The following is a 72,089-nucleotide window of genomic DNA, read 5'->3' as shown; positions in this document are numbered from 1 at the left end:
CGATAATCTCCTAAACGATAACGTATTCCGTTTTCTTGTCTGCCGCAGTAACGTCCCCTGACGTACGCTGAATACTTAATGCGGGTCACGTGCCATCAAGGACGTTTTATAACAACACGTTGTTGTGTGAAAACTCGCTTTCCTCCACTATAGCGATAACATCAAGGCCAATAGGCCTAACAAGGTAAATCCTGTCATGCAGTGTTTGTCTTGCTGACAGATAAATCCATGATCGTCTCATTTTGGAGCATGTTCGATGTGCGTGTCACATACTAAATGGAATGAATGAATGACTAATGAATTGACGGTTTGTTTTCTGTTATCAACAACGGTTCACTATACCGAGAGAGAATATGTGTACGTAAATATTATTTGTACACATGGCGATTTTTTTCGTATAAGAACAGATGCACGCTTATCATGTATCATGCGCGCATGACCCCCTTTCTCCTCGGGCAAAAACTGTCGTCTGTGAATCAATGTCTAGCTTGTAGAGTTTGATGTGGGAGTTATCTTTCTTGTACCAGTATTTTAAGTTATCACTTCAGGACGGATATCGCAACTTTCCGATTTCTTCGTAACTCAATTATTACATCTTAGTGTATAAAATTAACTTGATAACAATAAACATTCATCTAACTTGATACGAATATAATATTCCGAGTAATATACACGTTTTAAACATTATGAAGTGTGTTCTTCTTTCTCTTTATTGAGAAAACACGAATGCAGTAATGTTGTGAAAATAGACAGTCTTTTACTGATTCACCTACATTATCTCTCATATCTAGCATGTTTGTCCGTCTGCTATAACCATCACTGTATGTCCGTCTGTCTATTCATCTGCTAAAACAATGGGTGTATGTCCGTCCGTCTGCTAGAACCATGACTGTACGGCTGTCCGTCTGCTAGAACCATAACTGTATGGCTGTCCGTCTGTTATAACCATGGTTGTATGGCTGTCCGTCTGTTATAACCGTATAACCATGGCTGTGTGTCTGTCCGTCTGTTATAACCATGGCTGTGAGTCTGTCCGTCTGTTATAACCATGGTGGTGTGTCTGTCCGTCTGCTATAACCATGGCTGTGTGTCTGTCTGTCCGTCTGTTATAACCATGGCTACGTGTCCGTCCGTCTGCTATAACCATGGCTGTGTGTTTGTCCGTCTGTTATAACCATATCTAGTATGGCTGTCCGTCTGTTATAACCATGGCTATGTGTCTGTCCGTCTGCTATAACCCCGGCTGTATGGCTGTCTGTCTGTTATAACCATGGTTGTATGGGTCTTCGAGTAAAACAGCCCGTATCAGTCAAAAATGATTTTGCAGAAATTTACTTGGAGTCAGCGAAAGTACTGTAACTGATTTATTATATACTGAGAGGAAAAAGAAACGCAGTTAGCGGAAAGTTAATATTGTAAATTAAATCCTTGACGTACACCCTTTTCAAAAGGGAATTGAAGATGAGATGAGAAATGCTTCCAAGTTCGACCAAAACTATCAGTCTGGAACATTTTAAATAAAGTTGATAATAGGAAAAAAAGACAAAAAATTGATTTGTCGATCAATGAGATATACGCATATTTTAAAAAGTTAAATAGTGATAACGACAAAGATGAGGAATTTATTATTCCAGACATGAGGGGAAGTTTATACGACGATATACTAAATAGTAGAATTACCTCTGAAGAAGTAACTACAGCTGTAACAAAATTAAGTAATAACAAGGCCAGTGGCATTGATAACATAATTAACGAATATATAAAGAGTTCTATTGATATCATGTTACCTACTTATGTAACACTGGATAATACCAGATAGCTGGAACACCGGAATAATTATCCCAATATATAAAAATAAGGGATACAAGAATGACTTAAATAATTACAGGGCGATAACGCTAGTATCTTGTCTTGGAAAAGTCTTCACATCAGTACTAAATACTAGGTTATACGAATTATCTGACCAGATAGGCCTCATTAGTAATGCCCAGGCAGGTTTTAGAAAAGGGCATTCAACAACTGATAACATATTTATCTTACATCTACTTATATCATTATACTTATCGTCTGGAAAAAAATTGTATTGTGCATTTATTGACTTTAAGAAAGCATTCGACTCAGTATGGCGTGTAGGATTGTGGAGGAATTTGCTTAAAAATAACATTGCTGGTAAAATACTTAAAGTGTTATGTAATTTATATTCAAACACGAAATCTTGTGTCAGAAATGGTAGTGATATGTCACAGATGTTTGCTTCTAATGTCGGATTGAAACAAGGAGAAAATTGTTCACCATTTTTGTTTGCCCTGTATCTTAATGATTTGGAGGATTTTTTTATCAGAAAAGAATGTCGACTATTTGTTGAAACTAAATGAATTATGTTGGGATAATATTGGTGTTTTTATAAAATTGTTTGTTATTTTATATGCTGATGATACGGTGTTAATATCTGAAACACCAGAGGGTCTGCAAGCTATGTTAAATCATTTCCAACAGTACTGCCAAAATTTGAAATTAGGAGTGAACACTGGGAAAACTAAAATTGTCATTTTTTCTAAAAGAAAGAATAAATCTAGAAATAGTTTTTTACTTTACAATAACGAACTTGATATACAAAGCTCGTTCCCCTACCTAGGAGTTCTTTTTAATTACAATGGTAGTTTTGCCGCGGCAAAAAAACACTTGTCTGAGCAAGCTCGAAAAGCCCTGTTTGTAGTATACCGAAAAATAAGAAATATTGATTTGCCGCTTGACTTGAAATTGAAATTATTTGATGCATTGGTATCCCCGATTTTATTATATTCAAATGAAATATGGGGATATGAGAACTGTTATCTTATTGAAAAGATACATTTACAATTTTGTAAGAGAATTTTGGGGTTGAAGAAAAGTACAACCAATTTTATGGTCTACGGAGAAATCGGAAGATACCCTATTACTATAGATATTAAATTAAGAATGGTTAAATATTGGTACTCACTAATCCTGAATGAGAATAAATTATCAAATTGCATGTATAAATTGATGTATTCACTCAACGAAACAGGCCAAACAGAATTCAAATGGATAAACTGCATCAAAAATATTTTAAACAGTGTTGGATTAGGTCATGTATGGATGTTTCAGAAAACTTGTTTACCACATATCAATTTTTTAAAATCTGAAGTTGCTCAGAGACTGAAGGACCAGTTTGTCCAATCTTGGTTTGACGAAATGGAAAAATCGTCCAGAGGACAAATATATAGTATTTTCAAAAGTGAATTTGGTATTGAAGACTATTTATTACGGTTGAATAAAAAAGATGCAGAATTTATCTGTAAATTCAGAACAGCAAATGTTAAATTACCGGTAGAATTAGGTAGATGGAGAGGGATACAACATCTTGATCGAGTATGTCCCATGTGTAATAATGGTATAGGAGATGAGTTTCATTTTTTATTTTTGTGTAATAATGATGAAGTAAAACAGCTAAGACTGAAGTATGTCCCGGGATACTACTGTAAATATCCTAACCGATACAAAATGAAAGGGATGTTCACAGTCTTTAATAAAAAGTTATTGATGAATGTAAGCATGTTTATCCAACGATTGTCATACATTTTATAATGCGACTGCGTTAATTGTTAGCATTGATTGTCCTAGATATTAAAATGTTTGAGCTGCTTACAATGTATGTTTTCGGAAAATCAACAAATATATAACACGTTTATAACTATGGCTGCCTGTCATGTACTAAAAATGTTTCAATATGTATGACCTCTTGTCACACATTGTTGTTGTCCGAGAGAAATAAAAAATCTTGAAATCTTGAAATCTTGAACAAATGTGTGCATTGGAGTTAGGTCCCTATGGTACCGTATTAAAATCACTGAAGCATAACTAAACTGCGCACGCCGCTTGTACAAAAGAATAAGAGACAAAAGCACGATATCTCGATCCCAGTATAAATCGTCAGACATATCCGTCTTGATTTTCCACATTTTAAGCATAAACAGTTCACCGTAAAAAATGCCACGACTGTCCGAAGTTGACAGGGGTCGTGCCATTGCACTTCTAATGCAAGGTACCCCGAAAAACAGGTAGCTAATCAATTTGGAGTCCATCTAACGAACATTTGCCGTATCATCCAAAGACTACTCGACTGCGTGCCTTCGGTCTAAGACCTCGGCGGCCATATGTTGGACCACAGCTTAATGCGCGGCGACGTGTCAGACGAATGTAATGGCTGAACGCACATTCTGTAAGACGCTTCCCAATGCAACGTTGGAGAAGGGTCCTGTTCTCAGATGAGTTCAGGTTTTCGCTTTACCGGGCAGACGGTCGACGTCGTGTCTATGGACGTACCCACGAGCGCTATGCAGATGCTTTCGTGATAGAGAATGACCGCTTTGGAGGAGGATCGGTTATGGTATGGGGAGGGATTGCGCATGGTATCAAGACTCCTCTGGTCGTTATTCGGGGAAATATTACGGCCGTCCGCCATAGAGATCAAGTCCTAGCGCCGCATGTTGTTCCTCTAGTACAGCAGCGTCAACTGACGTTTCAGCAGGACAACGCCCAGCCGCATGTAGCGAAGGTTTGCCGTGGTTATCTCGCAGCAAACAATGTCCCCATCCTAGACTGGCCCCTGACCTCTCCCCAATAGAACAATATGGGACGAGTTGGACAGAAGTATAAGACGTAGGCCGAATCCTCCAGTCAACGTCGCTCAGTTAGCGTTGGCGCTGGATGAGGAATGGAATCGTATAACAATGAGGAGGGTTAATACCCTGAGCAATTCAATGCACAAAAGAGTTCGTGCAGTTACTGCAGCTCGCGGGGGGCACACACGATATCGATGGGTCCAGAACGCACTTCATTTTGAGTGGGGTACTCTTGAATCAACGTCAAATTTGAAAGGTTTACTTAACGTACACGAATGAAATTCTCGTTGAAGATAGAGTGGTCAACTATCTTCCAGTTACACCGTAATTAGGTATATATAGGTACTATATCAGAACAGTACAGGTGAATAATCTACCTGTATATAGGTACTATATCAGAACAGTACAGGTAAATAATCTACCTGTATATAGGTAGTATATCAGAACAGTACAGGTAAATAATCTACCTGTATATAGGTACTATATCAGAACAGTACAGGTGAATAATCTACCTGTATATAGGTAGTATATCAGAACAGTACAGGTGAATAATCTACCGGTATATAGGTACTATATCAGAACAGTACAGGTAAATAATCTACCTGTATATAGGTAGTATATCAGAACAGTACAGGTAAATAATCTACCTGTATATAGGTAGTATATCAGAACAGTACAGGTAAATAATCTACCGGTATATAGGTACTATATCAGAACAGTACATGTGAATAATCTACCGGTATATAGGTACTATATCAGAACAGTACAGGTGAATAATCTACCGGTATATAGGTACTATATCAGAACAGTACAGGTGAATAATCTACCGGTATATAGGTACTATATCAGAACCGACTATAATAACATTTCGATTGTGTTCCAGTGATTATGTATTCCTTTGTTCTTTAAGCGGCGCGAATCAGTGATAACGCCTTGTATCTTCTACTTAATGTAGGCGACCTGGGTTCACCATCAGTGAGAGAAAAGACATGAGTCACTTACCTATCGTAGTAAGACACGATTCCTGCAAGCTTACCACTTGTACATGAATAGTGACAAATAAAACAGAGACGATATGACTTGTATAAAAGTATCCATCGTGAAACTAAAAATATCCATCGTGAAACTAATTGACTTTATACACTACAATAGATAAATATTGACGGGTTTGTTTCCCTTATAATTTACATGTTTCCAACTGTTTCAGTCGGCATTTTGTGTAAAAGTATACTAGAACTTAAAGAAGTTTTATATATTTTTATAAAGGAAATATCTTTGACCTAATCATAAATGTTGCTAACTGTATGATATTTACATTTATAAACATGTGTGACGTATATATAAAGGGACAAGTTATCATGCTTACAGGTTCTGGATAATTATCTGTCTTAATGCAATTAACAAGTGTAATTATCACATAATTCGTGAGCAATGCCCACTGTAGTGTTTTTAAAGCCACGTGATACACGCCAGAAATAACAGCAGTACCATAACCCAAAGGCACGCCGTGAGTTTGACTATGATAGCCCCAGCAGAAATTGATGAATTCAATAAACGAAAAATGATTTACTCGTCTGTGATAATGTTTGAAACAATAAATGGAAGCCGCTTCATGTATTCATTTATAACAGGCCACAGGTCTACAGTGGCAGGCCATAGTCCAGAAAAAATGTCTGTAAACAAACTTAAAATCGTACAACCATACATGTGGGGATTTCCTCATTCCTCATACGTATAACGTTTTTTTAATTTTCAATGAACATAGATGCATGACTTTAAAGGAAGAACTGTAACATCGTCCTTATAACAATAAACTGCACTAACTTGTCAATTTTAACGCATTCTATTGTACATCCGTAAAAAATTGATACATGATGACAAAAATAGTGACCAGACGGACAAAAAAGGATGTCTCAAAGGGAATCAACTCATTTACTACATTTCTTTATTCAAATTTGTGCCGAGGTTTTATTTCACGTTATATGAGTTTCCATTCGTAGGAAAGTAAATTGATGAAACAAGTTTTAAGATTTTTTTTTTCATTTTACAAAGTGTTTGAAAAAGAAGAACGAAAAATCATTGATGAGATTTACCAATCCTATATGAAAAAGAAACGAATGTAAAAAAACTCTTTATCACATAAGTATGATATTTTTCAAACATTTGTGAAAATAGCATTTCATTTGACTGGTACATAATCTAAATTTCATTGGTGACGTCACAATGCATACGACTTTATAAAGCTAGGACGTCCTTATACATTGAGGTACATTCAGCCACACAAAGCTCCGCTAGGTCATATTACACGTGCCTCTGTTATAACAAAATCATGAATGGGGTGATATCACTCTGATAACAAGGTAGTTGTGTGTGTGTGATAAGTTTAATTTATAACCTGAAACGAGTATTTGAGTTTAAATGAAACATTTGAGAAAAGTGACATAAATTCCAAATGAAGTGAAAACGGACATCTGAATGATTCTTGAAGTCGGAAATCTGACCATTTTGACTGTTACATATCCAACGTTTCCGCTTCGACGTCACATGATATCACGATATGGATGACGTCATTTCATTGTCACGTGATAATAAACGAATTTTATATCTATGAGAAACAGTCACTAAATTACCACACAACTGCTTTATCGTTACGGATGATCAAATCAGAACAAAATATACATGTTTTATGACAAGATCAACCTCTCCAGATACTGTAAAACAAGGAAATGTAGATATAATGGCGTTCATACCGACATAAATGTTGATATTTTTCACATTCTTACATACAGGTTCCTTTTAAATGGTTTACTTCGTTCTATTAGCCAATCAGAAGCGACGTGACAAACAACACGACGACATTTTGATGGTATGGCATACCAGAAACGTGATGTATTTTGACTAACAACAATGCTTGTTTGAAACAGAATCGAAACATAATTAGTATTTGATTTGAAAGTAAAACCTTGTTTATAATTTTTATCATGTTTTGTTATGTATAGAAATAGTCTACAATGATTGACTTGTTTTTCGGGTATTACGATAATTCATAAACCCGAGAAGGGGATATTTCCTGAAAACAGGTAGATAATGGATTTAATTATATGACGACAATTCACGATGTTATTCACATCGCGTGCACGGATTCTGCCTGCTCGTTGTAGCATATCACAATATAGTTTAGGCTTTTAGAGGTATGTTGACAGTTGTATATTAATAACCCGCTTTGTGATTGGGGGGGGGGGAGAGAATTGCTAATTTCTTACGTCAAATCTAAATGTTTTCATTAACGTATGAATTCACTTGCTCGTGGTTATGTTTAAATGTAAGGAAAATGCCCGGCAACTGTAGATAGATGAAAAGATATGGCATGTTTATAATGACTGAGAAAATATCACGTCTAACATGTGATTTTATATACACACTTTTTAGTACCAGTAAATATAGTAGTGATTACATATAAAATTTATATAAATAATATCATATTATAAAAAAACACCTGATATCTAGGTACAAATGTATATATGTATATATAGGTAACAAGGTAGGTAATGTGAGATGCACGTGTTATACAGGTAAATACAATTATCACTAGTAACCATAAGACTACATTATCATTATACACGTGTAATACAGGTTCTGTATACTGGATATGGACTAACACGAATATTTCAATATACACCTGGTGATACGGTACACGTAGTAATTTATTTTAACTTCTGATTTACTGCAAGTACAGTAAATTGTCTAAACTAGTTTGGAGTATATCATTAATATAAATATTTGTCAGAATATTTATAGTATCTGTATATGGTGAATGACAGCTATATGAATTTTTTGTGTAAGTCACCTGTTATTTCTTATCATATAAACTCCATTTCGCCGGATAATATCAATCCGTAAACCAGTATATGATGTATGCGAATACATTTTTCTTATAAAATGAGACATAATCCTGATAACCAAAAAGCCTTCAATAGATGACAAATAACTTAAAAAACAATGTATAAACAATTCTACAGAACTTAAAAACAACCACTAAATCTGATAGATAGAGGTAGATACGTGGAGTAAAAAAGGAATGAGTATGTAATATATATATAAATAGACTGCCATTGTTACTGAGGTAACGGGTTAAATATATTGCATTGAAATTATATAAAACGTCATCATCATGGCCGCTGACGTTGAATCATGCCGAATCATTATGTGCTTTATCTTCTGGGTCGTTAAGGTGTTTGCCAAGGCTGTGAAAAGAATCATTGTCACTCAGTTGTCCACCATCTTCGTCATCGATGAACTTGAGATCCTCCAACAAGCTCTTGTTTTGTCGGGAGACTTTTTCTACGTTTGAGAGCGTGACACGTGATGCAACAGCGCCCTCTAAGAGTTCCACAGACATGAGGACGGGATGAAGAGACAACTGTTCCTGTAATTCTCGTAAGAAAGACTCGGCGCACAATCCTGAAAACAAGAAAGACAACTCCAATAACATGGTTCACGTGTTTGAATATTTCGTTGCATAATTATAGGTCACACAACAACATAGAAAAATGAATCTTTTTTTTTTCTCAAAATCTTGTACTTCTTACAAGTCGAGGAACTGATTCATTGCCCTCAGTTAAATATATTTCGTCTTGCATTATTGTGACCACAACACAGAGAATCTTTATACTTCAATGTACAGATGTACAGTCTGTATCAATGCAATCACTGCTATCAGAGTGGTCAGTGTACGTACCCGGCGATACATCATCCTCTAGAGCCACAGCCGCTGCGATAGCTCCCATCATAATATCCCCTAACAATTGGCGATGAACGTGCTGTAAACAGGACAAAATGTGTACATCAATCATATGGATTTGATTTTAAACAATATCTCCAAGTTTAAGACATATAAAAGGTTAAGATAAAAGCGGAATAAAAGAAAAACTGTCACGCTTTCGAACAAATATTCATGATTCAGAACCTCTCTTTAGATTTCCTTAATGTTAAGTGTAAGAAATGGCGAGAACGCAAAACATGACGAAACCTATTATTACATGCCAAAGCTCTTTCATTAGTCAAAACCTTGGATTATCGTTTTTAAAGGTTCACAGACACTACTGAATACCAAGTCGGTGGATTTAAACATTTTACATATTGATTTTAAAAAATGTGAAGAGTACCTCTTCACAAAGATAATTTATATCGGTATTTTTTTGTAGGTATCCAAATTTTGCGAATCTAGCAACCTTTTGAAAATCACAAAATATCAAAATGGAAAAATGTGTACCTGAGCACTTTCTGGAAGTGATTCCTTTTACAATACATTGTTTAAATAAATACCAGTCGGCATGTCAGTATCTTTATCTAATTTGACTGGTCAGTTAGGTATCCAGTTGATTTAAGAATCTACACTAATATCCATTCTGAAGCCTTTAAAAAGAGTCAAAATTTCTGAAACAATGAGATCTACTCTGATCCAGCTTTCGGCGGTAACTGTAGATTTTAATCGCTTCTATCGAAGTACAAATACCTGCTCCCTAGCCCGCTTCAGCAGGGTTATGACGGAGATGAGTTGGTCTTCCATCGATAACAGACGTCCACATTCTATCTCCACAGCCTCTAACTGAAATTGTGACGTCATCATGTGTTTTCGGCATGTCATCAGGTCCGACCGCAACCTCTCAATTTCCTGTTGACAATGAAATGAAGTCATGTTGTTAATTCGTCCTAAAATTCAGTCTTCACACACAAAAGGAAATAGGTCTTATCTAATTGTTCGATTGTGACAATTGTTATTTTCCCTGGTCGCCAGTTTTACAGTTTTGTATCTGGCCAACAGTTCATACACCCAGAACAAGATGGCTGTTCCCTGTTGTTATCACTTCGACTAAATCATATCATCTTTTTCTTTCCAGTGTCCCGTGAAATCGTTTCATGACCTGCCTGACTAGCTGATTATGGTATATACTATTGTTGCTTTGAAGCTTTTGAAGAGGAATCACACAACCTAATAGATCGAACTATCGCACAAATTTACACGTGTTTTTATTGTTGTATACTTAGTGACTGAAACCGTACGTAAAAAGCACCGCTCTCTGGCCAAGACATTTACATAGTATAAATCACGAAGCAATCAAGCGTCTGGGTGAGTGAGACTAAGTGTTACCAAACAATGTACCTACTTTTGATTGTTCGTTGTTAATTTCAGACAATGAGTTGACATCAGCTTGGAGTCTTCCTATAAACTGTTTGTCCGCGGACTGCAGCAGTGCAATGTCACTAGAGGGCGTAGCTGAGCGAGGTGTACCCGGAGGTGCAGAAGGACGGTCCGTCTGTTTTGCAGGTGTAGCCAGTGGTAATCCAGGGAGAGGTGATGCCCCATTGATTGCGTCGTCAAGTTGACGACTGATATCAGCACAGATTGACCCCTCTCCGTCACCTATCAATTAAAATACAGTGTAGATAACCTTGGAAGATGTACCCTCACTGATAATGCCCCACAAAGGAACAAGTATAACACACTGGAAATGTCCCAAAAGTGTACAATTAAGACCCACTGATAATGTCCCACAAGTGTATAAGTATGACTCACTGATAATGTCCTACAAGTGTACAAGTATGACTCACTGAAATTGTCCCACAAGTGTACAAATAATACAGATAATGTCCCACAAGTCTACAAATATGACTCACAGATAATGTCCCACAAGTGTACAAATATGACTCACAGATAATGTCCCACAAGTGTACAATTAATCATCACTGATATTGTCCCACAAGTGTACAAGTATGACTCACTGATAATGTCTCACAAGTGTACAAGTATGACTCACTGATAATGTCCCACAAGTGTACAAGTTTGATTCACTGATAATGTCCCACAAGTGTACAAGTAATCATCACTGATAATGTCCCACAAATGTACAAATATGACTCACAGATAATGTCCCACAAGTGTACAAGTATGACTCACAGATAATGTCCCACAAGTGTACAAATATGACTCACAGATAATGTCCCACAAGTGTACAAATATGACTCACAGATAATGTCACACAAGTCTTCAAGTATGACTCACTGATAATGTCCCACAGGTGTACAAGTATGACTCACTGATAATGTCCCACAAGTGTACAAGTATGACTCACTGATAATGTCCCACAAGTGTACAAGTATGACTCACTGATAATGTCCCACAAGTGTACAAGTATGACTCACTGATAATGTCTCACAAGTGTACAAGTATGACTCACTGATAATGTCCTACAAGTGTACAAATATGACTCACAGATAATGTCTCACAAGTCTACAAGTTTGACTCACTGATAGTGTCTCACAAATGTACAAGTTTGACTCACTGATAATGTCCCACAAGTGTACAAGTATGACTCTCGGACAATGTCCCACAAGTGTACAAGTTTGACTCACTGATAATGTCCCACAAGTGTACAAGTTTGACTCACTGATAATGTCCTACAAGTCTACAAGTATGACTCACAGATAATGTTCTCTACATACAGATACGACAACTGAAAATGTCTAACACACACATAAGTACGATTTCACAAACAGAAATCTGACTCGCTGTAAATGCCCAATACATACAAGTATACAATTTGACAATGAACATGTGCTACACACAATTACTACTCACTGACTTACCCCACATACGTACGATTCACTGAACTACAGGTTGAATATCCAGACATAAGTAGATACGACTCACTGAAAATGTCCCCCAAACATAAATAAGAGGCTTGGAAAATTGGAAAATGTTCGTGTTTAATACTGCACATTATTAGAGGACTCGATAGTTATAATTTAATAGTCAGATTATAGGAGAAAATAAGTATTACTTTTTTTTCAATGGAGCATATATACACCCACCCCTAGTGGACTCGGTCGCTACGGGCCGATCTTATGGCGCGAGCGGTTTGGATAGTATTTGATATTGCATCTACATTTGTAGTAGCCCCTGTCCAATACACACGTACGATTTACTGAAAATGACAAACATACACAGAAAAAATCTTAATACAAAGACTTGGAGTTCATTAAACTTCCATGCAGATAAAAAACACGCGTTTTAACAGGATGTGACGTCACTTAACAGATACGTATCGCTGTATGTCAGGAGAAGATAAATACATTTTACTTTCTTGATAAAAAGGAAATAAATACTAACTCCTACACGACGTGTTTTGAAGACGAGCAGAAAAAAAACTCCCTGTAAAAATCTGTGCTTCTTTGTCATGACATAGGAAATATGTCAGAAAAAAAATAAATGCATAGGTGGAATTTCTCAACCCGACCGGCAGGGATATATACATGTAATTTCTCAACCCGACCGGCAGGGATATATACATGTAATTTCTCAACCCGACCGGTAGGGTTATATACATGTAATTTCTCTCCACCGACCTTCTCATCCCGACCGACAGGACTGTATACCTTCCCATCCCGACCGACAAGGATGTATACCTTCTCATCCCGACCGACTGGAATGTATACCTCCTCATCCCGACCGACAGGGATGGATACCTTCTCATCCCGCCCGACAGGAATGTATACCTTCTCATCCCGACCGACAGGGATGTGTACCTTCTCATCCCGACCGACAGGGATATATACCTCCTCATCCCGACCGACAGGACTGTATACCTTCTCATCCCGACCGACAGGGATGTATACCTTCTCATCCCGACCGACAGGAATGTGTACCTTCTCATCCCGACCGACAGGGATGTATACCTTCTCATCCCGACCGACAGGAATGTGTACCTTCTCATCCCGACCGACAGGGATGTATACCTTCTCATCCCGACCGACAGGGATGTATCCCTCCTCATCCCGACCGACAGGACTGTATACCTTCTCATCCCGACCGACAGGGATATATACCTCCTCATCCGACCGACAGGACTGTATACCTTCTCATCCCGACCGACAGGGATGTATACCTACTCATCCCGACCGACAGGAATGTGTACCTTCTCATCCCGACCGACAGGGATGTATACCTTCTCATCCCGACCGACAGGGATGTATCCCTCCTCATCCCGACCGACAGGACTGTATACCTTCTCATCCCGACCGACAGGAATGTATACCTTCTCATCCCGACCGACAGGACAGTATACCTTCTCATCCCGACCGACAGGACTGTATACCTCCTCATCCCGACCGACAGGAATATATTCCTTCTCATCCCGACCGACAGGACTGTATACCTTCTCATCCCGACCGACAGGGATGTATACCTTCTCATCCCGACCGACAGGGATGTAAACCTTTTCATCCCGACCGACAGGACTGTATACCTCCTCATCCCGACCGACAGGAATATATACCTTCTCATCCCGACCGACAGGAATGTACACCTCCTCATCCCGACCGACAGGACTGTATACCTTCTCATCCCGACCGACAGGACTGTATACTTTCTCATCCCGACAGACAGGAATGTATACCTTCTCACCCCGACCGACAGGACTGTATACCTTCTCATCCCGACCGACAGGGATGTGTACCTTCTCATCCCGACCGACAGGGATGTATACCTTCTCATCCCGACCGACAGGAATGTATACCTTCTCATCCCGACCGACAGGAATGTATACCTTCTCATCCCGACCGACAGGAGGGATGTATACCTTCTCATCCCGACCGACAGGAATGTATACCTTCTCATCCCGACCGACAGGAATGTATACCTCCTCATCCCGACCGACAGGAGTGTATACCTTCTCATCCCGACCGACAGGAATGTGTACCTTCTCATCCCGACCGACAGGGATATATACCTTCTCATCCCGACCGACAGGAATGTATACCTTCTCATCCCGACCGACAGGAATGTATACCTTCTCATCCCGACCGACAGGAATGTATACCTTCTCATCCCGACCGACAGGACTGTATACCTTCTAATCCCGACCGACAGGACTGTATACCTTCTCATCCCGACCGACAGGACTGTATACCTTCTCATCCCGACCGACAGGAATGTATACCTCCTCATCCCGACCGACAGGACTGTATACCTTCTCATCCCGACCGACAGGACTGTATACCTTCTCATCCCGACCGACAGGACTGTATACTTTCTCATCCCGACCGACAGGAATGTATACCTTCTCATCCCGACCGACAGGAATGTACACCTCCTCATCCCGACCGACAGGACTGTATACCTTCTCATCCCGACCGACAGGACTGTATACTTTCTCATCCCGACAGACAGGAATGTATACCTTCTCATCCCGACCGACAGGGATGTATCCCTTCTCATCCCGACCGACAGGACTGTATACTTTCTCATCCCGACAGACAGGACTGTATACCTTCTCATCCCGACCGACAGGACTGTATACCTTCTCATCCCGACCGACAGGAATGTATACCTTCTCATCCCGACCGACAGGACTGTATACCTTCTCATCCCGACCGACAGGGATGTGTACCTTCTCATCCCGACCGACAGGGATGTATACCTTCTCATCCCGACCGACAGGGATGTATACCTCCTCATCCTGACCGACAGGAATGTATACCTTCTCATCCCGACCGACAGGGATGTATCCCTCCTCATCCCGACCGACAGGAATGTATACCTTCTCATCCCGACCGACAGGACTGTATACCTTCTCATCCCGACCGACTGGGATGTATACCTTCTCATCCCGACCGACAGGAGTGTATACCTTCTCATCCCGACCGACAGGAGTGTATACCTTCTCATCCCGACAGTTCATTGTATCGATTGTTATGTCATTAGTTTACGTAAGAACATCGGGCCATTTTCTCACAATCCGTATGACGTTAGTCGTTACTTTAAATTACATATGACTCACCAATCAATACCTGTTCAAAAGAGCAGATAACTCTGCATTACGACGTGGAATTTTAACCTTTTTCATAACTTCTTAACCCGAACAGGATCCAGAAATACATCCCTGATACTTACCTTCGTATCCCGGTCCCAGGGATACATTTTCAGACTCAGACAGGGTGTTAAATCCCGACGATACGCTGGACACCTCCGATTTATCTCCCTTGCCATTTCTAAATAGATACAATAATCTCCTTTATTGTAAAATCGTATAAATGTTGTCGGAGTATACAAATTAATACTAAAATTTCATGTGACGACAGTTTGACATACCTGATGTTTGACACTCATTGATAATTGCGACAATTATATAATACATATTCTATTCTCTATCTTTTAGGGATTTACCCATGTTAAACATAAATAGATATCATCAAGGCATTACACTGAACAGGTGACTACACTAATGACGTCATGAGGTTTCGTGATCGGGTTTCTATTTTGTTAGACGAGAGGTTTTCTTAATTCAAGTTTGATTTTCGGCTTGATCATGAATATGAAACGTCAACATCGATCAGAAGGTTTTTGAGAGTGGATGTCTCCACGTCTTTCCTGAGATCATCACTTTCAGATTGTGTGTTTATTACACTATAATATACTGTCTACTTAATTATACCAATTACAATGATATGAAGGTTGTATAAAAGTTTTGTTAAAGGAAGTTTAGAAATCATCAGGAATCGATACTTCTGTATATCGAATGTAGATAAAATGTTATTTCGGTCTCAAGGCCTCGGCCATGCGTCGCCTCTAAAATTGTTTTTCAGGTGTACAGGTATAGTATGTGATTATTAGGGTACTCAATACAACAATTCAGAATTATATAAATACGACACATGAGTTATATGCAGATTTCATAATAGTAAACACTCTCCGGTATTTTCCGATTTCCAAAACCAGGGAAATTCTTATCACCACAAAATTGTTAAATACTTAAGCTCTGTAAAATGCCATTTGAGTAAAGTCATATCCACTGTGACGTTATTGATTATGACGTACAATGTATAAACAAATGATGACGTACATACCTTAGTATGACCTCATCATCGCTGTAGTTGCCAGAAAGCTTTCCGAGTTTCTCCAAGTCCTTGACCTTTGTCAGACAGCGCTTGAGGTTGCCTTTAATACGTTCGTACACCTGAAGCATGTCATCCAGACGACCTTCCAGTCCAGCGTTCGTTTCCTGCAAGGCACATACCTCCTGGTCAGACTCAAACAGGTCGTCCTGTAGTTTAGTATTCAGTGTGAGAAGGTCGCGCACTTCCTTTTCGCGTACATCTTGTACATGACGAAGTTCTTTGGCCATCATCTGTAAAGAACGACTTTCGTCGCGGTCTTTATCATAATACATATCCCAGGGACACGATATCCGCTTCAGACTCGAACCCTTGGCCAATTCTCCGCGCTCCTCGTTGTATACGTCCTGGAGCGCGGCTCGTCGTGCGATATGCATGGACTCGCGTGTGAGCTGATCACGCTCTTGTCGTTCACGGTAAAAGGACGAAACGACATCACTTCGCCTAGACGACAGTCGCCGACTTTCGTCCGAAGTTGAACTCCGCCGGACACCAATATACGCCGCGCGTCGCATGAAGCCGTCGGTAGCTCCAGAGGTCGGCTCGGTTGACTTCTCGAATGTTATTCCTTGTATAATACTCTTGATGTCATTAGCGAGATAGCGAAGGTCATGCTGTTTGTCGTTCTTGGACACCCATGAGGCAGTCTTTCTTTGTCGAGAAACTTTTACTTGTTTTTTACCAGATTGGGGCGTGAGAGCTAGCGTCCGTGGTCTGGGTGGTTTTCTATCCATATTGTAACAGTGTAAATAGTCCGGTTAATAACAGTTAACAGGTGTCCGCCCTTATCAGTGTAATGCCCAGTCTCTAAACACTAAATCATCCCGAAATCGAAGTAGATATATCCACAAACGAATATTTCCCCGACACTAGTACAATACATATCTGTTCTCAAAATGATTGGACATCGCCAGAGAAGAAATCGCCACCATTACACATGGGTCCGGACCGTTCGACCACTGCCGCACAAATACTGTAGTAGTAAACAGTGACGCCAACATTTCCGTTCACACTTTTTAGAGATAAGGCTGGGGTGTGTAGAGATGGTGTTACACAAGTATTCCAGCCTCAGTAGCCGTGTTTACGTCCGCCTACCATCACTGTTTACTATACATATCACTGTTTCGGAGGGTTAGGGTAAATTTCTACTCAACAGGACCCGACTTAAACCGCTCGTATATATACTAAGGTTTTAATCAAAGACAAACTATCAAATCTTAAAACTCTACAGACCCGAGTGTGTACCCCCCGGGGATGGGAGAGATAAGGGAGGGTGCTCGCGGCCGCCGAGTCGATACATGTATATTATGAGTCATTGGCAACGCATATAGGTAATGTACATGTATATATAGTAGTCGCTCTCACGACTTGACATCAAATGCTATATTTATACGATACAATTTTAATATTCTGAGGATTTACAGAGGGATATATGCTGACATGGTCGGCATTAAAATAAAGCTATTTCATCTTATTCCGGAGATGGATGTTCCCCGATAAACACAAATATGATAGTTATTCATAGTAGGCGAGCAAATTATTATTACTAACACTTCACAGTATTGAATGTCAGAACTACGTTGCCATTTTAAACATAGATATGTTGGAATGGACAAACCTACACATGTACATACTCACGTGCTTTTAATTAAAATCAGCAACGTTTTCTAAACACGCAGACGGACACGCGCACCTGCAACATTTAATTAGACAGTAGATAGATATTTCCGGTGGTAACATGCAGCCAAATATTTAATACTGGTCAGAGTATTCTTTAATTCTTCTTCTCGCCTATTCGTACAGTTCAGTGGCAAGGATAATTTTTACGGGATGAAATGTTTGCTTGTTGCTTAACAGTATGTAACACAGAGCGCCGTGATAAGTACATCCAGAGCTAATCACGTAAATAAATCTTTGTCTTTTACAGTGCTAAATACACCCACAGCTGATCACGTAAATTAATCTATGTCTTTTAACGTGCTAAGTACACCCAGAGCTGATCACATACATTAATCTATGTCTTTTACCTTGCTATGTAAACCCAGAGCTGATCACGTAAATTAACCTGTCTTTTACCGTGTAAAGTACACCCAGAGCTGATCACGTGAATTAATCTATGTCTTTTACGGTGTTAAGTACACCCACATCTGATCACGTAAATTAATCTATGTCTTTTACCGTGTTAAGTACACCCAGAGCTGATCACGTGAATTAATCTATGTCTTTTACCGTGCTTAGTACACCCAGAGCTGATCACGTAAATTAATTGATGTCTTACCGTGCTTAGTACACACCAGAACTGATCACGTAAATTAATCTATGTCTTTTACGGTGTTAAGTACACCCACATCTGATCACGTAAATTAATCTATGTCTTTTACCGTGTTAAGTACACCCAGAGCTGATCACGTGAATTAATCTATGTCTTTTACCGTGCTTAGTACACCCAGAGCTGATCACGTAAATTAATTGATGTCTTACCGTGCTTAGTACACACCAGAGCTGATCACGTGAATTAATCTATGTCTGTTACCGTGCTTAATACACCCAGAGCTGATCACGTAAATTAATCTTTGTCTTTTATCGTGCTAAGTACACCCAGAACTGATCACGTAAATTAACCTATGTCTTTTATCGTGCTAAATACACCCAGAGCTGATCACGTAAATTAATCTTTGTCTTTTACCGTGCTAAGTACACCCAGAACTGATCACGTAAATTAACCTATGTCTTTTACCATGCTAAGTACACCCAGAACTGATCACGTAAATTAATTTATGTGTTTTATCTAAGTATAATACTTCATATGTAAGAATTGTTAAAACGATATTTGTTATATTCTCCTGCTGACGTAAGTTCAGGACATCTGTAATGAGGATATATTCCAACTTTGTTGTTAAGCTTTCTGATTGTGTTCCGACGAGTAGAACATTCATAATTGAAATAAAATTGCCGTAAGGAATCAATTTCCGTTTATTGATGATTTTGTTTAACATAATTTCGTCGTTGTGAATACTGTAATAATATTTTACATGAAATGGTAGTACTTCCGCTAAAGCTACTTCTCTGTACGTTTATATGACCACATTGCCTTCTACCCTACAAAATGATGCACGTGTTTCACCCAATACTGTACATCAATCACACGTGCCTACGTACATATAGATGTACACTTAATTTTACTCGTGTCCTGTACGATAAGTACACATCTGTACACACAATGTATATAATACCTACATATTGTACAATAACCTACATTTCCAGTGAGTAACTTATACATTATTCACATATTCTGTACGCACATTTAATATGCCTTAGTATTCGTGTTATGTACAAATGTATAACTTACACACGCTGTTATGGAGTAGACAGTTGATATAATTTTGAAGTCCTGCGGATGCAGGATTCACCAGTTTGTGTTGAATATTACTTTGTTCCTCAGAGTTTACAGATGTATTCGCGATAAGACGAGCCCCTACCCCACTGGGAACCAATGTACTGCTGCCAAGTTCGACATATCATCTTTTTTGAAGATTTGAAATGATCTGAATGTGATAAAACTTGTTTTGAATGCACGCTACATTTAAGCTATAAATAGGGTCGGATATCTTAAGAACGAATGAGGTCTAGTGTGTAACACAGGTGTCTATGATATGTAAAATATTACCGAGTTATCATATGTAATGCAACATTATGTCCGTGTGTCAATGGCTTCTTCTACTGTATGTACATCACGTGATAACAAGTTACTTCTGAAAAAACCTTTGATATAAAAATGTGGAGATTTTTGCAATGGCAGCCGCCGATTATATTAGTTATTTATAACATAACAACGTCCCGTTTTTAACCTCTGTAGATATAAGCCATCACAAGCAAGACAGGGTCTGAAATCTTTTTCGTTGGCGGTAGATATCCTGATTTATATATATCATACATACATAGATCATTCCACTGCGAGACTGAATTAAATTGAAAAAGGGAAATCTGTTTTACTTCTTCTAGCAGTGATTGAAAACGCAGCTTTTGGATAAGTTCACTGGGAATATACCTCTGCGACCCCAAGATTCGGTGTATGCGTAGGCTGAACATACAACCCCGATATCCACAGTTCGCCGCGGAATGATTCAAAGTCCCTAAGCTTCACACATCGCCGCAGAGGAAATCACAATAATTTCTTGTTGTCCCGAACTCCGCGGTCTGTCACGACCTGGATATCGGTATCCCTCCAAGAATCGAACCAGTTATCCACAGTTTCGCAGTCCGACGATAATCCAATCCGCAATCCTTGGTTTCGCAATATGAATATGCCATGAATCGAATTCACAACCCCAACCGTCACACCAAATTAACATTTTGCCGAGAATCGAACCCGCTGCCCCGAGCTCTGTAATCCACTGTTCGGAATCGAACCCGCAGTCCACGGGGTTCACAGTCCACTGGAAATCGAAGTATTGACCTTCACCTTTCCACTCAATCGTTGATCGATACGTGTATCCGACAATAGTGTACATTGTAATATACATGTTACCTGCGATTTCCAATATGGCAAACACTGTGTACACTATAGTGTTTCTTTTCGTTGGTAGTCGACTATACTGAGAATGTAGCGTATTCTACCTTACAATACAATTTATTATCTACTACTACCTCCCCCAAAACATTGGATTTTACAATTCAGCGCATCTAAAATTACAGTGTATCATCTTGGCTGGATTTCTGATAATTAGTGACTTGGTGAGACGGAGCAGGTACAGGTGTTAAAAATTAAAAATCGTACTTTGGGTTTTTTCACCCTTTTCCTGAAATGCTCCTTTTTATGTCCTTGACCTTACTTGGCAGTACCACCTTTCGGACTTTGTGATGAATGTCTGCCCCTGTATTGGGTCATGACATTGTCTGTATAGCTTGTGTCTTATCTCACAAAACAAGATAGGACGCCGTTGTCTTGTTCTTTTAATTATGCCATTTCAGTTTTGAGTAATCTCATTATTCACGGGCACTCTCTCCATACAGTAAGTACAAAAGACCTTTATGACAGTCATGAGAACATATAGGATGTGACGATAGCGTGTTACGACTTTTCCATCACTATCATGAGGTGACCTAGATATTTTTATATAGTTGGTTAAAGATGTACATCGTATATAAATCAGGTTACTGCGCACTTAATGATACATCATGTAGTATATTAAAATATTGATATATTACAGATTTACATAATTTACATTTATGTTTATGATTATTGTGCTTGTAGTTAAGCTAATACATTAATCGTCAGTAAGAAAATTTGATTGACCAATCTTCTAAAGTGATATCACTTTGTGGAACACATGTGTGTCGTAGAAAATGTTTAGTGAATGTCGTATTAGATGTTTAAGTGTATGTCGTGGTAGACGTTCAGTGTCTGTAGTGGTAGACGTTTAGTGTATGTCGTGGTAGATGTTTAAAATATGTCGTGGTAGATGTTTAATGTATGTCGTGGTAGATGTTTAGTGTATGTCGTGGTAGATGTTTAGTATATGTCGTGGTAGATGTTCAGTGTATGTCGTGGTAGATGTTTAGTATATGTCATGGTAGATGTTTAGTGTGTGTCGTGGTAGATGTTTAGTGTATGTCGTGGTAGAAAATTAGTATAGGTCATGGTAGATGTTTAGTGTATGTCGTGGTAGATGTTTAGTGTGTGTCGTGGTAGATGTTTAGTGTGTGTCGTGGTAGACGTTTAGTGTATGTCGTGGTAGATGTTTAGTGTGTGTCGTGGTAGATGTTTAGTGTGTGTCGTGGTAGACGTTTAGTGTATGTCGTGGTAGATGTTTAGTATATATCGTGGTAGATGTTAAGTCTGTGTCATGGTAGATGTTTAGTGCATGTCGTGATAGATGTTAAGTGTATATCGTGGTAGATGTTAAGTGTGTGTCGTGGTAGATGTTTAGTATATATCGTGGTAGATGTTTAAGTGTGTGTCGTGGTAGATGTTTAGTATATATTGTGGTATATGGTTAAGTGTGTGTCGTGGTAGATGTTTAGTGTATGTCGTGGTAGATGTTAAGTGTGTGTCGTGGTAGATGTTTAGTATATATCGTGGTAGATGTTTAGTGTATGTCGTGGTAGATGTTTAGTGTATGTCGTGGTAGATGTTTAGTGTATGTCGTGGTAGATGTTTAGTGTGTGTCGTGGTAGATGTTTAGTATATGTCGTGGTAGATGTTTAGTGTGTGTCGTGGTAGATGTTTAGTGTATGTCGTGGTAGATGTTTAGTGTATGTCGTGGGAGATGTTTAGGGTATATCGTGGTAGATGTTAAGTGTGTGTCGTGGTAGATGTTAGTGTGTGTCGTGGTAGATGTTTAGTATATATCGTGGTAGATGTTAAGTGTGTGTCATGGTAGATGTTTAGTGTGTGTCGTGATAGATGTTTAGTGTATATCGTGGTATATGTTAAGTGTGTGTCGTGGTAGATGTTTAGTATATATCGTGGTAGATGTTTAAGTGTATGTCGTGATAGATGTTTAGTGTATATCGTGGGAGATGTTTAGTGTATGTCGTGGTAGATGTTAAGTGTATGTCGTGGAAGATATTAATTTTGTGTCGTGGTAGATGTTTAGTGCATGTCGTGGTAGATGTTAATTTTGTGTCGTGGTAGATGTTTAGTGCATGTCGTGGTAGATGTTTAGTGTATGTCGTGGTAGATGTTTAGTGTATGTCGTGATAGATGTTAAGTGTATATCGTAGAAGATGTTAAGTGTGTGTCGTGGTAGATGTTTAGTATATATCGTGGTAGACGTTTAAGTGTGTGTTGTGGTAGATGTTAAGTTTATGTCGTGGTAGATGTTTAGTGTGTGTCGTGGTAGATGCTTAGTATATGTAGTGGTAGATGTTAAGTGTATGTCGTGGTAGATGTTAATTTTGTGTCGTGGTAGATGTTTAGTGCATGTCGTGGTAGATGTTAATTTTGTGTCGTGGTAGATGTTTAGTGCATGTCGTGGTAGATGTTTAGTGTATGTCGTGGTAGATGTTTAGTATATGTCGTGGTAGATGTTTAGTGTGTGTCGTGGTAGACGTTTAGTGTATGTCGTGGTAGATGTTTAGTATATGTCGTGGTAGATGTTTAGTGTATGTCGTTTTAGAAAATTAGTATATGTCGTGGTAGATGTTTAGTGTATGTCGTGGTAGATGTTTAGTGTATGTCGTGGTAGATGTTTAGTGTGTGTCGTGGTAGATGTTTAGTGTGTGTCGTGGTAGATGTTCAGTGTATGTCGTGGTAGATGTTTAGTATATATCGTGGTAGATGTTTAGTGTGTGTCGTGGTAGATGTTTAGTATATGTCGTGGTAGATGTTTAGTGTATGTCGTGGTAGATGTTTAGTGTATGTCGTGGTAGATGTTTAGTGTATGTCGTGGTAGATGTTTAGTGTATGTCGTGGTAGATGTTTAGTGTATGTCGTGGTAGATGTTTAGTATATATCGTGGTAGATGTTTAGTGTGTGTCGTGGTAGATGTTTAGTGTATGTCGTGGTAGATGTTTAGTGTATGTCGTGGTAGATGTTTAGTGTATGTCGTGGTAGATGTTTAGTGTATGTCGTGGTAGATGTTTAGTATATGTCGTGGTAGATGTTTAGTGTATGTCGTGGTAGATGTTTAGTGTATGTCGTGGTAGATGTTTAGTATATGTCGTGGTAGATGTTTAGTGTATGTCGTGGTAGATGTTTAGTGTGTGTCGTGGTAGATGTTTAGTGTATGTCGTGGTAGATGTTTAGTGTATGTCGTGGTAGATGTTTAGTATATGTCGTGGTAGATGTTTAGTGTATGTCGTGGTAGATGTTTAGTGTATGTCGTGGTAGATGTTTAGTGTATGTCGTGGTAGATGTTTAGTGTATGTCGTGGGAGATGTTTAGGGTATATCGTGGTTATTGTTTAGTGTATGTCGTGGTAGATGTTTAGTGTATGTCGTGGTAGATGTTTAGTGTATGTCGTGGTAGATGTTTAGTGTATGTCGTGGTAGATGTTTAGTGTATGTCGTGATAGATGTTTAGTATGTGTCGTGGTAGATGTTAAGTGTGTGTCGTGGTAGATATTTAGTGTATGTCGTGGTAGATGTTCAGTGTATGTCGTGGTAGATGTTTAGTATATGTCGTGGTAGATGTTTAGTGTATGTCGTGGTAGATGTTTAGTGTATGTCGTGGTAGATGTTAAGTGTATGTCGTGGTAGATATTAAGTGTATGTCGTGGTAGATATTAAGTGTATGTCGTGGTAGATATTAAGTGTATGTCGTGGTAGATATTAAGTGTATGTCGTGGTAGATATTAAGTGTATGTCGTGGTAGATGTTTAGTGTATGTCGTGGTAGATGTTTAGTGTGTGTCGTGGTAGATGTTTAGTGTATGTCGTGGTAGATGTTTAGTGTATGTCGTGGTAGATGTTTAGTGTATGTCGTGGTAGATGTTTAGTGTATGTCGTGGTAGATGTTTAGTGTGTGTCGTGGTAGATGTTAAGTGTTTTTTGTAATAAATGTTTGGTGTATTGTATGGTATATATTAAGTGAATGTCATTGTATATGCTCAGTAACTGTTGGAATATTGTGGTAAATGTTTAGCCTATATTGTGGTATATATGTTGTGTATACTGTGATGTAGGTTGTGTATTTTGTAGTTCTGTATTTGAATGATTCATTTAATACATGTTTTTGTGCATGCTGTGTTCAAAGAATTTGAAGAGAAAAAAAGTTGAAAATCACAAATTAATTTATTTACGAAATCACTGGAATATTTTCCGAAAGAATACAACATTGATTTACATTATACATACAGACAATAAATTATGGGATGACGCATTCATCGCGTCACGTAGTGGTGAAACCATGTTATAGTGATGTATGCTCGGTTATATGTTATCTCCTACCCTGAACACATGTTCTGTACATTACTACTACCCTTCTAGACCGTGTTGTCTGACATGGTTTTCTTTCTCTCCGCTGGGCTTTGCTTCAAAAGTACAATTTAAACTAGACTCGGTTGCCTGTCGTAGTTTTTCTGTTCTCCTTGATACTTCCCTTCGAAAATACAACGACAAGTCAGGGTTAGCGTTCGTTTTGATTGGCTGATATGAAACATGGGTTTTCCTTTCCGAGATGGCTATTTTTGGGACTTTCCGCGGTAAAATATCGAATGATCACGTCAGTGTAGACACTTATATATTCTACAGTACTATACAACATTACTGGTACATGGTGATTACTTTCTAATTGTTAACAACTCTCCGTATGACACAGGTTGTTACTGTAGGGAATTCCGAGCCTAAAACCCAACCACGGATTCGTTACCTGCACTGATTAGTCAAAGTTTGACCAAGATGTAGGCCCTGATCTGTCTAAGTTACAACAAGCGCAGTCTAGCGGAGAAAAGACGTCACTAAGGCAGGTAATCCAGTCTTATTTTCAATGAGCGCTGTGTAGCGGACAAAAAGCTGTCAGGTAACAAAAGTTTGACAAGTTTCCGATACTCGAACAGCACAAACTATGGCCGGTACACGTACATATTGATTTGTAAGCCCTGTCAATGATGATTACAAGTATTGAAAAACGTTCATTGCATGTATCTGATGAATGTTGATGACAAATCTTGTTAAATGATGACATATGCCCGGTAAATATACATGCAGATGTCATATGTACGTAATAAATATATGTACACGTTTGTATTATTTTGCTTGACACGTGTATTTCCGTTAGGAGACCGGTCAGAAGCATCACCTCTCGCAAGGGAGGGAGGGGGAAGACAGATATGGGCGGGCATATCGTTCAAGCCAAAAAGGGTGTGGCATGTAATCAAAATCTAGTGATTCGAATAACTGAATGTTTACCTACAGGGGCGGAGCACTGAATGTTTACCTACAGGGGCGGAGCACTGAATGTTTACCTATAGGGGCGGAGTACTGAATGTTTACCTACAGGGGCGGAGCACTGAATGTTTACCTACAGGGGCGGAGCACTGAATGTTTACCTACAGTGGGCGGAGTACTGAATGTTTACCTACAGGGGCGGAGTACTGAATGTTTACCTACAGGGGCGGAGTACTGAATGTTTACCTACAGGGGCGGAGCACTGAATGTTTACCTACAGTGGGCGGAGTACTGAATGTTTACCTACAGTGGGCGGAGCACTGAATATTTATGTACAGGGGCGGAGTACTGAATGTTTACCTACACGGGCGGAGTACTGAATGTTTGCCTATAGGGCGGAGCACTGAATGTTTACCTACAGGGGCGGAGCACTGAATGTTTACCTTTAGGGGCGGAGCACTGAATGTTTACCTACAGTGGGCGGAGTACCGAGTGTTTACCTACAGAGGCGGAGTACTGAATGTTTACCTACAGTGGGCGGAGTACCGAGTGTTTACCTACAGTGGGCGGAGCACTGAATGTTTACCTACAGGGGCGGAGCACTGAATGTTTACCTACAGGACGGATCCGTACACGTACATACGGGGGCGGAGTACTGAACACAATCCCAGCGATCTGTATATGTGTTAGTAGGATCATATGCAGCTGCTTAAACAGAGGACGCGATGATAACGGATTCTGCATCTTCTTATTTATGATCACGAGAAATTCCATTAGAATACTTTTTTTAACCAAACCTAAGTGCACTTGTACTTTCATGTTTTTTTTATATCAAAATCCACAAAACTAGGAAACCAAACAAGAGAAGTCACCAAATATATGGCTTCATTAGAAAGTTCATTCAAGTTCCATGATTATCAAGCCGGCCAAATCATATAAGACACAAAGGGCAGTAACTCTTTCAAAAATAGAATCAAATGGCTACATTACAAACGAAAATCACGTTTGTCTGACATTTAGACATTAAACAAACGACAAGAACCTTTAAAATGTATCAGAATATTCTTAAAGGCACACAAAATGGCAAAGAGATCGGAGAAAAACAGAGGGAAAAAAGGGTAAATGGTGAAAAAGTCCCATCAGTAATATTCTGAAAATAAATGTTACGTATCCTCATTATAAATCCTTCCCAGCTTAAAGAGATGATAATAATTAGGTAGAAATCAGAAGGCGATCTGTAAATGCCAGTAAGTAAACGGACGGACGGACAATGCCATATGATAATCGGTCTCGTCAACATTTTAAATAGATAACAAATAGATACAAAGATTTAAAACGATTCTTCCTACGAGTCATAACAGTGAATGCTACAGTTTGCAAGAGGCAAACAATTTACATTTTGACAATCTGTGTTGTAGATAAGCACAAACTTCAATGGCACTTAATATCTTCGTTTTTCCACCGCACATATGAAAAAATGTTATTTTACAATATCGATCATTTTTTATTCTTCTATATTTATACATGTACCAATAGCACATTGACACGTTGGAATATAATGAGGGATTAATCTACCATATAGGTATACACTGTAAAGACACAATCTAACAAAAACCGACGGGAAAATGATGCGTGGAATTTGTATCATATAAATCATATATGTAATCTTAGAAACAAAACGGATTTCTAATAAATAGTATTAAATAAAAAATGTTTTTACAACAGATAGATGAAATCAAGGATCGCGGAAACCTAAATATATATGACTAGAAGTGGATTTGCAGACCGTTTAAGCCCCAATATACGTAACATTCACCAAAAATTTAGTGTAGAATCACAAATAATTATTGAGATATTCTGTAAGATGTAGTTAGAATTAAGTTATTTAAACAATAGTTACCATTACTTTGTGCATAAAGTATTGATATATGAGCAGTTGAAACTCGCTATTTGTAAACACACCTCCATTTTAAACACGCCGCCATCGAAATTACGATTGTTGCCGAACCACGTCGGAAAGTTCATGACCTGATCTCGCGAGAGTTGATGTTTCTTCTTAAAGAGGAAGCACATGCAGATATGTCTACGGTAAGATTTTGTTTACAAACATTGTTTGCGAAGTCTTGTCGTAGACTTGAGGTATTCCTGTGATAAACATTCAGTTTTTGGGAAATTATTAGAAGGAATAATTAGTTTAGAAACATTACGACGCACAATTATAACGTAAAAATTCAGAACTGGCCTGATGTATGATTGAAAAAAAGGAAGCGGCTGGTGAACGTCTGTTCTGTGTCTGCCATGTTTACACACGCGGAATATGCGCATGCGCAATGTCATCGCTGCGAGCGGTAATGTATGTTTTCCGATTTTTTCAATTTTTATCTAAATTGAAAACAGTCATTTTTATTTTCTTTAATTAAAGGAAAGTATTTGTTTTGTTACATATATTACGGGGAAAATAAGATAAAGTTTGTTTTTTGTAGTGATTTTTACGTATATTGGGCTTTAAGAAATCGTCTAATAGCCGTATAAATCTGTGATTATAAATAAATGTAGAACTCAACACACGGCATTTACAATAAATAATCCCTTTCATCTCATCATTCACTCACAATATGTACAGTTTTTTTACATTTATTGCTGGATCATGACAAACTTGTGCCTATTTAGGTGGCCCAGTGTACCACTTCCGGTCCGGCGTGGAGGACAGTCAGATGACATTTCAATTGATAATGAATTAATGATCTGATCCTTTCCTGTCCATAGTTCTCGGTCGCTATTTCACGACATCATATCACAAACAGAATCATAACCCACATATAATTCCGACCTCAACGGCCTTGTGCAATACCGGCTATTTTAAAAAAAGGGAGATAACTCGCCATCATTATATGAAATACTGTTTTGATTGGTATTGCTGGAGATTTGGCCTCGGGGGAAGTGGGGGAGGAAGAGGCGAAGGGCCCGCCATATTTGGTAATTCAACATCTGCATCATATGAGTGCATATCCGGTCTTAGTGTATGTGGCATGTCCTCGCGGAATACTACTTCCTTTGTCGGTGAAAGACGATGAGACTGTGAGGGTACATACGTATACCCCTTCATTTCCGTCGGCTTCGGATTTAGTTCTGGTAACTTTGTGTATCTATAAAAAAATATAAAGCAAACGCTAAAACCAGCAGGCATAAAAAGAATTATAATTATAAAAACTTCACATACATAATTACGATACGATTTTTTCATCGTTAACCAATTATGTGTGTTTATTAGTTGTTGTTGTTGTAGATCCAGCTGGAAATTTCACCATTTATGTATTGTTTTTGTTAGACTTTATGTTGAATAACTAACCGGGAGTCCAGCCATTGGTCATGCGAGGGTGTGTACCCCTGACTATGTAGCTCTGACGACGGTAAGGTCATGGGATGCATGGTGTACCAGGGTTGAGTCTGACCCTCCCGAGGTTGACCATCACTATGGTAACGGTCCATAGGAATCCTCGTATTGGCTATAACTCCTGCAAGAGGAAAAACGAGATTTGATCATTCTTAGAGTTGTTTCCCTTGCGTAGCAGTTTTCTCAATGTCTGCTTATTTAAAATCATCAATCAACGATGTCGAAGATGACAGTTTGGTCACTATAGAAGTTAAGAGTGGAAAAAAGACATGGGTTTTGAAAGATGGACATGGCATTTATTTCAACTAGTAAAAACGGTTTGTTTCTTTTTTGGCTTCAGTGGTTGTGATATGTATTACCTCACATTTTGTTCTGATATAATGTACAGACCCATGGATGCGGTACGGAGGGACAGGTGCTATCTTACCTGGGGGTTTCTTATGATTTGACCGGGTAGAGCTTGACCCCCTACTGGAGGTGCCCGGGGGTGGGGATGAAGAGCTGGAGCGTGGGTTCCTACGTTTCCAGCAGGAGTAGGTGAGGTAGCACAGTACAAACATGATTGACACCGTGGAGATGAGGGAGCCGGCGATGATAACCGTGTCTCTCCTACGTTTCTCCTCTTCTCGAACTTTTTCCTCATACGTCTTACCGGGCGGGGAAGGCGTCGGTTTCCCCTTACCTGGAGACAAGTGAAAAGTTATTCTGAGATTGATAACAGAAGATAGAGATTGTATGATTAATTAATTATGATTAATTTAGGATTTCTTCACGACAGAGGACAATAAACATGCTTCCCCGACAATAAGACTCAGCGAGGTATTTTGGTAATGCTAGCCGATGACGAAAGTCCGCGGTTTGGTAACGTTAGATGGTGACCTGCTCCTCCCTCATAGGAAGGAAACGTGCCATGTCTAGATATTCAATAATTTTAGGAGGCTATTCCCGGTTCTCATATATTAGATGCTGATACCTTGTATCCTTAGACTGACTTGAGAGAAGAGAGAAGGTGTTCGGTGGGCCTTATTGATTGTTGAATGTTATGCATTTTAGATGTCGACCTCACTCCCTAATAAGGATTCTTGTTAACCTAACGATATTGTCCAGACTTCTGGGCCCAATCTTCATTAAATTTCATAATCGCGCGATGAAGGACAGTGCAGTGATGTACACATGTACGATCACGTGATTGTATTTAGTAGTTTGGGTACTTTTTCCACTGTTCATTACTCACCTGCAGTGTTGTTTTGGGAGCAGTAGGGTTTCACCTGGAGATCGATCGAGTACTTATCTCCCTTGTACTTCTTTAGCTCCTTGAACACAAGTTTAAGGTCATTGTTACTAGAACACCACAACAATGGCGGGAATGTGTGGCAGTCGAACGTCTGCAACAAAAATGATGCTTCGTGTTATTGTAAGTACTGGCCCTTAGGAATGAAACTTACTTCATTAATGGTAGAGGTTCAACATGACGAGTTAGTTTTGACCTGCGCCGTGTGACCTTCAACTTCTACAGCTGGTTTTTCTCGTTGCAGAGACAAAATACATCAAATTAGATGTTAGTATATGTAGAACTTGAAACTGGTGATAAATACACTTTGTTCACACATTTCTACCACTCAGTTCCATACCTACAAAGTCAGGATCGGTGTTGATAACAGTTATCAACTATTTACTCTCATTAAACCGACATATTTGGTTTTGAATGGAGGACTTTTTCAAAACTCGGAGTTACTACAACACAGAACCAAAGACGCCTCTACATCTTCGTGTTCATTTTTGATTCGTATTTTGTACTTACTGAAGCGATCATGCTTTTTCAATGATCTAGATTTCAAAACGCGAGGGTGCATGTGATATCATGTAAGTTAATCATTCACATCGTATGTTGTTTTAGACAATTTCAAGCACGTGTTTAGTTCCAATCCGAAACATCAGGACGGAAATTGCTTCAGATAAATGTAGTTTCGGAAATAAGAGGTAGATCCGCCAATACTACCAGGCGGACTAAGACGTTCTATTGGAGTAGTATCATAATCTCGAACCTTTTCCCAATCTCATTTGATATTGCTCACTTTTATTGAATGGCGCACTGTAAATCAGAACCGGTAAGATATACACTCTCACGTTCAGCTTCAGGTGAGTCAAGTTCTCTATCACTAATGGTTTCATTCTTAGTTTGACGTAGGCCAAGCAGAAAGCTAAGACATTCAAAGTGTGACGTCAACCAAGCGAGAAGTCAAGACATTCAAAGTGAGACGTAGGCCAAGCGAGAAGCCAAGACATTCAAAGTGTGACGTCAACCAAGCGAGAAGTCAAGACATTCAAAGTGTGACGTCAACCAAGCGAGAAGTCAAGACATTCAAAGTTTGACGTCAACCAAGCGAGAAGTCAAGACATTCAAAGTGTGACGTCAACCAAGCGAAAAGTCAAGACATTCAAAGTGAGACGCCAGCATAGCGAGAAGTCAAGACATTCAAAGTGTGACGTCAACCAAGCGAGAAGCCAATACATTCAAAGTGAGACGTAGGCCAAGCGAGAAGTCAAGACATTCAAAGTGAGACGTAGGCCAAGCGAGAAGTCAAGACATTCAAAGTGTGACGTAGGCCAAGCGAGAAGTCAAGGCATTCAAAGTGTGACGTAGGCCAAGCGAGAAGTCAAGACATTCAAAGTGTGACGTAGGCCAAGCGAGAAGTCAAGGCATTCAAAGTGTGACGTAGGCCAAGCGAGAAGTCAAGACATTCAAAGTGTGACGCTGGCCAAGCGAGAAGCCAAGACATTCAGTGGAAGGAAAGCGAAAAAAGTCCAATCTCAGTTTGATCAGATCAATAGTCAAGTATACTCAGTCTTAGTTTGAAGTTTGCTAATGGAGTTAACAAGAAATATTTCGTTTAGTGTGACGTCGGCCAAATAACCAACCTTTGTTCTGGTGTCCTCAAAAAGTCACAGAAACCATTGCTAATTCGCCTTCTGTTTAATTACATCTGGTTTAGCTTTCTTAAGCAAACCGTAAATTCACCCACCTTGGGTTTGACGTCGGCCAGACCGTCATGGTAGATCATTTTGAAGTGGCAGCTGTGGATCGTGAACGTATTGATCTTTACACAAAGACTGCAACGCTGTTCCCGCATGGTGTCGCTCCACGTGGACTTGGTGAAAGTCACCTCGCACTTACTTCCGGTCACAGCTGTATTAGAGCTGACATTGTAAATACTGTCAAATTCGTAATAATGAGGCTGGTTACAAGACCGGGACGAGTTGGTATTCACTGTAACAAACGATTTAAATGTGTATATATTTAACAAAGGTAGGAAATACAAAAAGCGATAACAAATGATTGAAATACAAACATATGTTTTGTTCTCTTTATCATAATTACTCATCTATCATTGTTCCTTCGCGACTTTCTTCCTTACTCGTAAATATCTGATGATGATCTTCGCCATATAGTTATCAAATAACTTTAAATGTGGATGGAAGTCAGAACAGTCTTATAGATAGGCATTTAATCATGATAAACTAGAATCAATTTTAGTTACAAACAATAATACACTGGTAATGTGCGATACAACACACGACTTGGTTTAGCGACAGTGTGATGTCACATGGTTTATAATGAGAGTCACGTGACGTCAGAAATATACATTGTACAGGGTCTCCCTAATTAACTTCTATAATATGATAGTATAAGTTACCTCCCTTGTCATCGTCTATCACACATGGTAGGAATTACAGTGATAGTTTATAAGATAATTATGGTTAATTCAAAGCTATCCCACAGTACCTGTAGTAATTTGTAGTTAGATATACAGAGACACAATCGTGCCAGTAAAAATTCCAATGTTCATTTCCATGTAGATTTTCTAGAGGAGAAGAAAATCTAATGTAGTTTGTAGAACATGTAGTAAGCTTGGTATGAGTCAAGACCACACGGGCTTCCCTTTGCCTAATGGGCTGTGCCATTACTTTAAATACATAAGATTCACTGATCTGCATTATTTTCGTGATGCATTAAAACGTATTAAAATAGAACATTGATAAATACACGTGCGATACACTACGAGTGGTTGAGGTATACTGTCTTCTTTTTGCTCAGATAAGTTATCAAAAAAACTTCGGCTTGAATTTGTGACTTTAGGAAAATAACTGTCAAGAGTGAAGACTCAGCCATTATATAACAAAGAGAGTCTGAGTGATCTGTTTCTACTACAATAAGAAAGCCATTCCAAATTTCATTTCACCTGTTTTGTAGCCATGTGTGTTTGTTTACTTCAAAGAGAAAAACAATAAATCTAAATAAAAACCAAATTGTTACAAAAATAATCTTGGTATTAAATAGCACCCTTCTGTTGTGGTAGACGTTATAGGTGTCACAGACTATCCGGTTCCCGTCTTCTTTTAAACTCACAAACACCATAAAATTTGTGTATCCAATGTGATTGTTTATTTGCCGTATTATCAGCCAATCACTTAGAGACGAGGTATCTTGTAATAGGTGGTGACGACCTTTCTGAATAACATACGGAAGGTCAGTCGCGTGTCATCCAAAGCAATTAAGTCTAAGTGTTTTGCCTATTAAAATCTGCCACCTCCCGAATATATCATAGTCCCAAAAATGTCCTAATCCCAAAATGTCCTAGTCCCAAATATGTCATAGTCCCAAAAAATGTCATAGACCCAAATATGTCCTAATCCCAAAATGTCCTAGTCCCAAATATGTCCTAGTCCCAAATATGTCATAGTCCCAAAAAATGTCATAGTCCCAAATATGTCCTAATCCCAAAATGTCCTAGTCCCAAATATGTCCTAGTCCCAAAAATGTCATAGTCCCAAATATGTCATAGTCCCAAAAATGTCATTGTCCCAAAAATGTCATTGTCCCAAAATGTCCTGGTCCCAAAATGTCCTAGTCCCAAATATGTCATAGTCCCAAAAAATGTCATAGTCCCAAATATGTTTTACCATCTCAGCTACTACCAAGGGAGAATATAGAGAAAAATGGTGAATTTATCATCAGTAATAAAGGTAAAGAAAGTATGTAGCTGGGTAGGGAAGGCTTTTACAGGACAATCAGAGTCAGTAGAGAGCGATGTACGACCCGACCGAGGTCAGGACTTAATGTAAACCTAATCTCTGCCTCATTACTAGCGGAATTACAACTCGTGCACGTGTAGTTATGCCTGCGCGTTCGTTACATTGTACACACATATCGAGTAACAGAACTCGCCGTCATTAAATATCTTGATAGTTGTCGTAAAGTCAGTACATACACATTTGTTGTAGACCGTCTGTAACTGGAGGGATGCTCCAACAAAGAAGGGAGACAACTATCATCGGCCATTGCAGCAGCAATCCCTTGGTTGGTGTTGTCATATTCACTCATATATCTGAAATTAAAATAAAAGAAGATAGAAATAAGCAGCAATAGTGGTGAAACACTTATTGAACAACAACTTTTGATAGCGAGTTTAACGATCGACAACTCTTGATATTAAAGTAAGTGTAATGACTAACAATTCTCGGTAGTGTTGTGAATGTAACGAACGGCAGTTCTATGTAGTGTAGAAAGTGTAAGGAAAGACAACTGTGGTTAGTGATGTAAGGAAACATAACTGTGGTTAGTGATGTAAGGAACGACAACTGTGGTTAGTGATGTAAGGAAACATAACTGAGGTTAGTGATGTAAGGAACAACTGTGGTTAGTGATGTAAGGAAAGACAACTGTGGTTAGTGATGTAAGGAAAGACAACTGTGGTTAGTGTTGTTAGAAATGACAAACGTGGTTAGTGATGTAAGGAACGACAACTGTGGTCAGTGATGAAAGGAAAGACAACTGTGATTAGTGATGTTAGGAATGACAAGTGTGCTTACTGATATTAGATATGACAACAGTGGTTAGTGATGTAAGGAACGACAACTGTGGTTAGTGAGGTTAGGAACGACAACTGTGGTTAGTGATGTAAGGAAAGACAACTGTGGTTAGTGTTGTTAGAAATGACAAACGTGGTTAGTGATGTAAGGAACGACAACTGTGGTTAGTGATGTAGGGAACGACAACTGTGGTTAGTGAGGTTAGGAACGACAACTGTGGTTAGTGATGTAAGGAAAGACAACTGTGGTTAGTGTTGTTAGAAATGACAAACGTGGTTAGTGATGTAAGGAACGACAACTGTGGTTAGTGATGTAGGGAACGACAACTGTGGTTAGTGATGTAAGGAACGACAACTGTGGTTAGTGATGTAGGGAACGACAACTGTGCTTAGTGATGTAAGGAATGACAACTGTGGTTAGTGTTGTTAGAAATGACAAACGTGGTTAGTGATGTAAGGAACGACAGCTGTGGTTAGTGATGTAGGGAACGACAACTGTGGTTAGTGAGGTTAGGAACGACAACTTTGCTTAGTGATGTAAGGAATGACAACTGTGGTTAGTGATGTAAGGAACGACAACTGTGGTCAGTGATGAAAGGAAAGACAACTGTGATTAGTGATGTTAGGAATGACAAGTGTGCTTACTGATATTAGATATGACAACAGTGGTTAGTGATGTAAGGAACGACAACTGTGGTTAGTGAGGTTAGGAACGACAACTTTGCTTAGTGATGTAAGGAATGACAACTGTGGTTAGTGATGTAAGGAATAATTGTGGTTAGTGATGATAGGAACGACAACTGTGGTTAGTGATGTTAGGAATGACAACTGTGGTTAGTGATGTTAGGAAAGACAACTGTGGTTTGTGATGTAAGGAACGACAACCGTGGTTAGTGATGTAAAGAACGACAACTGTGGTTAGTGATGTTAGGAACGACAACTGTGGTTAGTGATGTAAGGAACGACAACTGTGGTTAGTGATGTTAGGAATGACAACTGTGGTTAGTGATGTTAGGAAAGACAACTATGGTTTGTGATGTAAGGAACGACAACCGTGGTTAGTGGTGTAAAGAACGACAACTGTGGTTAGTGATGTTAGGAACGACAACTGTGGTTAGTGATGTTAGGAACGACAACTGTGGTTAGTGATGTTAGGGAAGACAACTGTGGTTAGTGTTGTTAGGAATATGGAGATGGTTATGGTTACCATATAAAATCTTATTATGATGACTGGCCATGCAGGCCTTCCACATTTGTATCAATATTAAGCTTTATAACAATAAACATCTTGGTAGCCGTAGAAACTATATTGAACAGTGTCATTGCACCACTTCGACAGAGTTCATGGTCTGGGTGGCATTATTACTATTATAGTCGAATCAGAAACCACACACTTTTTCATATAAGCATTACATGAAATCCCCACAGTATTATACCGTATAACAAATTTGGTTTTATACTGGTAATCCTTACCTCTGCGATATCAGATTTCTGTGACGTCATTACATTGTGTTATGCTACGTCATAACACAATTAATTTACCTTTAGGAAACATCGAAACCTTTAACATGTAAATCAATTAACGATTATGATAACAATAAATGAACCAATTTCTACAATTCAATGGTGGAACCCTGGACAAATATCATTCTATTAGTTATTCTAACATATCACACAGCGTGAAGCTGTTTAGTTTAACTTTGAACAAATTAATCGGCATTAACTCGCGTGTAATTTCTTTTCCATGATCGTCATTAACAGGACAGTAAATTGAGACTGTTCTGAGAGACTGATTCACATGTACTTTTAAAGCTACCGTAAAATCGTATAATTTCATGGGATTGAAATTTTCTGTTTTCAAAAAACATACATTTTCCCTGACACTTGATTTCGTGGATAAATCTTGATAACAAAATCCGCTGGTATTATAATCCATGTCAGCGTTTCTTGAAAAGATAAATTCTTGGATTTAGAGTTCCAGCGAATTCAATGAAAATAAACCCCCCATGAAAATGAATGACTTTACAGTATACTTCGGGAATTTTAACTGTTAAAAAACATATCTTAAATAAAGTAAACGGTTCCATTTTTTATTCATCTTTTTTAAAAAATATTTTATGTGGTTCAATGAGATTGAGCAGAGTATACCAAGGTTTTCACTACAAGTCTGTTTTAACGATAACTGCAGACCTGTATTTTCTGCTACATAAGATATTTATGAGCTCGTTTGTCTGTTTCTGCCATTGGACATGGCACATAAAGTCATCAATGCTCGTTTACTATCACGTGATATATTACGTAACCCTCTCGTGTTTAGTCAAATTTCACCGCACTATTTTCTTACCTTGATGTATCATAGCCGGCAACATGACAGTATGACGTGTTCAATCCAGTGTCGTCTATACTCTGTCGGCTGTATGACGTTACTCTGTCATGGAGATCATCATACTTGCATCTGCCGTAATATAAGATGTACATGTTACTTAAACAAGCCACCCAACGCCTAATAATTAAGAGGCACCTTGGGCGAGGCTTCGTATGCATTCATAGAAGCTGACCTACGAGTAAACTTTTCGCTTTGTTACAAAAAAAGGATAAAAACGACTTAACAAGAAAGTTTAATTTGCAGGTAAAAAACGTACAGGTAAGAAAAGGTATTAGATTGGTGATGCCAATGACTGTTTGGTGTAGACACCAATATTTCAACTAGATACCTAGACTAATTAATGCTATTATTGTTTCATTAACTTTCCGTAAATTGTTTGAGTATACCAAATGGTGCATAATAAAGTCTGGACTGTCTTCCCTTTGATGTTTGTGTTCTGCACCTCTCAATCAAATTAGACCACATTTTAACATCGTTATCGGAACACTGGGTTACTTTACTGCACCCAGAAATTCTACTTTATCGGGTACACACTGAGCCAACTGATAATAGGTTAACGTTGAGATATACATGCACTACTCTACTGGACCTGCTTCGCGTAGAGGGTGTGTCTGACGTAGAATTAAACATCTATCTCACTGTGCTGATGGCAGATGAGTGCATGTGTACGTTAGTCGGTAGATTTAAACATACATGTGCACGCCGTCAATTTTAATACTGACTTAGAGTCTGACACACCGCACACACGCGAATGTAGGTAATTGATACCCGGGCAATTAAACCTCAGCACTTCACCTCCTTTATTGGGGCGCTCGTGCGACGGAGTTCGCTAGTGTTAACTGACGCCTTCTGTATCAATTAGGAGGGCTGTCATTAATGTAATCATATATCACTTAACATTAGGTCAAACGAGGGCAAGAATTGTTACAGATCACAGGGGGTTTATATAGATACCAGTGCCATATCATATTCGTTCCCTAGTATTGTGACACTAGGGCAAAAAGCATGTTCTTTTCATATTATAAAGACACTAGGGCAAATGTCATGTTCTTTCCGTATCATAATGACACTAGGGCAAAAAGCATGTTCTTTTCATATTATAATGACACTTGGGCAAAAACTCATGCTCTTCCATATGACAAATGCATAATGACTGCGGGGCGATATTATGTTCGTTCTATATTATAATGACACTAGGGCAAATATCATTTTCGTTCCGTATTATATTGACAAGAGGGCAACATCGTGTTAGTTCTGTATCATATTGACATCGGGAAAATCATGCTCGTTCCGTATTATACTGACACCGGGACAACACCATGTTCGTTCCGTATTATACTGACACCGGTACAACACCATGTTCATTCCGTACTAAACTGACACCGGGACAACACCATGTTCGTTCCGTATTATACTGACACCGGGACAACACCATGCTCGTTCCGTATTATACTGACACCGGGACAACACCATGCTCGTTCCGTATTATACTGACACTTGGACAACACCATGTTCGTTCCGTATTATACTGACACCGGAACAACACCATGTTCGTTCCGTATTATATACTGACACTGGAACAACACCATGTTTGTTCCGTATGACACTGACACCGGAACAACACCATGTTTGTTCCGTATTATATACTGACACTGGAACAACACCATATTCGTTCCGTATTATATACTGACACCGGGACAACACCATGCTCGTTCCGTATTATACTGACACCGGGACAACACCATGCTCGTTCCGTATTATACTGACACTGGGACAACACCATGTTCGTCCCGTATTATACTGACACCGGAACAACACCATGTTCGTTCCGTATTATATACTGACACTGGAACAACACCATGTTTGTTCCGTATTATACTGACACCGGAACAACACCATGTTTGTTCCGTATTATATACTGACACTGGAACAACACCATATTCGTTCCGTATTATATACTGACACCGGGACAACACCATGCTCGTTCCGTATTATACTGACACCGGGACAACACCATGCTCGTTCCGTATTATACTGACACTGGGACAACACCATGTTCGTTCCGTATTATACGGACACCGGAACAACACCATGTTCGTTCCGTATTATATACTGACACTGGAACAACACCATGTTTGTTCCGTATTATACTGACACCGGATCAACACCATGTTTGTTCCGTATTATATACTGACACTGGAACAACACAATGTTCGTTCCGTATTATATACTGACACCGGAACAACACCATATTCGTTCCGTATGACACTGACACCGGGACAACACCATGTTCGTTCCGTATTATACTGACACCGGAACAACACCATGTTCGTTCCGTATTATTTACTGACACCAGAACAACACCATGTTCGTTCCGTATTATACTGACACCGGGACAACACCATATTCGTTCCGTATTATACTGACACCGGAGCAACACCATGTTCGTTCCATATTATATACTGTCACCGAAACAACACCATGTTCGTTCCGTATTATACTGACACCGGATTATGATTGCAAGATTATATTCTTTCCGTATTATATTGGCGCCTAAGCAAGATAATCTAACAAAGTTGTGTAATGTTTAGACCTGTTTGTCGCCTGTTTCTTTACCCACAATGAAATAATATCATCAGGAAACAAAACCGACCACTACGATTGTTGTGACATGTGATCTGTTACTGCTGACAGGCGAGTAAGTATATCTCAACTGACGCTCACGTGTTTTACCGGCGTGCAAACATTATGTAAACATCATTGTTTGTAAAATAATTCCGAAGTAAAACAGATGTCGACATTCCTGTGTAATGGGCGAGTATCTAACCATCAATTGGAAACTGATCCCAGTTGTCTCACTTCCCAGGTTGGGGTTCAAAGACTGCAGGTAATTGGAGCACATTCTCAGTAATCTAGTTAGCCCGGAGATGATTAGTGTTTATATCGTCATTACTGTTACTCATTACGCTGGCCTCTGTTTGAATGTGTCTACCTGAACGAAGCTTTCCCTCCCCCTATCAACACAGGCCTCTTATCTAGCCTGTCGACCAGACATTTCCCCAACCTCTACCCCTACCCCTAAATGACCACCTTAAACAATCACCCCAACTTACCACCCAACTACAACATAACCCACTTCCCCAACAAACCAATTTTTACACATTACTCCATATCACTACCTAACCTGGGTTTCACCCCAAAATAATCTATATTGGCAACTGCATATCGCCGGTAACCTTATTTTGACTTGTCGTTAGGTTCACAGACGAATCAAAGGTGAGGCCAGAGATATCATGTGGATATGTCTGATATTACGAAGTTGAGACTAGAGATATCACGTGGATATGTCTGATATTACGAAGTTGAGACTAGAGATATCACGTGGATATGTCTGATATTACGAAGTTGAGGCCAGAGATACACGTGGATATGTCTGATATTACGAAGTTGAGGCCAGAGATATCACGTGGATATGTCTGATATTACGAAGTTGAGGCCAGAGATACACGTGGATATGTCTGATATTACGAAGTTGAGACCAGAGATATCACGTGTATATGTCTGATATTACGAAGTTGAGGCCAGAGATATCACTTGTATATGTCTGATATTACAAAGTTAAGGCCAGAGGTATCACTTGCGTATGTCTAATATTACGAAGTTGAGGCCAGATATAGCACGTGGATGTGTCTGATATTACGAAGTTGGGGCCAGATAAAGCACGTGGATATGTCTGATATTACGAAGTTGTGGCTAGAGATAGCACGTGGACATATCTGATATTACGAAGTTGAGGCCAGAGATATCACGTGTATATGTCTGATATGACGAAGTTGAGACCAGAGATATCACATGGATATGTCTGATATTACAAAGTTAAGGCCAGAGGTATCACTTGCGTATGTCTAATATTACGAAGTTGAGGCCAGATATAGCACGTGGATGTGTCTGATATTACGAAGTTGGGGCCAGATAAAGCACGTGGATATGTCTGATATTACGAAGTTGTGGCTAGAGATAGCACGTGGACATATCTGATATTACGAAGTTGAGGCCAGAGATATCACGTGTATATGTCTGATATGACGAAGTTGAGACCAGAGATATCACATGGATATGTCTGATATTACAAAGTTAAGGCCAGAGGTATCACTTGCGTATGTCTGATATTACGAAGTTGAGGCCAGATATAGGACGTGGATGTGTCTGATATTACGAAGTTGGGGCCAGATAAAGCACGTGGATATGTCTGATATTACGAAGTTGTGGCTAGAGATAGCACGTGTACGTATCTGATATTACGAAGTTGAGGCCAGAGATATCACTTGTATATGTCTGATATTACAAAGTTAAGGCCAGAGGTATCACTTGCGTATGTCTGATATTACGAAGTTGAGGCCAGATATAGGACGTGGATGTGTCTGATATTACGAAGTTGGAGCCAGATAAAGCACGTGTACGTATCTGATATTACGAAGTTGAGGCCAGAGATATCACGTGTATATGTCTGATATGACGAAGTTGAGGCCAGATATATCACTTGGGTATGTCTGATATTACTTAGTTCAATACGATGTTGAGATAAGCGTTAAAGAAGAATATAATTATTAATTGATAATTCTTTCCAAAAGCTTTGGCTCGGTGACCAGATTAATTTTTAGATCGCGGGATTTTGGTTTCATTTAAAACAATTCTCAGTCTCAGCCGTTTCCAATCTCATATAGAAATCTAATTGTAATTTATCCAATTCCTCCGTTCACTACTGGTAACAAGCCCAGAAACAACGAAGGACATCTCACGTACCCCGACATGGCGTTACAGAACTGTTACACAATGTGACGGCGACAACTGTATTAGCTGGACAAAAGATCAACATCTATGAATGTATCGACCATTGTGTGAATATACATTCGCAAGTAGATTTGTGTTGGTAACACAGCTGGTTCATGTCTACTGGGGCAAAGACTAAGACATGTCACCCTGACGTTCTGTATATCTGTTGGTTCATGTCTATTAGACACAGACTTCACATGTCACCCCGTTGTTCTGTATATCTGTTGGTTCATGTCTACTGGACACAGACTTCACATGTCACCCTGCTGTCCTGTGTATCTGTTGGTTCATGTCTACTGGACACAGACTTCACATGTCACCCTGTTGTTCTGTATATCTGTTGGTTCATGTCTATTAGACACAGACTTCACATGTCACCCTGCTGTCCTGTGTATCTGTTGGTTCATGTCTACTGGACACAGACTTCACATGTCACCCTGCTGTCCTGTGTATCTGTTGGTTCATGTCTACTGGACACAGACTTCACATGTCACCCTGCTGTCCTGTGTATCTGTTGGTTCATGTCTATTAGACACAGACTCCACATGTCACCCTGTTGTTCTGTATATCTGTCTGTTCATGTCTACTGGACACAGACTTCACATGTCACCCTGTTGTTCTATATATCTGTTGGTTCATGTCTATTAGACACAGACTTCACGTGTCACCCCGTTGTTCTGTATATCTGTTGGTTCATGTCTATAAGACACAGACTCCACATGTCACCCTGTTGTTCTGTATATTTGTTGGTTCATGTCTATTAGACACAGACTTCACATGTCACCCTGATGTTCTGTATATCTGTTGGTTCATGTCTATTAGACACAGACTTCACATGTCACCCTGTTGTTCTGTATATCTGTTGGTTCATGTCTATTAGACACAGACTTCACATGTCACCCCGTTGTTCTGTATATCTGTTGGTTCATGTCTATTAGACACAGACTTCACGTGTCACCCTGCTGTTCTGTATATCTGTTGGTTCATGTCTACTGGACACTGACTTCACATGTCACCCCGTTGTTCTGTATATCTGTTTGTTCATGTCTATTAGACACAGACTTCACATGTCACCCTGATGTTCTGTATATCTGTTGGTTCATGTCTACTGGACACTGACTTCACATGTCACCCCGTTGTTCTGTATATCTGTTGGTTCATGTCTATTAGACACAGACTTCACGTGTCACCCTGCTGTTCTGTATATCTGTTGGTTCATGTCTACTGGACACTGACTTCACATGTCACCCCGTTGTTCTGTATATCTGTTTGTTCATGTCTATTAGACACAGACTTCACATGTCACCCTGATGTTCTGTATATCTGTTGGTTCATGTCTATTAGACACAGACTTCACGTGTCACCCCGTTGTTCTGTATATCTGTTTGTTCATGTCTATTAGACACAGACTTCACATGTCACCCCGTTGTTCTGTATATCTGTTTGTTCATGTCTATTAGACACAGACTTCACATGTCACCCTGATGTTCTGTATATCTGTTTGTTCATGTCTATTAGACACAGACTTCACATGTCACCCCGTTGTTCTGTATATCTGTTTGTTCATGTCTATTAGACACAGACTTCACATGTCACCCTGATGTTCTGTATATCTGTTGGTTCATGTCTACTGGACACTGACTTCACATGTCACCCCGTTGTTCTGTATATCTGTTTGTTCATGTCTATTAGACACAGACTTCACATGTCACCCTGATGTTCTGTATATCTGTTGGTTCATGTCTATTAGACACAGACTTCACGTGTCACCCCGTTGTTCTGTATATCTGTTGGTTCATGTCTATTAGACACAGACTTCACATGTCACCCCGTTGTTCTGTATATCTGTTGGTTCATGTCTATTAGACACAGACTTCACGTGTCACCCCGTTGTTCTGTATATCTGTTGGTTCATGTCTATTAGACACAGACTTCACATGTCACCCTGTTGTTCTATATATCTGTTGGTTCATGTCTACTGGACACAGACTTCACATGTCACCCTGTTGTTCTGTATATCTGTTGGTTCATGTCTACTGGACACAGACTTCACAAGTCACCCTGTTGTTCTGTATATCTGTTGGTTCATGTCTACTGGATAAATACTTCACATGTCATCATGTTGATTTGTTTATCTCTATACATGTAACAGAGTGACACATACCGTCCTGTTGGTCACTATACATCTATATAAGGGCCCAGAGTGACACGTGTCGTCATGTTGGTCACTCTACATGTATATTCGGGCCCAGAGTGGCACATGTCGTCCTGTTGGTCACTCTACATGTATATAAGGGCACAGAGTGATACATGTCTATAAGGGCCCAGAGTGACACATGTCGTCCTGTTGGTCACTCTACATGTATATAAGGGTCCAGAGTGACACTTGTCGTGCTGTTGGTCGATATGCGTTTTGGTCTTTATCTGGTGGAAAAACACGTGTACATATCGCCGTTTCTAAGTAACAAATTTTATCGATGGTGATTTATATTGTGACATTATCATGGAGAGGATCAGATGAAACAATTAAGAAATTAATTAGTTCGCAACCAGATACACATCATGAACAATCAGTAGGTTCTTTGCAACTGTATATGGCAGTACACAAGCACGTGTACTCCTATTTATAGTCTCGCGTGAGTTTCCTGACTAATGATGTGCGATACATATCTATACACTACTCAAATTTATGAATTTTATCTACGCAATTGTGTCGTGTATTTTTATACTGTCAGTATATGGAGTGTAATAAATTCTAATATTAAGTTGTAATATAACTGTTTCAAAAGTTTTCTAGAGAACAGTACTAAATAGTATACTTACTTTGTTTTTAATGTACTGGTATTCCATTCACTACACACTGGAGAGTAGATACAAAATGTAGATGTTAAACTTCCCCATCCCACACACACTGTGTATGTAGCAAGGAGCCAGGGCAGGTTGATGTAGCACAATAAGACGGGTTCAGTATATACGTACAGGTGTAGTCTCGGGATGCCGGGCTACTGGACGCACCAACGAGCACGAAATTATAGCCGACATGCAAGATTTAAACAGCAGTTATATACATATGTTAAAATGTAGAATTTTTATAAATGACTTTGGGTACCCTGCTGTTAGATAAACTTCTGATGATTCGTGTGCCAATCCAGGAATTATCGAAATCACAGAGTAATTGGTCGGCCATTTTCTCTGTAAAATAAATCACGTTTGGCAGTTCTCATTCTATCGTCGCAGCCTGGTTGTTTTCCGGTTTCTTCTCCATTAGAGTATCATCCCAAACTCACACTCACCAACAACACATGCTGCCCTCTAGCGGCGGAAAACTTTCATCGCGTTTGGGGGGAATTCCTTCCCCTATCACCATGGTAACAGTGCTACGATTCTAAGTGGAGGCCTACTGGCAATTAAAGGCACTCGGCGCTTCCTATTGAAAATGTCGGGTTGCACGACCCCTGCTTTCTTTACTAATTGGTGCGTAGGGGTCGACTGTGCCGTGGGGTATCTATGCGATCCCGCGGGAGTCCGGAGTGATGGCACTTGACATATCAGCGCCAGTACTTCGTCCGGTGGAGACGAGCATGACTAGAAATCGTGTACTCTTACGTCACGTAATTGGTGTCTGAGACTGACAAAGATTAATTATCGCTTAATAGTTATCGGCTCTTACTAAGATAATATCTCATTCCGTGTTGTCGGTTATCATATTTCCCCACTCCCCTCCTCCCCTCTTCCAAAAAGAAAAAAGAAAAGAAAAAACCCGAAGCTACATACTTCAGTGTCACGACTATGTACACTGTTGCATTTTATTTTGTGAAGGCTGCGTTTGGAGAACCACATAACTTTTTATATCACATGTAGAAATGAACTTTGACGAGTCATTTCTATGTACGAAGAGATGCCAGTCTGCTGTTAATCAACGTGATCGGAGAAGAGGTATCGTTTTGTTTGTTTGTTTGTTTACATTGTTTTGACTGAGATCGTTGATGAAGTTAGAAGAATCCCTTGGCGGTACTGGGCATTACTGCCAGTCATCTCCCGCAATTAGTGTCAGTCGGGATGTGGCGAGTGTTGATGACTTACGCATACAGACACTTACGAGAGGCGCGAATGAGGACAGGTGCACGTGTGCAACCAAATGGTTAAGCAAATACCATATTGTTAAAACAATTTAAGAAAGTTAATAGGATTAATCTACAACTGAAACACAATACGTCAACTTAAAACGGCTGTAATAATCGATCCCCGCCTTCATATAACAAGGGAGGTTTGCCACTAGAAAAAACAAACATCCTCCTGCCTCCAATATATTGTTTCTCTGCTATCATTTTGATCTCTATCATATCTTAATATTCTATAAACCTCAGTGATATAGCGAGAGGGGGCACAAGGACGTACGGGACTCCGAGAACCGGTACTGTCCTGGACACACTTGTTCAAACCTATAGAAAACACGTTTATTTGTGTTAAAACACAGTGATATCTGAAGTACAACAGTCCTGTGACACGGGTAAAGATTTGCTTTAGAGCATCACTTAACGGCGTGTATTTGTAGTGCGACATCAATCTCCAAATGTGCAAAAACAGTAAGGAAAATAACAGCTACATACTCCCATGTTTTTTTTGTGTCTGGAAGATCATTGAACTTGGCTATCAATTTTGAACCCATGCAAAACCTTATCAATTTTTAAATCCTTGAAAAACGCTATCAGTTTGGAATCCTTGAAAAGTGCTATCATATCGCCTACAAGTATGCTTTTTTGAAACCTTAACAAGCTTCGTTTGTCAAGGATGAAATAAAGTCACATGTATGTAGCGCTGATTAGTACTTACATCTAAGTGTATCGAAAACACAACACTGGCAGATTGGTATACAATACTTTACTTTGATGTGGTGAAAAAACAAGTGTATGTACAGAGTATTCACAGTATTATTTAGGACTCTGAAATTTGATGTTAAACTATATAAACATTTCTGAATGATGGTACTGTAAACATTGTAATCCGACGGTTAATAGATGTTTGGTACCTAATTTCTTGTGTAGTATATTACATCTTACCATTACAAACATGACACAGACATTACACTCTATGCGATCTCCTGATGTAAACATGACACAGACATTACCCTCTATACGATCTCCTGATGTAAACATGACACAGACACGTGATAAATACATCCTACACGATCTCCTGATGTAAACATGACACAGACACGTGATAAATACATCCCTCTATACGATCTCCTGATGTAAACATGACACAGACACGTGATAAATACATCCTACACGATCTCCTCATGTAAATATGACACAGACATTACCCTCTATACGATCTCCTGATGTAAACATGACACAGACACGATCTCCTGATGTAAACATGACACAGACACGTGATAAATACATCCTACACGATCTCCTGATGTAAATATGACACAGACACGTGATAAATACATCCTACACGATCTCCTCATGTAAATATGACACAGACATTACCCTCTATACGATCTCCTGATGTACACATGACACAGACACGTGATAAATACATCCTACACGATCTCCTCATGTAAACATGACACAGACACGTGATAAATACATCCTACACGATCTCCTCATGTAAACATGACACAGACACGTGATAAATACATCCTACACGATCTCCTCATGTAAATATGACACAGACACGTGATAAATACATCCTACACGATCTCCTGATGTAAACATGACACAGACACGTGATAAATACATCCTACACGATCTCCTGATATAAACATGACACAGACACGTGATAAATATATCCTACACGATCTCCTCATGTAAACATGACACAGACACGTGATAAATACATCCTACACGATCTCCTCATGTAAACATGACACAGACACGTGATAAATACATCCTACACGATCTCCTCATGTAAACATGACACAGACACGTGATAAATACATCCTACACGATCTCCTCATGTAAACATGACACAGACACGTGATAAATACATCCTACACGATCTCCTGATATAAACATGACACAGACACGTGATAAATATATCCTACACGATCTCCTCATGTAAACATGACACAGACACGTGATAAATACATCCTACACGATCTCCTCATGTAAACATGACACAGACACGTGATAAATACATCCTACACGATCTCCTGATGTAAACATGACACAGACACGTGATAAATACATCCTACACGATCTCCTGATGTAAACATGACACAGACACGTGATAAATACATCCTACACGATCTCCTCATGTAAACATGACACAGACACGTGATAAATACATCCTACACGATCTCCTCATGTAAACATGACACAGACATTACACTCTATAGGATCTCCTGATGTAAACATGACTATTTTTAGTGATAGTAACATGAGTTCTGTCTTCTGATACCAGAGTCTAGATTAACAATATATATGTAGGTAGGTACTCAGGTATATATATAATCGAAACATTAACATGGCAAATAAAATCGTATGAAATCGTTAACGTTTTCCGGCCTTGTGGCCATCTTCAGACGTTTGAATTACGTTACATATTACCCGATATTGTAACGCCTGAAGAGATATACTCAGGTATATATATATATATCTGTAAGCACTCAGGTATATATATCTGTAGGTACTCAGGTATATATATATATATATATATCTGTAGGTACTCAGGTATATATATATATATATATCTGTAGGTACCCAGGTATTACTATATATCTGTAGGTACCCAGGTATTACTATATATCTGTAAGTACTCATGTATATATATAGGTACTCAGGTATACTTACGTATCTACCTTCCTTACACACAAATGTATCACGTTCTGGCTTTGGTAGATGTCCAGCTATTGCCTTACAATTGATGTGTTACAAGAGGAACATTGATACACTCTTGAAATGGAATTACACTAAAAAAAATAATAAAAAAGCTAAACAAAATATTTAAATTAATGTGTTTTTTGAGGGAATAGGTAGTTCCACTATTTACTGGTTTATTAAATTAAACATAAAAATATCTCTCAGCAGCACGGTCTAATTAGAAACGATTAAATGGATAAATATGGCACCATGAATTCATTTATTAAACATTTGTATTGAATGTTTGTCATTGTGTCATTATGAATTGTTGACAAACAATATATGGCCTCAGTTTCTACCACAATTTTGTTTAATAAAGAGATATTCATTATGAGTATCACAAAATCAAAATTGTCACGTGTTGATGACCGCGCGTCATGCAAACGTATTATCTAGATAAAACACCTGAACATATATCATATAGTGGTCTCATAGGACATATAGGAGGCATGAGACAAAGTTCTGGACAGATATGTCCGTCTTGTGTCCACGGACGGATCGGCCGACACCTCGCTTGGAGTCGCACTGCTGTGGGCCTGAAACACACAGGGTAGTTTTATATCGGAAAATATCACCACACGTGATAAGAACTACATAATAACATCATATAATCCTTACCTCTATTTATGATTAATATCTCTATATATCATTATATCTATATATATGATTATATCTCTATATATATATCATTAATCTCCATAATATAATCTCCCTTTATATATATATAATTATATCTCTTGATCTCTATATATATATATGTATCTAATTATTGTTGTTCTCTAGTGACGATATATACCTGTAGTTAGACGAAGTACCTACATTGTTGTTCTCGTAGTTCTACATTGTTGTTCTCTAATGACGACTATCTACATTGTTGTTCTCTAGTGACGAGTACCTACATTGTTCTATAGTGACGAGTACCTATATTGTTGTAATCTAGTGACGAGTATCTACATTGTTGTTCTCTAGTGACGAGTATCTACATTGTTATTTCTAGTGACGAGTACCTACATTGTTGTTTTCTAGTGACGAGTATCTACATTGTTGTTCTCTAGTGACGAGTATCTACATTGTTGTTCTCTAGTGACGAGTACCTACATTGTTGTTCTCTAGTGACGAGTACCTACATTGTTGTTCTCTAGTGACGAGTATCTACATTGTTGTTCTCTAGTGACGAGTATCTACATTGTTGTTCTCTAGTGACGAGTACCTACATTGTTGTTCTCTAGTGACGAGTATCTACATTGTTGTTTTCTAGTGACGAGTATCTACATTGTTGTTCTCTAGTGACGAGTATCTACATTGTTGTTCTCTAGTGACGAGTATCTACATTGTTGTTCTCTAGTGACGAGTATCTACATTGTTGTTCTCTAGTGACGAGTATCTACATTGCTATTCTCTAGTGACGAGTATCTACATTGTTGTTCTCTAGTGACGAGTATCTACATTGTTATTTCTAGTGACGAGTACCTACATTGTTGTTTTCTAGTGACGAGTTCTAGTGACTACATTGTTGTTCTCTAGTGACGAGTATCTACATTGTTGTTCTCTAGTGACGAGTATCTACATTGCTGTTCTCTAGTGACGAGTACCTACATTGTTGTTCTCTAGTGACGAGTATCTACATTGTTGTTCTCTAGTGACGAGTATCTACATTGTTGTTCTCTAGTGACGAGTACCTACATTGTTGTTCTCTAGTGACGAGTACCTACATTGTTGTTCTCTAGTGACGAGTACCTACATTGTTGTTCTCTAGTGACGAGTATCTACATTGTTGTAATCTAGTTGTACTAGTGACGAGTATCTACATTGTTGTTCTCTAGTGACGAGTATCTACATTGTTGTTCTCTAGTGACGAGTATCTACATTGTTGTTCTCTAGTGACGAGTATCTACATTGCTGTTCTCTAGTGACGAGTACCTACATTGTTGTTCTCTAGTGACGAGTACCTACATTGTTGTTCTCTAGTGACGAGTATCGACATTGCTGTTCTCTAGTGACGAGTACCTACATTGTTGTTCTCTAGTGACGAGTACCTACATTGTTGTTCTCTAGTGAGTGACGAGTAGTGACGAGTATCTACATTGCTGTTCTCTAGTGACGAGTACCTACATTGTTGTTCTCTAGTGACGAGTACCTACATTGTTGTTCTCTAGTGACGAGTACCTACATTGTTGTTCTCTAGTGACGAGTATCTACATTGTTGTTCTCTAGTGACGAGTACCTACATTGTTGTTCTCTAGTGACGAGTATCTACATTGCTGTTCTCTAGTGACGAGTACCTACATTGTTGTTCTCTAGTGACGAGTATCTACATTGTTGTTCTCTAGTGACGAGTATCTACATTGTTGTTCTCTAGTGACGAGTACCTACATTGTTGTTCTCTAGTGACGAGTACCTACATTGTTGTTCTCTAGTGACGAGTATCTACATTGTTGTTCTCTAGTGACGAGTATCTACATTGTTGTTCTCTAGTGACGAGTACCTACATTGTTGTTCTCTAGTGACGAGTATCTACATTGTTGTTCTCTAGTGACGAGTACCTACATTGTTGTTCTCTAGTGACGAGTACCTACATTGTTGTTCTCTAGTGACGAGTACCTACATTGTTGTTCTCTAGTGACGAGTATCTACATTGTTGTTCTCTAGTGACGAGTACCTACATTGTTGTTCTCTAGTGACGAGTACCTACATTGTTGTTCTCTAGTGACGAGTATCTACATTGTTGTAATCTAGTGACGAGTATCTACATTGTTGTTCTATAGTGACGAGTATCTACATTGCTGTTCTCTAGTGACGAGTACCTACATTGTTGTTCTCTAGTGACGAGTATCGACATTGCTGTTCTCTAGTGACGAGTACCTACATTGTTGTTCTATAGTGACGATAACCTACATTGATGAATCCCTTTTCTTCGTCCTCCTTGGAAATCTTGCAAATGAAGACGATGGGGATGAAGATGATGGATGAGAGTGAGAGAAGCCAGCCTAGAGCCTCGGCCCATGGAGGATACACGTAAGCATCGTAGGTAATTGGGGAGTAGTCAACGAACGAGAATACCAGGATAAACTGGGGAGGTAAACAAAATAGCAAGATTGTTATTTACAATACCACATTCCTCTGACAGAAACCTTGACAATTCACCACCCTATCACTACCCCATAGAACTCACCACCTTAACACTACCCCATACAACTCACCACCCTAACACTACCCCATACAACTCACCACCCTAACACTACCCCATACAACTCACCACCCTAACACTCACCACCACCCTAAGACTACCCCATACAACTCACCACCCTAACACTACCCCATACAACTCACCACCCTAACACTACCCCATACAACTCACCACCCTAACACTACCCCATACAACTCACCACCCTAACAATACCCCATAGAACACACCACCCTAACACTACCCCATACAACTCACCACCCTAACACTACCCCAGACAACACACCATCCTAACACTACCCCAGACAACTCACCACCCTAACACTACCCCAGACAACTCACCACCCTAACACTACCCCATACAACTCACCACCCTAACACTACCCCATACAACTCACCACCCTACCACTACCCCATAGAACACACCACCCTAACACTACCCCATACAACTCACCACCCTAACACTACCCCATACAACTCACCACCCTAACACTACCCCATACAACTCACCACCCTAACACTACCCCAGACAATACACCATCCTAACACTACCCCAGACAACTCACCACCCTAACACTACCCCAGACAACTCACCACCCTAACACTACCCCATACAACTCACCACCCTAAGACTACCCCATACAACTCACCACCCTAACACTACCCCATACAACTCACCACCCTAACACTACCCCATACAACTCACCACCCTAACACTACCCCATACAACTCACCACCCTAACACTACCCCAGACAACTCACCACCCTAACACTACCCCATACAACTCACCACCCTAACACTACCCCATACAACTCACCACCCTAACACTACCCCATACAACTCACCACCCTAACACTACCCCATACAACTCACCACCCTAACACTACCCCAGACAACTCACCACCCTAACACTACCCCATACAACTCACCACCCTAACACTACCCCATACAACTCACCACCCTAAGACTACCCCATACAACTCACCACCCTAACACTACCCCAGACAACTCACCACCCTAACACTACCCCATACAACTCACCACCCTAACACTACCCCATACAACTCACCACCCTAACACTACCCCATACAACTCACCACCCTAACACTACCCCATACAACACACCACCCTAACACTACCCCAGACAACTCACCACCCTAACACTACCCCAGACAACTCACCACCCTAACACTACCCCATACAACTCACCACCCTAACACTACCCCATACAACTCACCACCCTACCACTACCCCATAGAACACACCACCCTAACACTACCCCATACAACTCACCACCCTAACACTACCCCATACAACTCACCACCCTAACACTACCCCATACAACTCACCACCCTAACACTACCCCATACAACTCACCACCCTAACACTACCCCATACAACTCACCACCCTAACACTACCCCAGACAACTCACCACCCTAACACTACCCCATACAACTCACCACCCTAACACTACCCCATACAACTCACCACCCTAACACTACCCCATACAACTCACCACCCTAACACTACCCCATACAACTCACCACCCTAACACTACCCCATACAACTCACCACCCTAACACTACCCCATACAACTCACCACCCTAACACTACCCCATACAACTCACCACCCTAACACTACCCCATACAACTCACCACCCTAACACTACCCCATACAACTCACCACCCTAACACTACCCCATACAACTCACCACCCTAACACTACCCCATACAACTCACCACCCTAACACTACCCCATACAACTCACCACCCTAACACTACCCCATACAACTCACCACCCTAACACTACCCCAGACAACTTATAACCCTTATACTACCCTTAGACAACTTACCACCATGCCTGCTGGACTGATACCTAACCAGCATATCTTCCACCATATTGAAGGTCGGTGGCCCTGCATAACTGTTATGTCACTCAGGAATCTGTTAATGCCTGAAACCACAGTAAAATCACTGATGCATTACATCAATATACAGCAGATTTTTTTCTATGGTGAATGATAAAATAATTAAAAAAATTGTGTTTAAATGCCTAATCATGACACTTGGTATAGAAACATTTCGTGCGTGATATCCGGTGTTCTATACAGTAATAAATATACTGTTTACCTTGAGAACACAGTCAGAGGTCCCAGGTTCGAATCCTACAGAAGGCATTGAAATAGATAATGACTGCTTTTACATAAGCTACATAACTATAGTATAATGTCTATGACATAATTAAGAGGACGAGACATTCTAAATCCGAACACGATGTATTGTCAGAATGAAGGGTTAGTAAGCTGAAGATGTTTTACTTGCACTACTTGCCTCCCGGAAGTGATCAAACCGCTGCAATATCTGTATATGCAAACTAAATTATCAACGATGCATACCACATATGCTGGAGACTCTGTGTATGGTTATTTGCAGCAGTGTAGCTAAATACAATTCTCACTATGGATTAGAACGTGATTTGCTCACTTCGGGAAAAAATAGTGAATACCACAATTAAGATAATAAAATCACGTCAACTTACCGTAAATGAAGTTAATGACCATGACCTCAGTCAGGCCGATGACCAGAAGTGACCATGACCCCACGTAATGGTCAAGTAACTGCAGCCAGTACATCCCACCCTACAGCACATCCAAACAGCAATTACATTTGATACAAACGATATCAGTAGACCTGTTATATACGATTAATACTTTTTACAAACGCTTTCAAATTAACCAAATAATACGACGAGATTTGATATTAAAAAATCTTGCCCCGGGTGAGGATCGAACTCACGACCTTCAGATCGCTCTGCTATTATGTGATTATGAGACTGACGCGCTACCTACTGCGCTACCGAGGCACGTGCCGAAGCACGTGCAGGTGATAGTCACGGCGCGTGTAAGTCATTTTACACTACATATATCAGGGATATAGGGAATATATATATATATGTACATATATAAAGTATATGACTTCCTGGTTGTCAGACATTCATTATATTACTTCCTGGTTGTCATGTCTTGTTAAGAGTTTATCAAACACTGAACCCCTCCCATGCTTTAGCTACCAACGCCAAGTCTTATGTCATAAACCTTAACTGTGATGCGGCATAGTCTTCAAATGTCGATATTTGAAATACAACTTAGCCGTAAAAAATGCTAATGCTTTTGTAATGAGCTAGACACAACGTTAACAAGTTTCCGACTTCCCGGTTCATGTAAGATATTTATAAATTTCTCCGACATCTTCCTTGTCGGAGTCCCGGTCAGACCAATCTTCCTGACCTCAAAACATATATATCAAATGAAATGTAAAGTAATGCAATATACAGTCAATCTTTCATCATTTATCTTATCAATTTCGACACGTGACATTTACAATTTGTAAGAAGATTTCATTGTTTCCTCGAGATTTGAAATGGGAAATCCGGGTATGACGGGTAGGGAACGATATACTTACAGAAGTAGTGATAGGTAAGCCCAACAGGAAACACACAATACACACAGCCAGGATCACAAACGACTTTTTTGGTCGGAGTGATGGGAAGTAATCTGTGAAGCCTGTCAGCACTGTCTCCAGCATAGCAAACTGTGGACATAACGGTAAAGTACAACACACACTGTCTCCAGCATAGCAAACTGTGGACATAACGGTAAAGTACAACACACACTGTCTCCAGCATAGCAAACTGCGGACATAACGATAAAGTACAACACACACTGTCTCCAGCATAGCAAACTGTGGACATAACGATAAAGTACAACACACACTGTCTCTAGCATAGCAAACTGTGGACATAACGGTAAAGTACAACACACACTGTCTCCAGCATAGCAAACTGTGGACATAACGATTAAGTACAACACACACTGTCTCCGGCATAGCAAACTGTGGACATAACGGTAAAGTACAACACACACTGTCTCCAGCATAGCAAACTGTGGACATAACGATAAAGTACAACACACACCGTCTCCAGCATAGCAAACTGTGGACATAACGGTAAAGTACAACACACACCGTCTCCAGCATAGCAAACTGTGGACATAACGGTAAAGTACAACACACACTTTCTCCGGCATAGCAAACTGTGGACATAACGGTAAAGTACAACACACACTGTCTCCGGCATAGCAAACTGTGGACATAACGGTAAAGTACAACACACACCGTCTCCAGCATAGCAAACTGTGGACATAACGGTAAAGTACAACACACACTGTCTCCAGCATAGCAAACTGTGGACATAACGGTAAAGTACAACACACACTGTCTCCAGCATAGCAAACTGTGGACATAACGGTAAAGTACAACACACACTGTCTCCGGCATAGCAAACTGTGGACATAACGGTAAAGTACAACACACACTGTCTCCAGCATAGCAAACTGTGGACATAACGGTAAAGTACAACACACACTGTCTCCAGCATAGCAAACTGTGGACATAACGGTAAAGTACAACACACACTGTCTCTAGCATAGCAAACTGTGGACATAACGGTAAAGTACAACACACACTGTCTCCAGCATAGCAAACTGTGGACATAACGGTAAAGTACAACACACACTGTCTCCAGCATAGCAAACTGTGGACATAACGATAAAGTACAACACACACTGTCTCCAGCATAGCAAACTGTGGACATAACGGTAAAGTACAACACACACTGTCTCCAGCATAGCAAACTGTGGACATAACGATAAAGTACAACACACACTGTCTCCAGCATAGGAAACTGTGGACATAACGGTAAAGTACAACACACACTGTCTCCAGCATAGCAAACGGTGGACATAACGGTAAAGTACAACACACACTTTCTCCAGCATAGCAAACTGTGGACATAACGGTAAAGTACAACACACACTTTCTCCAGCAGAGCAAACTGTGGACATAACGTTAACATTAACATAAATGAACCAAGCGACTTGGTCGGCCTCTGGTATCGTGTGTAATGACAGTGATGGTATAAATAATTGAGGTCATAAAGATCAATGTTTGTGCAAATTTTCAATTGCTGCCTTTTAAAAAAGACTTTCAAAGCAACACTGACACTATCCAGTACCAATCTGACCTGTCTCAAAGTCTACAGCTGAGAAATAATAAAGCGTGTTCTCATTTTTTACTTACTCCTTTTATTTTTAACCAAGTTCTGAAAAAAACTTGGGCCTCTATGAAGGCAAAGGTTGTATTGAAACTATTCTAAATTGTAAAAATCAAAATAGGGAATCGTATTTTTTTTTTTTTTTTTTTTGTAAATAAAATTTCGACCTTATTATAAACTCTTCATTTATGCTACACTTAAAGTCTACAGATAACCTAGAAATCTTAAGTTCATAATAACTGTCAACTAGACTCGAAACTATTTCCTCACAAACATGAACCATGCAAATAATTGATGGTGGAGTAAGAGATTGCCTGAAGGATCGTTAAAAGTCAGCTCCTGCAGGAAACGAAGAAAACAATAGGCTGGTTGGTGGGGCATGAAAGTGAAGCCCCCCTACCCGATTCAGACGTACGATGAACATTGGCTGTGCTCTATCTACGGACGTTATGCAGTTAGCGTGATGCAGGTATCGATGATGAAGCAGAAGACGCATATCTTCCGGAACATCTGGTCTTATCTCCATTTTTTTCAGAAGTCTCTCATGCAAGTCTTTCTTTTGATAATACTTCCCCCTAGTTTTAAGGGGTATTAAGGATTCTACTTTCGGAATCACTTCTGTTATGATATTTCAACTTCTGTTTACAAGGCACACGTGGTCGTCAGGAGGGAAATCCCTACACTGTGATATAATTGCGACAGTCTACGATATCACGTGACATCTAACAATATTCCAACTTCTGTTTACAAGGCACACGTGGTTGTCGGTAGGAAATCCCTACACTGTGTGATATAATTGCGACAATCTGCAATACCATGTGACATCTAAATGAGGACGACGAAGGAATGCTGAAATATGGTTTATTTTCTGTACGATTCCCAAACTTTTTATACGTGCATTAGTGTGATTCTCATTAACGTACATCTGAAAGGTGGAAGCCAAGCTTATTTCTGCACTTCAAGTAAAGAATAACGGAGAAAGTTTGTAAGTCAGGTAACTATGACAACGCAAGTTGCTATATCAAACTTTCCGATCTCGGGGCTATTTGAGGACCATAAAACATCAGTAATGTTGACGGCTTTCCACTTTTAAATACATTCATGTCATTAGGAAACAGAACTGCGAAACACTCTGAATGTCTAAAACATGCACAATGTGCTAAAACATTATTGTTTCCGTTTCCACAGGGGGGAACCTAAGGGAATTACAGAATAAAGACTCTAAGTGACCCATACCTCACTGTCCAGTCCGAGAGTAATCAGCATGAAGAAGAACAAAAGTGACCACAGCGTCGCTGGGGGTAAATTGTTCACCGCTTCTGGGTACACCACGAAGGCTAATCCCGCACCTAAATATATCACAAGTAATGTAAAATCCAACAGGTAATAATGTTAAATGTTAGTGTTAGGTCAGAGTAAATAATTCCTTATATCTGTCATCATTACAACACTGTCCAGCCTAATTCCTTATGTCTGTCATCATCACAACATTGTCCAGCCTAATTCCTTATATCTATCATCACAACACTGTCCAGCCTAATTCCTTATATCTGTCATCATCACAACATTGTCCAGCCTAATTCCTTATATCTATCATCATCACAACATTGTCCAGCCTAATTCCTTATATCTATCATCATCACAACATTGTCCAGCCTAATTCCTTATATCTATCATCACAACACTGTCCAGCCTAATTCCTTATATCTATCATCACAACACTGTCCAGCCTAATTCCTTATATCTATCATCATCACAACACTGTCCAGCCTAATTCCTTATATCTATCATCACAACACTGTCCAGCCTAATTCCTTATATCTATCATCACAACACTGTCCAGCCTAATTCCTTATATCTATCATCATCATAACATTGTCCAGCCTAATTCCTTATATCTATCATCATAACATTGTCCAGCCTAATTCCTTATATCTATCATCACAACACTGTCCAGCCTAATTCCTTATATTTATCATCATCACAACACTGTCCAGCCTAATTCCTTATATCTATCATCATCATAACATTGTCCAGCCTAATTCCTTATATCTATCATCATAATTCCTTATATCTATCATCATGTCCAGCCTAATTCCTTATATCTATCATCACAACATTGTCCAGCCTAATTCCTTATATCTATCATCATCAACACTGTCCAGCCTAATTCCTTATATCTATCATCATCCTTATATCTATCACATCACAACATGTCCAGCCTAATTCCTTATATCTATCATCACAACACTGTCCAGCCTAATTCCTTATATCTATCATCATCATAACATTGTCCAGCCTAATTCCTTATATCTATCATCATAACATTGTCCAGCCTAATTCCTTATATCTATCATCACAACACTGTCCAGCCTAATTCCTTATATCTATCATCACAACACTGTCCAGCCTAATTCCTTATATCTATCATCATCACAACATTGTCCAGCCTAATTCCTTATATTTATCATCATTACAACATTGTCCAGCCTAATTCCTTATATCTACCAGGACCCATAACACTGTCCAGCCTAATTCCTTATATTTATTATCATCACAACATTGTCCAGCCTAATTCCTTATATCTATCATCACAACACTGTCCAGCCTAATTCCTTATATCTACCAGGATCACAACACTGTCCAGCCTAATTCCTTATATCTATCATCATCATCATCATAACACTGTCCAGCCTAATTCCTTATATCTATCATCACAACACTGTCCAGCCTAATTCCTTATATCTACCAGGATCACAACACTGTCCAGCCTAATTCCTTATACCTATTATCACAATACTGTCCAGCCTAATTCCTTATATCTATCATCACAACACTGTCCAGCCTAATTCCTTATACCTATCCATATCTATCATCATCCAGCCTAATTCCTTATATCTACCAGGATCACAACACTGTCCAGCCTAATTCCTTATATCTACCAGGATCATAACACTGTCTAGCCTTATTCCTTATATCTATCATCATCATCATAACACTGTCCAGCCTAATTCCTTATATCTATCATCACAACACTGTCCAGCCTAATTCCTTATACCTATCATCATCATAACACTGTCCAGCCTAATTCCTTATATCTATCCAGGATCAGCCTAATTCCTTATATCTACACTGTCCAGCCTAATTCCTTATACAACACTGTCCTATTCCTTATCACAGCATCATAACACTGTCCAGCCTAATTCCTTATATCTATCATCACAACACTGTCCAGCCTAATTCCTTATATCTATCATCACAACACTGTCCAGCCTAATTCCTTATATCTACCAGGAACACAACACTGTCCAGCCTAATTCCTTATACCTATTATCACAATACTGTCCAGCCTAATTCCTTATACCTATTAACACTGTCCAGCCTAATTCCTTATACCTATCATCATCATAACACTGTCCAGCCTAATTCCTTATATCTATCATCACAACACTGTCCAACCTAATTCCTTATATCTACCAGGATCATAACACTGTCCAGCCTAATTCCTTATATCTATCATCACAACACTGTCCAGCCTAATTCCTTATATCTATCATCACAACACTGTCCAGCCTAATTCCTTATATCTATCATCACAACACTGTCCAGCCTAATTCCTTATATCTACCAGGATCACAACACTGTCCAGCCTAATTCCTTATACCTATCATCACAACATTGTCCAGCCTAATTCCTTATATCTATCCTCATCACAACACTGTCCAGCCTAATTCCTTATATCTACCAGGATCACAACATTGTCCAGCCTAATTCCTTATACCTATTATCACAACACTGTCCAGCCTAATTCCTTATACCTATCATCATCATAACACTGTCCAGCCTAATTCCTTATATCTACCAGGATCATAACACTGTCCAGCCTAATTCCTTATATCTAACAGGATCACGACACTGTCCAGCCTAATTCCTTATATCTACCAGGATCACAACACTGTCCAGCCTAATTCCTTATATCTATCATTATCACAACAATGTCCAGCTGAATTCCTTATATCTACCAGGATCACAACACTGTCCAGCCTAATTCCTTATATCTATCATCATCATAACACTGTCCAGCCTAATTCCTTATATCTACCAGGATCACAACACTGTCCAGCCTAATTCCTTACACCTATCATCACAACACTGTCCAGCCTAATTCCTTATACCTATCATCATCATAACACTGTCCAGCCTAATTCCTTATATCTATCATCACAACACTGTCCAGCCTAATTCCTTATACCTATCATCATCATAACACTGTCCAGCCTAATTCCTTATATCTATCATCACAACACTGTCCAGCCTAATTCCTTATATCTATCATCATCACAACACTGTCAAGCATAATGCCTTATATATCTAAATCATAATATTGGACTTATTCCCAAAATATTTTATTTACAATATAAATTTCCTTGTCAACAAATCAATTTTCTTGCGGAAATAAGATAAAATGGCCCTTTCCCTGAAAAGTGCAAACAAGAATATGATGATAGTGTATGATTCTCTGTAGAATAAAGACACGTATATTTGATTATAGAGGAAAAAATCACTTATCCTTGCTCCATAGCACTATATAGTCATGGTTTAACATCAGTGTTAAGCTTGTTTTCCTATAACTAGGATGTTTTAAAACATGTTCAGTTTTAAACTAAGTGGATGTCGCAATAAGCATGTGTCGTGGAGTAAGTGATGAATCGACCAGAAGTACCTACCACTTCTGGCTACATCCTGAACGCCAACACCTAGCTGACCCGCCATGTATCCAAGGTAGGAGAAAACAACAAATCCGCCAAATATACTCGTCAATCCATCTCCTAGCGATACGATGATGGCGTCCCTGTAACACGAAGGTTGTTTGGTGAAAAAGAGAGAACATTTTGAATAAACAACAATATTGTGACACCTCCATAGCAAGCATTTCGTTAGTAAATATCGTGACACCTCCACACCAAGCATTTCGTCAGTAAATGTCGTGACACCTCCACACCAAGCATTTCGTCAGTAAATGTCGTGACACCTCCACACCACGCATTTCGTCAGTAAATGTCGTGACACCTCCATACTAAGCATTTCGTTAGTAAATGTCGTGACACCTCCATACCAAGCATTTCGTCAGTAAATGTCGTGACACCTCCACACAAAGCATTTCGTCAGTAAATGTCGTGACACCTCCATACCAAGCATTTCGTTAGTAAATGTCGTGACACCTCCATACCAAGCATTTCGTTAGTAAATATCGTGACACCGCCATACAAAGCATTTCGTTAGTAAATGTTGTGACACCTCCATACCAAGCATTTCGTCAGTAAATGTCGTGACACCTCCACACCACGCATTTCGTCAGTAAATGTCGTGACACCTCCATACTAAGCATTTCGTTAGTAAATGTCGTGACACCTTCATACCAAGCATTTCGTCAGTAAATGTCGTGACACCTCCATACAAAGCATTTCGTCAGTAAATGTCGTGACACCTCCATACAAAGCATTTCGTCAGTAAATGTTGTGACACCTTCATACCAAGAATTACGTTAGTAAATATTGTGAAGACTCACCACAATATGTTGTTATGGAATCGGTTATAGCTAGCCAGAGCGATCAGACCTCCCCATCCAGGCCCGAGTGAGTAAAACACCTGTACGGCACCGTCTCGCCACACCTAGCCACAATAGATATAGGCAAACATTGTTAGAATCATATTTCACATAATCAGTACATAGTTGTTACAGATGGTTTGACCAGTCACTGACTGACACTGCAACAATTCCTATATCTTTGTCCAGATGTACGGTTATATACCCTGTTTTAGAAAAGTATATCATTATAGAATTACATTAGAGATTTATCACACATCAGCACCTCCCCGTCAGTGTTACAACCATTACATGGACGGCCTTATAACGACACGTCCACAGGATTGGCTAGACATTCCAGTTATTACAATGGAGACTGCATGGCTTCATGGAATCATATGTATTGTGACAATACAGAGAAGTTATTGATAAGTAGTATTTTACAATAGTTCTTCTCCTCTTTGCCTATGAGAGACTCTCGTCAACATTTTTTATTTGACCTAGCCCCTGAATAATTCTTAGGATTCGTGTCAATAATCACAAATTAAATAGGTCTTTTGCTTTACAACTTGCATTCAATAAGACGTAATTCTGTGTTGAGAATATGTGTAGTGTACCATTACAAGAGGAGAAAGTAGATGATAGGAAAAAAGCTACATGTAGTTTATTAAGGAAGTATACGTGCTTGTCGCGTTCGTTTGCTCCAAGAAGTAGCAACTTCAAATCCATGTTAAAATTTTAATCCAGATTTAATACAACACGGGATTTTCACTAAAATCAGTGCGTTGTTAAATTAGCCTATGACTACAAGTCTGTACCATTATGGATGGATGGAATCGATATAACTGAACAAATTAAGCCAGCGTGGTCATTATGGAAGTCGTAGAGGCAGTTTATGGGTGTAGCGACAACAGTTTTCACAAAAAACGAGTAAGGTTAGATGTAATCTCGTGTAAGTAGCAACTTGATATCTCATTCACAAAAGTTGGCCAGAAAAAACAGGTCTGTTTAACGCCAATGAAAATTCTAAAATCTCTTATTTTGCTTTATAATTAAGATCTTGCTTTCGTTTTCGACCAATTACATTTACGTTATAACCTGGCACCTTGCAAGTAAATATTTACTTCAGAGAAACAGCCAACTACAATGTACGTCTCGATTGAGACCATAGCTGTCTAATAAAGGAACCGGAACACCGCTTACCTTGGCGTCTAGAAGTTTCTCAAACTTTGGGACGATGTAAAAATAAATGCCCTCCGATGCGTTTGGTAGGGTCACTCCTCGGACGAACAGGATGATGAGGACCACGTATGGGAAGAGGGCGGTGAAGTAGACGACCTGTGTGAGAGAAGATGTGTGTTGGTTAATGTTCCACAGAAAATATTTGTATGGGAGAGGGCGGTGAGGTAGACGACCTGTGTGAGAGAAGATGTGTGGTGGTTAATGTTCCACAGAAAATATTTGTATGGAAGAGGGCGGTGAGGTAGACGAGATGTGTGGTGGTTAATGTTCCACAGAAAATATTTGTATGGAAGAGGGCGGTGAGGTAGACGAGATGTGTGGTAGTTAATGTTTTACAGAAAATATTTGTATGGAAGAGGGCGGTGAGGAATAAGGACTAATCTCTCTTCTGATTCGCAACACACATATTGTGTTTAAAACAACATATTTCAAGAAGAATTGTTTATTGTCTCTGCTGTCGTACCTTGCCCGTGGTTTTAATGCCTTTGATTAAGCATAGGAAACACAGTAACCAGGCCCCGAATAGGGACAATGTCAACTGCCACCGGGGAGGCCCCATGTCGTCGATACCAGAACTGATGCCGAGAACGTAGTTACTGAAACAAGAAACAACTTAAGGTCTTACGTGGTTGGATGACATTAAGTTATGTTTTTCAGGCAATGCTGCTAGATATAAAAGCAAACGCAGGGATAACCATGTGTAGGTCTAGCAATAAATTTCAGGATTAAATTATGGTTTAATAAAAGGTAAATAAATACCTTCCACGGGGTAACAACACAGAATCCTTATAACTGTCAGTAAACATGTCCTTACAAAAACTGTGTTACGATAGAGACTACTCAAGGATTGTTATATGTATGTCACGGACACTCCGGGTGATCTCAAAGTCTGATACAGTGACGTTACGTCATCATTTCGTAAATTATATTCATTTGAAAGGCAATTGACGTTACGTCATTATGTTGTGACTAACATTTATTTTAGAGAAAACCAGCGGTGTTATGTCACTACAATACGTTAATTACACTTTGTCATGATTCATTGAAATCGTATTTCTCTAACCACATGGCGTGTTACGTCGATATGACGTCAGTAAACTTACTTCCAGTACTCTTCTGAGGGTGTAATTCTCTGACGGCCCGTGGCGTTGGTGAAGTAAGTAGTGTTCCAGAGCCCCACAAACGTTTCCTTGTTGTAACACGTACCGTTACTGTACTTAACCCCCTCGGCCACAGTACAGTTCACTTTAGGTAGCTTAAGGCTGCAATCTGTCGGTTATGTTTTCATCCAATAGGCAATATATATGTTTATGATACATGTTTATATGTATAATTTTTACGCCATTCTAAAGGCAAATTTATAATCGTTTCAATATCTATTAAATTCATATTAAAAAAATCACGCCAAGTTTTTTTCCTTCATAGTCCACGAAATTTGAGCGAATACAATTTAAAGCTTAAAGCTACGCAATTCAATGCTGGGATTATTATCAAAATCAAATTGATTAATCACATCACGAAGTAGTCAGTTACATTTCACATCATACCTTGTGAATTCCAGGGGTTTTCGCAGTTACTCCAAGGAAGGGAACTCGTAAATGAGGCAAAAAAGTAAAGGATGGCCCAGGAAACGATCATGTTGTAGTAAAGGGTCACAATTCCGGAAATGATTACCATAGCGACACCAAGTCCTGCAACCGGAAGTATTCGATTCACGCCGTTTACATAGTAAGTTGTTATGCAATGGGTTTTGAAAATTATTCGTACGTATCTTTTTCCGAACCTTTCTTTAATATTTACCTTGAAAGAGTGGGGAAAATCCCCAGCAGGTGAGTGGTCCACAGCTAGAAAACTGTCCGATACAGGTCTCTAAATAGAAAAGGGGAATTCCCACCACCAACAACATGATGACGTAAGGGATAAGGAAAGCCCCGCCGCCATTTTTGTAGCAGAGGTAGGGGAAGCGCCAGATGTTGCCGAGCCCTACAGAATACCCCAGCATAGTCAACAGGAAGTCAAAACGCCCCGTCCAGTTCCCACGCTCCTCGTTTTCATCCTCTCCGTACACCTGGGTATGGTCACTTCCGGCGATTGTCGTCCGACTTCTCTTCCTGTCTGATTTACTATCAGATTTTGTAGTGGCCTAAGAGATATTACAAACCTTTAATTGTAAATGGAAGTTATCAGTAACATGCATTCAGAGATTGAATGTTACAGATAATATGTAGAATGTATAGGAAACGAGAACATTGTCGTCACTATCATACAAACAGATGCATTTCTCGAGTCTTGGAGAATATTTAGTATTTTCCCTCTAGCTAGAAATATCTGTCGATAATCAATAGTTACTGATTTGACACATGACCTACTTGATGATCCTTACAGACACTAGTGGTTATAATTCTTTATATGAACTGGGTTGTCTAATAATTTTAACTCTTCCATACTCGGTCAGTACTTAGTGTAAGGTTTGTTCCGTACCGTTCCTGTTGAAGTATGTGTCACGTTTAAGACATTATATCTGCTTTTCATTTGTTTTTTGATTTTTTTGACGTTACGATTACTCAAATTGTTTGATGTTTTTTTTCAGTTTGTGTTTTTATTCTCTTGTGAAAATTTGAAGGGATATTTTGTAGATTAGAATTATTTTGTATCTAGTCGATAGATCGGAGGTTTGCTTTGTAAAAAAGTTCCAGAAAACCAGCTGTACACAGCTAATCTCATAGGAAGTTAGTGGGATTTGTTGTGTATAATGTATTCTAACCACCTTGAATTTCCACAATGTCATAAAACGCTCGGTGCGCTCGCTGCTACCTACTTTTCAAGTAATCTATTGGTTCTATTGTTATTAAGCAATTAATTAAGTTTTATGCGTTGATCGTATTTAAATCTATTCGTATAATTCGATCGATCGTGTTGAGTAAATAAAATGTAGGTACATGGGAGATAACTCGTGTTTTTTTTGTTTTTGTGTTGTTGTTTCAACATGTTCCGTATTTCATAGAAAGACATCACAAATTAATCGAATTTGTTTATAAATAGTCATAAACGAGATGTTTGACATACTCTGTTAAATGTGCTAAAAATGTCCACTCTAGTTTGATTGATGTCGTCACATCATATAAGACAAACCTTTGAAATAGCATCTAGATCAGGTGTAACGTGATTTTTCGGAACGCTATTCTGTTCTGGGGTTTTGATGATGTAGATCCCCTTGTCCACAGAGTTGAGAAATTCCTTAGGTGATTCGGGCGTCGTGACGTCATGATAATCTTTGGAGATGTCGTCAGGAACCGGTGATCGGCGGAACAGTTCAAGATCATCATACCGGTCCTCCTACACGATAGAGTGGAACATTATATGACATTTTACAGATAAATATAGAGAAATATGAGACCGGTAAAGGATATGTATTGGACAATAGCACCTCCACACACACACACGCGCGCGCACACGCACGAACGCACGCATTCGCACACGCACATACAACAAAATATATATCCCACCCACCATTCCAACTCAATACATGTACTGTTGAAACCACATCATGGTATGTAGAGAACTTTCAAATATAATCTGTTGAAAACCAACAATGGTAAATACAGTTGTTACTGACATTTTTATCATCTTATTAATTCAGTCGGGATGAAAGCACGCCAATCACTGTTGCTAGCATCACATGGTGTAGGCATGAACGCTATTTGGAAAACAAGAGAATTATCATAGAAACGTGTTACCACAGCTAGAGCCGGGAACTGTTTTACACGTGTTAGCTCAGCTAGATCCGGGAACTGTTTTATACGTGTTAGCCCAGCTAGGTCCGGGAACTGTTTTACACGTGTTAGCTCAGCTAGGTCCGGGAACTGTTTCACACGTGTTAACTCAGCTAGATCCGGGAACTGTTTTATACGCGTTAGCTCAGCTAGGTCCGGGAACTGTTTTACACGTGTTAGCTCAGCTAGGTCCGGGAACTGTTTTACACGTGTTAGCTCAGCTAGAATCAGGAACTGTTTCACACGTGTTAGCACAGCTAGAACCGAGAACTGTTTTACACGTGTTACCACAGCTAGAACCGCGAACTGTTTTACACGTGTTAGCTCAGCTAGAACCGCGAACTGTTTTACACATGTTACCACAGCTAGAACCGAGAACTGTTTTACACGTGTTAGCTCAGCCAGAATCAGGAACTGTTTCACACGTGTTAGCTCAGCTAGAACCGCGAACTGTTTTACACATGTTACCACAGCTAGAACCGAGAACTGTTTTATACGTGTTAGCTCAGCTAGAACCGGGAAATGTTTTACACGTGCTAACTCAGCTAGAACCGGGAACTGTTTTACACGTGTTAGCTCAGCTAGAACCAGGAACTGTTTAACACGTGTTAACTCAGCTAGAACCGGGAACTGTTTTACACGTGTTAACTCAGCTAGAACCGGGAACTGTTTTACACGTGCTAACTCAGCTAGAACCGGGAACTGTTTTACACGTGTTAGCTCAGCTAGAACCGGGAACTGTTTTACACGTGTTAACTCAGCTAGAACCGGGAACTGTTTTACACGTGTTAACTCAGCTAGAACCGGGAACTGTTTTACACATGTTAACTCAGCTAGAACCGGGAACTGTTTTACACGTGTTAGCTCAGCTAGGTCCGGGAACTGTTTTACACGTGTTAGCTCAGCTAGAACCAAGAACTGTTTAACACGTGTTAACTCAGCTAGAACCGGGAACTGTTTTACACGTGCTAACTCAGCTAGAACCGGGACCTGTTTTACACGTGTTAGCTCAGCTAGAACCGGGAACTGTTTTACACGTGTTAACTCAGCTAGAACCGGGAACTGTTTTACACGTGTTAACTCAGCTAGAACCGGGAACTGTTTTACACATGTTAACTCAGCTAGAACCGGGAACTGTTTTACACGTGTTAGCTCAGCTAGGTCCGGGAACTGTTTTACACGTGTTAGCTCAGCTAGAACCAGGAACTGTTTCACACGTGTTAGCACAGCTAGAACCGAGAACTGTTTTACACGTGTTAGCACAGCTAGAACCGAGAACTGTTTTACACGTGTTAGCTCAGCTAGAACCGCGAACTGTTTTACACATGTTACCACAGCTAGAACCGAGAACTGTTTTATACGTGTTAGCTCAGCTAGAACCGGGAAATGTTTTACACGTGCTAACTCAGCTAGAACCGGGAACTGTTTTACACGTGTTAGCTCAGCTAGAACCAGGAACTGTTTAACACGTGTTAACTCAGGTAGAACCGGGAACTGTTTTACACGTGTTAACTCAGCTAGAACCGGGAACTGTTTTACACGTGTTAACTCAGCTAGAACCGGGAACTGTTTTACACGTGTTAACTCAGCTAGAACCGGGAATTGTTTTACACGTGTTAACTCAGCTAGAACCGAGAACTGTTTTACACGTGTTAGCTCAGCCAGAATCAGGAACTGTTTCACACGTGTTAGCTCAGCTAGAACCGGGAACTGTTTTACACGTGTTAGCTCAGCTAGAACCGGGAACTGTTTTACACGTGTTAGCTCAGCTAGGTCCGGGAACTGTTTTACACGTGTTAGCTCAGCTAGAACCGGGAACTGTTTTACACGTGTTACTACAGCTAGAACCGGGAACTGTTTTACACGTGTTAACTCAGCTAGAACCGGGAATTGTTTTACACGTGTTAACTCAGCTAGAACCGGGAACTGTTTTACACGTGTTAGCTCAGCTAGAACCGGGAACTGTTTTACACGTGTTAGCTCAGCTAGAACCGGGAACTGTTTTACACGTGTTACTACAGCTAGATCCGGGAACTGTTTTACACGTGTTAGCTCAGCTAGAACTGAGAACTGTTTTACATGTGTTAGCGCAGTTAGAACTGAGAACTGTTTTATACGTGTTAGCTCAGCTAGAGCCGAGAACTGTTTTATACATGTCAACACCATAATGATGACGCTGATGTCCACTTAGTTTCGAGAACGAATGTGTATATGTGCAACACCCATGTGTACACAGCACCAATAACAATATCGCAATTATTAGTAGGGACATCGCGACAATGTACGTACATTTACGGGTTCGTGCTGATACAGCACTGGAAACGTGAACGCGCGTGCTCGCAAAACTCTGCGCAAACGGTAACGCACGTGCTCGCGCTGTATTAGCACGTGTGTACTACATAAGTATACATAGGTGATAATGTCTTCCGTTTCCGATTTGTAAAGTTGCACATGTATCCCTCATGTTCCCCTCATGTTCCCCTCATTCAAGAACATTGACCTCGGCGACCTACATCGTTCCACTGGTCAGTTCTCGTGCGACTAACGACATCCCGATTAACACACATGTACATTTATAGCTGGTGATTACACAGACGTGGACCGACATCGATCGACTGCCGTTGTTGTGTTATACAAAGTGCATTGACATGCTGCCTTTGTTTTGTTATAATTGTGTAACTCTGAATCACGCAAAATACAGTTGTGTAGATACAATGTAAGCGGTCTATCTAGAAATATTTTAGAGTTTGACCGACCGTCAATTACTCTCTGTTATCAATATATATATATATATTTTAATATGGGAACATTGTTGATGCTTTAAACCCGTCAAAAGGCTTACCGGCGTATTTGAAATGGTATTCCCGTCATGCTCTAGTTCGCTGACCAACAACACTCAACATACCACACCATAACTGGCCGAACTTTCAACTCATTATACTTACGATTGTGTCACTCATACTAAAACTGTAAATGCTCCGTCAATTTCTCATAGTACAAAGCCCCTCACCACACCCGACAGGTACCCGACCCCCGGGCTTGATACATACAGGGTATGAACATTCCGTCCAGCACGCTGTAAACAGTTAAAAGGTAAATGTACAGCGTGGTTAAGGCTGTACGGTTGAGTTAACACATACGGCACACCTCTAGGGTGCACGGGTAAACAGGCAGTAAGATTCATATTTGAATGCAGGTTTCTGGAGTGCACAGGTTCAATCGATCAACTCTGCAGCCATCTTTAGTAATATCCGCTGGCAGCAGCCACTGTTACGGTCATAAAACCCTCTAATCAAGATGTATGTGTCGATAGTGAGAAGTAATGTGAACGGTTATGGTGTAATGGTCGCGTGGGGTGGAGATGGGTGAGGATGGGGGTAGGGAGGTTTGACATATTCAATTAACATGATAATA

The 72,089-nt window shown here is 39.6% G+C and overlaps 3 protein-coding genes and 1 non-coding gene across 5 annotated transcripts in view; all 4 read right to left on the bottom strand.

Annotated features, from left to right (window-relative positions):
- The window catches only part of LOC132560696 (betaine--homocysteine S-methyltransferase 1-like), an 11,774-nt gene extending 11,356 nt beyond the window's left edge, over nucleotides 1–418 (bottom strand). The window contains exon 1 of the mRNA XM_060225365.1: nucleotides 1–418. This exon is cut by the window's left edge and continues 88 nt beyond it. The gene's annotated coding sequence lies outside the window, so the exon portion shown is untranslated.
- An 8,295-nt stretch (nucleotides 419–8,713) lies between these two features.
- LOC132560735 (uncharacterized) lies at nucleotides 8,714–17,500 on the bottom strand. Its single transcript, XM_060225411.1, has 6 exons — nucleotides 16,548–17,500; nucleotides 15,595–15,692; nucleotides 10,811–11,067; nucleotides 10,159–10,317; nucleotides 9,382–9,463; nucleotides 8,714–9,104 (listed from the first exon to the last, which is right to left on the bottom strand). The coding sequence occupies exons 1-6, from the start codon at nucleotides 17,327–17,329 to the stop codon at nucleotides 8,833–8,835; spliced, it is 1,650 nt and encodes a 549-aa protein (XP_060081394.1). The 5' UTR covers nucleotides 17,330–17,500; the 3' UTR covers nucleotides 8,714–8,832.
- Nucleotides 17,501–26,230: 8,730 nt separating this feature from the next.
- LOC132560700 (uncharacterized) lies at nucleotides 26,231–46,292 on the bottom strand. 2 transcript variants are annotated; one of them, XR_009554666.1, is made up of 9 exons: nucleotides 45,732–46,292; nucleotides 38,034–38,144; nucleotides 35,090–35,206; nucleotides 32,843–33,087; nucleotides 31,054–31,204; nucleotides 30,247–30,501; nucleotides 29,775–29,940; nucleotides 27,012–29,571; nucleotides 26,231–26,896 (listed from the first exon to the last, which is right to left on the bottom strand). XR_009554666.1 is itself a non-coding variant. In XM_060225370.1 (8 exons), exons 3-8 carry the CDS (start codon nucleotides 35,190–35,192, stop codon nucleotides 29,313–29,315), a joined length of 1,179 nt encoding a protein of 392 aa, XP_060081353.1. In that variant the 5' UTR covers nucleotides 35,193–35,206; nucleotides 38,034–38,144; nucleotides 45,732–46,292; the 3' UTR covers nucleotides 26,231–29,312. The 2 variants fall into 2 exon arrangements, 1 of the variants encoding a protein (XP_060081353.1); XM_060225370.1 differs by having other exon boundaries at nucleotides 26,231–29,571.
- Nucleotides 46,293–55,734: 9,442 nt separating this feature from the next.
- Trnam-cau (transfer RNA methionine (anticodon CAU)) lies at nucleotides 55,735–55,826 on the bottom strand. Its single transcript is given in 2 exon segments — nucleotides 55,735–55,770; nucleotides 55,790–55,826. It is a non-coding gene; the product is annotated as a tRNA-Met (tRNA).
- Nucleotides 55,827–72,089: the final 16,263 nt, after the last annotated feature.

This window comes from Ylistrum balloti, unplaced genomic scaffold (assembly GCF_031769215.1).
Source record: "Ylistrum balloti isolate Yb309-2 unplaced genomic scaffold, AGI_CSIRO_Ybal_v1 Utg371104, whole genome shotgun sequence".
NCBI lineage: Eukaryota > Metazoa > Mollusca > Bivalvia > Pectinida > Pectinidae > Ylistrum > Ylistrum balloti.
Note: the sequence above shows the minus strand (reverse complement) of the source record. Positions and strands in the feature narration are given on the sequence as shown.

Excerpts from the sequence above, each read along its gene's own strand:
- LOC132560735 (XM_060225411.1), bottom strand. The coding sequence starts at position 17,329 with ATGGATAGAAAACCACCCAGACCACGGACGCTAGCTCTCACGCCCCAA. Across the intron at positions 10,318-10,810 it reads TTAACAACGAACAATCAAAA|GAAATTGAGAGGTTGCGGTC; the intron begins GTAGGTACATTG and ends CATTGTCAACAG. Across the intron at positions 9,464-10,158 it reads TGAAGCGGGCTAGGGAGCAG|CACGTTCATCGCCAATTGTT; the intron begins GTATTTGTACTT and ends TCCTGTTTACAG.
- LOC132560700 (XM_060225370.1), bottom strand. The coding sequence starts at position 35,192 with ATGACAACACCAACCAAGGGATTGCTGCTGCAATGGCCGATGATAGTT. Across the intron at positions 33,088-35,089 it reads AGACGGTCTACAACAAATGT|TGAATACCAACTCGTCCCGG; the intron begins GTATGTACTGAC and ends CGTTTGTTACAG. Across the intron at positions 29,941-30,246 it reads AAATCATAAGAAACCCCCAG|GAGTTATAGCCAATACGAGG; the intron begins GTAAGATAGCAC and ends TTCCTCTTGCAG.